Raw genomic sequence first — 70,888 nt, forward strand, 5'->3', positions numbered from 1 at the left:
TCCACACATAGGGGGTCTCACTCCCAGAAGGAACTATAACAGGCATTTAGCCTAAATGCCTGTTATCGTTCCTTCTGGATGTGAGACAGTTACAAGTACCTGGGAATCCCACAGGCAAATGGCAACCAGGAAACCAGGAAAGCGGCTTCGGCCAAATACCTACAACGAGTGAGGCAAGTCCTCAGAAGCCAGGTCAATAAACAGCTACGCCCTTCCAGTGATCCGATACACTGCAGGAATAATCAGTTGGCCAAAGGAGGGGATACACACCACAGATGTTAAGACACAAAAGCTCCTGACCATGACCATGCATGGAGGGTTCCATCCCAAATCCAGCACCCTGAGACTGTACACTAGACGTAAGGAACGAGGCCGGGGACTAGTGAGCGTGAGAGCCACTATCCAGGACGAAACGTCCAAGATCTATAAGTACATCAAGGACAAGGCTGAGGTGATGGAGGGACCATCATGGGAGGATAAGACCCTACATAGGATGTACCACCGGAACATAACTGAAGTGGCTGATATCACAAAATCCTACCAATGGCTCGAAAGAGGCCCTGATCATGGCAGCACAGGAGCAGGCCCTGAACACCAGATCAATAGAGGCCCAGATCTACCACACCAGACAAGACCCAAGGTGTAGACTGTGCAAAGGGGGCCCTTAGACCATCCCGCACATAATTGCAGGGTGTAAATACTGGCAGGGATAGCATACATAGAGCACCATAACCAGGGGGCTGGCATAGTGTACAGAAACATCTGTGCAGAGGACGGGCTGGAGACCCCAAGGACAAAGTGGGAAACACCTCCAAAGGTGCTGGAGAACGACCGAGCCAAGGTCCTCTGGGACTTCCAGATACAGACAGACCGAATGGTAATGGCGAATCAACCGGACATAGTGGTGGTGGACAAGGGTCAGAGGAAAACCGAGGTGGTTTACATAGCAGTGCCATGGGATGGAAACATCTGGAAAAAGGAACATGAGAAACTAGAGAAATACCAAGGCCTCAAGAGAGGAGCTGGAGAAGGCCTGGAGTGTGAAGGTATCGGTGGTGCCTGTAGTGATCGAGCTCTTGGGGCAGTGACCCCCAAACTGGAGGAATGGCTTGAGCAGATCCAGGAAAAACATCATCTCAACATCTCGGTCCAAAAAAGAGAAGTGCAGGAACAGCAAAGAACCCTCCAGCTCCCAGGGGCCTCTGGTAGAGGACCCGAGCTTGAAGGGGGAGGAATAGAGACCACCCGCGGAGGGAGAGGATAACTTTTTTCTTATGTACATAGAGCTCAGAATCAGAATCAGAAAGGGTTTATTACCTTTGTCAACAGAATTCACAAACATAGTAACTTGTCTTGGTGATTTGTTGCAACATTAAGCAATGAACAATGAATAAGTCAAATGAAAAACAATATAAATCTGCTATGGGATAAAAAAAAAAGAATAAAAATTAAAAATAGGCTTATCATGTACACAAATTTACAGTTGAGTTTACGTATGTAAAGAAAATATATACATATGCAGAAAGTGAAGAGTGCAGTGAGTGATTAAATTATGGTTAAAGGGACAGTGTTTAAGAAGTGTTCATGAGTCCAACGACAGAGGGAAAGAAACTGTTCCAGGTTCTGGTCAGGATGGGGATTGGCCTCTTGCCTGAGGGGGGTGGCCTCCTGTCTGAGGGGAGAGGCTCGGCTGTGATCCGACCTGCACGGTTGTTACCGCTGCACCAGGATACCAGCCTTTCCACCTCCCTCCTGTAGACAGACTCATCCCCGTCCGAAATAAGCCCGATGAGGGTGTCGTCATGGCGATGAGGGTGGCGTCGTCCGCAAACTTGATTAGTTTTACGGAGTAGTGTCTGGAGGTGCAGCAGTTCGTGTACAGGGAGAAGAGCAGGGGAGAAAGTACACAGCCCTGTGGAGCTCCTGTGCTGATAGTCCGCGTGTCTGAGACATTCTTCCCCAGCAGCACGCACTGCCTCTGATCCATCAGGAAGTCAGTGCTCCACCTGCAGGTGGAGTCAGGCACGTTGAGCTGGGTGAGCTTGTCCTGGAGCAGAGCGGGGAGGATGGTGTTGAATGTAGAGCTGAAGACCACAAAGAGGATCCTGGTATATGTTCCCGGGGAGTCCAGATGCTGCAAGATGAAGTGGAGTGCCAGGTTGATGGCGTCGTCCACAAACCTGTTGGCTCTGTAGGCAAACTGCATGGGGTCCAGCAGGGGGTCCAGCAGGGGGTCCTGCAGGAGGGACGTGAAGAACTTGAGGTGGGGAAGGACCAGGCGGTCAAATGACTTCATGACTGCAGACGTCAGCGCTACAGATCAGGAGGATCTGAACAGGTCTAACTCCAGCTCCACTTCGGTCGTCTCTGGAACGCCCCCTCTGGCCCTGACCTGAAACAACAGGAGGTGCTGTTCACAAAAAACATTCAGGTCACAAAATATGAAGGAAAATGTGAAAACCAAAACCAAAGACTGACTGAAGTAGTTCTAACCCAGGAAAAACAAGGTCTAAACCAGGACTCTAACCCAGTGTGAAGCAGATCAAACAAGACCTAAACCAGGGCTGACCCAGGGATGACCAGGACTAAACCAGGACTAAACCAGATCTAAACCAGGACTAAATCAGGTCCAAAGACTCCAGTACCTTGCAGTAGTAAAGTAGAAGGACGACAATGACAATCAACAGTAGAACAACCAGGACTCTCAAGTGTGAGTCTGAAGCTGCAACACAAAAGGACTCTAACATGAGGCTGTGAGACTCTAACATGAGGCTGTGAGACTCTAACATGAGGCTGTGTGACTCTAACATGAGGCTGTGACTCGAACATGAGGCTGTGACTCGAACATGAGGCTGTGACTCGAACATGAGGCTGTGACTCGAACTTGAGGCTGTGTTGCTGTTCTTACCTCCCAGAGAGAGCTGGAGGGCGTGGCTCTGAGAGGAGAAGCTGTGGTTGAACACCTGCACGTGGTAAATACAGGTGTACTGTAATTTCCATTGTGGGCGGGGCCAGCGTCAGAGAACAGGAAATGTGCAGAGTGATTGACAGCGGGCATGATGTGGTTCTGAGTGAGGTTCACAGTGGAAGAGAGGAGCTGGAAGAAGCCTCCTGGGAACTGTGGCTCCACAGAGCATTTGACCCTGAACTTTGACCCCGGCAGCACCCGGACCCCGTGCGGCTGGGCCTCAAAGGCCCCGTCTAACACAGGCAGGGAGATGATTGGACGATTCAGTAAATCTGTGGAGAGAGGATTGGATGAAAAGGTTTAATTCTTGACCCGACTGAGGTTCCAGTCCAGGGTCAAAGTTCACATTCTGGGTGCAGTGTTCTCTTTTCCTGTCGACACAAATGTTTAACTCCAAAGTAAATGAAGGGTCAAATGTGTGAGGTGAGGGCAGAAGGAGCGAGAGAGGAAGAACGTAATGCTCACAAAAGGTTCATTCATTTCTCTTAGTATTAAAACCACTGATTAAAAGTCTGTATTGTTTATGTTAAGGAAATTAATATTGAAAGGATTTTGTATTTCCTTGTTATAAAACAACATCAAATAAAATACCTGAAGTCTTGTGTTTGGTGGGATTATTGTGATTATTATATTTTTTTACGTCTTATCGTCGAGCTCAAGAGAAAACCTAAAAATGTATCTCACTTTTACCTGAACACACCACTTTCAGAGCCCGAGAAGCGTTAAAGTCGCTGCTCATGACACACTCTCTCACTGTAGACTCCTTCACACAGTCAGAGCTAATGCTCCACACATGACTCTGTGGAAAATCATCTCCGTCTCCTCCAGAAACAGCAGAGCCACAGTCCAGGTCTCGCACACAACAACAGATCCCAGGGGCCATAGACCTGGACCCCTCGTCTCCACTCTCCTCTGTGTTTCACCTCCACAGTCCCAGCACAGCGACTGGCTCCTCCCACCAGCCTGAGCGGCTCTGAACAGACAAGAGAGAGAGTGAGCCCACCGCTTTACCTGAGCAGGTGAAGCCCCGCCCCTTTACCTGAGCAGGTGAAGCCCCGCCCCTTTACCTGAGGACAAGCTCTTCTGGTCCAGAGACATCTGCAGGTTGAACACTAAAGCTGTGAACACATGAAGGTCTTTCACTTTATTCTGACAGTCACACTCTGGTCACTTAAAGTAACTCTGATTCTTTGAGTGCAGAGACTCGGGTCGGGCTGGGTGTTTTGGGCCCGATCTAAACTCTAATTGGATGTTCCACAGAGATCTTTTACAGGTGACGTTCCTCTGGAGAAACTAGAGCTGAAACATGTTTAAAGTTAAACATGGACAGTTTCTCCAGACACTGGGACAGATGGGATAGAGACAGAGGGACATGTGCCTGGCTCACATTTTATTTTAAGGTATTTGATCTTTCTCTCTCTGGTCTTGTTCTGTTTGTCTGTATTTATATTATTAAAAGTACAAAATCAACCTCAGAGACAAAGATGTGAGAGTGAACAGGAGAATTTAATATCACACCTCCAGACCCCGGCATGAGGGGGACGAGTCTGTGCTCCTGACACTGTGGTGGTCCCATCCCAAACCCTCTTCATTATTCATACTTGGATATTTAGAGAACTAATGCTAAGCTTTAGCATCAAACTGTTCATCATCTGTTATTTTGACCCAATAATATTTACATAATGACTGACTCCAGCCACAGAGAGGTGCAGAAACATCTGAGAGAATCAACCTGAGGATTTAAGACCAGACTTTTACCTGAACACACCACCTCCAGAGCCAGAGAAGAGGGAGAGTCTGTGCTCTCGACACACTCTCTCACTGTAGACTCCTTCACACAGTCAGAGCTGATCCACCACACACGACTCTCTGGAAAACCCATCTCTGATTCCTCCAGAAACAGCAGAGCCACAGTCCAGGTCTCGACACACCACAGCTGAATCCCCCAGATCCCAGGGGCCATAGACCTGGACCCCTCGTCTCCACTCTCCTCTGTGTTTCACCTCCACAGTCCCAGCGACTGGCTCCTCCCACCAGCCTAAGCGGCTCTGAACAGACAAGAGACAGAGTGAGCCTCGCCCCTTTACCTGAGCAGCTAAAGCCCCGCCCCCTTTACTTGAGCAGGTGAAGCCTACAGGAAGTTCTCAAACCTCGGCAAATCACATGCAATCATCCATTCATTTTTGGAGACCACAGGATCTCATCTCTGCTGTTTACAGACGATGTCCTGATGACACTGCTCTCCTCGTCACCTCCTCTAACTCCTCCCTCCACGAGCAGCAGTGGAAATGAACGATCTGTTCTTTTTGATCCGCTGTAAGATCCTGATCTGCTGCTGTGAGCGCTGTAAGATCCTGATCTGCTGCTGTGAGCGCTGTAAGATCCTGATCTGCTGCTGTGAGCGCTGTAAGATCCTGATCTATTGCTGTGAGCGCTGTAAGATCCTGATCTGCTGCTGTGAGCGCTGTAAGATCCTGATCTATTGCTGTGAGCGCTGTAAGATCCTGATCTATTGCTGTGAGTGCTGTAAGATCCTGATCTGCTGCTGCGAGCGCCGTAAGATCCTGATCTGCTGCTGCGAGCGCTGTAAGATCCTGATCTATTGCTGCAAGCGCTGTAAGATCCTGATGTGCTGCTGTGAGCGCTGTAAGATCCTGATCTGCTGCTGCGAGCGCCGTAAGATCCTGATCTGCTGCTGCGAGCGCCGTAAGATCCTGATCTGCTGCTGCGAGCGCCGTAAGATCCTGATCTGCTGCTGTGAGCGCTGTAAGATCCTGATCTATTGCTGTGAGCGCTGTAAGATCCTGATCTGCTGCTGTGAGCGCTGTAAGATCCTGATCTATTGCTGTGAGCGCTGTAAGATCCTGATCTATTGCTGTGAGCGCTGTAAGATCCTGATCTATTGCTGTGAGTGCTGTAAGATCCTGATCTGCTGCTGCGAGCGCCGTAAGATCCTGATCTGCTGCTGCGAGCGCCGTAAGATCCTGATCTGCTGCTGCGAGCGCTGTAAGATCCTGATCTGCTGCTGCGAGCGCTGTAAGATCCTGATCTATTGCTGCAAGCGCTGTAAGATCCTGATCTGCTGCTGTGAGCGCTGTAAGATCCTGATATGCTGCTGTGAGCGCTGTAAGATCCTGATCTGCTGCTGTGAGCGCTGTAAGATCCTGATGTGCTGCTGTGAGCGCTGTAAGATCCTGATCTGCTGCTGCGAGCGCTGTAAGATCCTGATCTATTGCTGCAAGCGCTGTAAGATCCTGATGTGCTGCTGTGAGCGCTGTAAGATCCTGATCTGCTGCTGCGAGCGCCGTAAGATCCTGATCTGCTGCTGCGAGCGCCGTAAGATCCTGATCTATTGCTGTGAGCGCTGTAAGATCCTGATCTATTGCTGTGAGTGCTGTAAGATCCTGATCTGCTGCTGCGAGCGCCGTAAGATCCTGATCTGCTGCTGAGAGCGCCGTAAGATCCTGATCTGCTGCTGCGAGCGCTGTAAGATCCTGATCTGCTGCTGCGAGCGCTGTAAGATCCTGATCTATTGCTGCAAGCGCTGTAAGATCCTGATCTGCTGCTGTGAGCGCTGTAAGATCCTGATCTGCTGCTGTGAGCGCTGTAAGATCCTGATCTGTTGCTGCATTTGCAGAACTCTGATCGTCTCATTGGATTCAGTGGAAAGATGTAATAAAAGTTGGATTGTTGTGTCAGTGAAATGAGGAGACTTTTGGAAGTGCTGCGGTGGTGCAGTGGTTGTGGTGACAGCACATGTGTTAAATAAAGCCTTCAATCTAAATAAATACTAAAATGAGTTGTTTTGCTTCTAACTTGATATGATCCGTGTGTGATATAAAACGAAGTCCTTTGTCCCAGCGCCTCATTCCAAACTGAGTTGTGTTCAAGGCCGTTTTTCCGAGTCGGATGTGGGATCATCTCTGAGTGTCCGACTGTGGCAGAGTGGTTATCCTCAGTGTGAGTGTCTTTACCTGCTGAGCTGTTGTTTTCAGACAGGACCCCTGCACAAAGAAAAGTCATGTCACAAGATTCCGGTTGCATGACACAAAATGGCTGCTGTTTCCGTCAGTGCCGCGCACGTTTTATCAGTCTGATGAACAGGAAGCTCACTATCGCTCTGATCACACTCTGGGGTTTGACACATGTTTATTTACAACATATTTTCCCTGATAAAACACATGAACAACATTTTAGGACTAAAGCACAAAAAGCTTCATTTAAGCTTCGTTTGTCCCACATTACTGACTTTAAACATGTCAAACGCACACATCATCCCGACACACGCAAGAGACAACACCTATTCTAATTTTCGGGAACAAACAAACACATTTTACACATTTCATCAAGTCAAGTCGAAACGCTGTGATCAAAAGAAGCTGAAACACCAATAATGTGCAGGTCTAAAGTGAGGACACTTTAGATACTCATGTTTGAATCAAATGGAGACAAACAGATATATACATCAATATTTACGATTGTAATAAATATGAATGATGAAAACAGAAGAAACTGTATTTTTCCATCTCAAACTGAAAAAGTGACAAAAGTCTGAACATGATTCCAGTTTGGAGGTTGTGACATAATCAGGCTTTAAGAGTGACGAGTGTGAGGATCTTTGTGTTTTTATTAATAAACACCAGGAACATATTTCATCATCCTGACATTAGAAATAACAACATGTTTTTAAAATGCTTCCAGGAAGTTAAAGACAGCGACTCTCACAGCCACAAACGAAGAGAAAAGAAGTGTCACTTACCCGAAAAGAAGAAGGACAAGACCAGGAGCAGCACCAGAGCCATGTCCAGGAACCAGGACTACACCAGGACTAAACCAGGACTACACCAGAACTACACCAGGACTAAACCAGGACTACACCAGAACTACACCAGGACTACACCAGGACTAAACAAGGACTACACCAGAACTAGACCAGGACTAAACCAGGTCTGAACCAGGACTACACCAGGACTAAACAAGGACTACACCAGGACTAAAGCAGGACTAAACCAGGTCTGAACCAGGACTACACCAGGACTAAACAAGGACTACACCAGGACTAAAGCAGGACTAAACCAGGTCTGAACCAGGACTACACCAGGACTAAACCAGGACTAAAGCAGGACTAAACCAGGACTAAACCAGGACTAAACCAGGACTAAAGCAGGACTAAGGGAGCAGGGCAAGGCAACGGCTCCAGCACACATGTACTCAGTTACATCTGGAAAGAGTTCTGGTTAACGCCAACCTGAACACTAGGCTACCGGCAAATATCTCAAGCTCAGGACATACCAGGTTAGCTGCACGGGACCATGTATTGTGGGGCTATGACAGCGAGACCACAACAATCCTGAGTCAGCAGCGATCATGATAAATACAGCTGTGTGTCACTGCATAGCAGTGGAAGTTAATGCCATGCTTTCTGATAATGTTACCTAACGGCAGCATATAAAGAGTAAAAATAATTGGACCGAGGCACACCATAGGTTACTTTAGAACAAGGTGAGGGGCTCTGGTTTACATTAACAAATTGGTACCATCCATCCACTACCTACCGCTTATTCCCTTTCAGGGTCATGGGTGACTGGATCCTACCCCAGTGACTTTGTGCCTTAGGCGGGGTACACCCTGGACAGTGGCCAACTTATCGCAGGGCCAGCACAGAGACATAACAGACAGTTCACTCTCACATTCATTCACTTGGGCCAATTTAGAGTCACCAATCTTACCTGGAATCGAACCCATGATCTCCTTCTTGGGAGGCAAGAGCGCTAACCGCCTTTGCCACCGTGCACCCAAATTGGTACCTATCTGATAAATAGGATTCAAACCAGCTGAGGGCGGGGCCTCTGACACCTACATCACATTCTAACCTCTGCAGTAGAATGTTGTGGTCGATGGTGTCAAACGCTGAGGTCCAACAGAACCAGGATTGAGACCAGTCCATCAGCAGCAGCTAATAACAAATAATTTGTGACTTTCACTAACGCAGTTGGCTGTGCTGGTTTAGACTAAAGTTTAGTCCTGGGTTAGACCTAAGTTTAGTCCTGGGTTAGACCTAAGTGCAGTCCTGGGTTAGATCTAAGTGCAGTCCTGGGTTAGACCTAAGTGCAGTCCTGGGTTAGATCTAAGTTTAGTCCTGGGTTAGACCTAAGTGCAGTCCTGGGTTAGACCTAAGTTTAGTCCTGGGTTAGACCTAAGTTTAGTCCTGGGTTAGACCTAAGTGCAGTCCTGGGTTAGATCTAAGTTTAGTCCTGGGTTAGACCTAAGTGCAGTCCTGGGTTAGATCTAAGTTTAGTCCTGGGTTAGACCTAGATGCAGTCCTTGGTTGGAGCTAAGTTTAGTCCTGGGTTAGATCTAAGTTTAGTCCTGGGTTAGACCTAAGTGCAGTCCTGGGTTAGACCTAAGTGCAGTCCTGGGTTAGATCTAAGTGCAGTCCTGGGTTAGATCTAAGTTTAGTCCTGGGTTAGACCTAGATGCAGTCCTTGGTTGGAGCTAAGTTTAGTCCTGGGTTAGATCTAAGTTTAGTCCTGGGTTAGACCTAAGTGCAGTCCTGGGTTAGACCTAAGTGCAGTCCTGGGTTAGACCTAAGTGCAGTCCTGGGTTAGACCTAAGTGCAGTCCTTGGTTGGAGCTAAGTTTAGTCCTAGGTTAGATCTGAGTTTAGTTCTGGGCTAGATCTAAGTTTAGTCCTGGGTTAGACCTAAGTGCAGTCCTGGGTTAGATCCTTCTGAGTGCAGTCCTGGGTTAGATCTAAGTTTAGTCCTGGGTTAGATCTAAGTGAAGTCCTGGGTTGGATCTAACTGTCTGTTCCGCTTGAACTTCCCTGACTTTTTTGGCTTGATGTGAAGCATGAATTAAAGCATCAGCTCCTCTCTTCTCCTTCTCTTTGTCTTGAACATCAGAAACACTGGCTGTGTCCAAATGTCCACACTGTTCCCTACAGAGGACGCTATTCTGGGCTCACGCCATCTTGTAGTGCTGCCCGAATGTCCAGCAGGTGAAAAACTGGTGTTCTCAAATTTCCCCACAAAGCACCTTGAAAAGTAGTGTCCAGCGCCGGTCACTATACCAGTCAATATAGACCACAATGCATTGCGAGTGTCGGAAATACAACAGCGACGGGTCTCTAACAGGAGACACGACAGACTGTTACCTTAGCGTGAGGCAAAAGGCAAAAGGTTAAATAATCCAGTCCGTTTGTTGTTTAAGGTGAGATCCATGACATGTGGGGATTATTAGTCCATAAATATGTGCGTGTAAAATGGATTAGACAAACGTTTATGACAGAAATCCATTTTATCAGATTCTTCCCTCTCAGACGCTAGAGTCACATGACCTGCAGCGAGGAGGAAATAATGAGCCGAGTGATTGAGTGCACTGTACGGTCTGATAAATAATGCAGGACTGTGGTGAGGGGTGAGGCTAGGATGGGCTAGGGAGGGCTACGGTGGGCTAGGACGCAGTAATTGTCTGTTGGTGACAAATGTTGTCGCAAATCCAGTCATTTTTTACCTTTAAAACCAGATTCTGTATCAATTTAAAGTTTGACATGAGCTGAATCTAAGGTTTACCCATGTAACAAATCCACTCCACGAGGATGTAGTCGCCGGTTTAACAGGAAGTGACAGAACCAGAGCCACAGAGGTCGTTTTAATCCACTGTAAAAGTGCCTGACGCGTGTCCACACACAACCACAAACTTGTGTCTAAAGGCTTTTATTTTCCACACCAGTGCAGTTTCACAGTGTCTACTATATCCACTGTTGCACACAGTCAAAGCAGCGCTGGTGCTGGTAGCCAACCCTTTTTTATAGGGTGGGAAATGGTCAACACACTCAACTAAAATGATACAACTGGCTTAATGGCTTTATGTTGCTTTTTTTATAGCTCAAGTGCAGTTGATTGGTTTAAACCTGGTTTAGTACTGGTGCAGTGGTGTTGTCCTGGTTTACCATACCATAACTTGCCAACTTTATTCATAAAGCACCATAAAACCGCTGGTTTTAGTCCGGTTGTAGTTATGATTTAGTTCAAGTGTAGTCCTTGTGTTAGAGCCCGAATTTAATTGACTTAAAAAGTAATTTTTATTCACACTTATTTCCTGTTTTTTGTGTTCTTAAAAACAAGTTCTAAAATATTGATATGAAATCCTTATATCCTAATGATTATAAACAGTGTAAGTCTAAGTTTTAAGTTATTTACATCATATGCTTCTGTCAAAGGGGAAAATACAGGTAAAATAATTGGGTCAAATGGGGAGACGGGAGATCGGGAGCGGCGTAGAACTGGCCCGTGACTTTGTTTTACCCTTGATGCTTCGTGGATGATAAAAGAAAGACTTAAACACTATTGCACTCCATTGAGATAACAACACGGTGGAAAGTCAATTTTTGCATGGTATAGACATTTCCATTACAGTCCACATGACAACAACACACTGACATGTCTATTCTCCCCTCCCTTTGAGGTGTGACATGTCAAGATGATCCCATATAATTCCTATCATCTCTCAAATTGCCCCTGTCTCGCAGCCAGCTGGTGACTAATGCCTTAAGTGAAAATCTCAGAAAACAATTGACGAGTGAGGCCATAAAACGTATCATCGGGGAGCGGTGCCAGAGCGCGCCGAGTGGAAGATGTCAGATTGTCCCGGCGACTGATAATGACGGCTGTTTCCACCTGCCGCGGTTGTTATGGGCGACAGGGGACTCGGCGACCTGCCACACTGTACGTCTCCGGCTCAGACTTACGAGCTCTGAGCCCACCCGAGCCGCGGGACACTTTCGCTTAATAGGGTTTTTGTCTTGGCACTGTCCGACCTTCTGCTACAGCTGGAGTACAAAATACACTGGTCAGCCATTACAATATGACCAGTACAAGACGAGGCGCTTGAAACGGATGTCTTTATGGTGGGCATGTGTGAAAGGTTAGGTTAAAGGTGGACTAAGGCTGCGGTCACACTGTTGGTCAAATCCCATTTTGTGACTTGTATCAGGTCAAAATAGAGAGTCTGTACCGTAATTAATTAATATCAAGGTTTATTATAAAGCACACTTACAACTTTAAAAGCCCAAATGCTGCATTACATACCGTATTTTCCGGAGTATAAGTCGCACCAGCCAAAAAATGCATAATAGAGAAGAAAAAAACATATATAAGTTGTACTGGAGTATGAAATGCGGTTGCAAGAGTGAAAATAACAAAGTATAAATATAAGTATAAGTCGCACCCCGGCCAAAGCTATAAAAAAAAAGGCGCAACTTATAGTCCGGAAAATACGGTACATACAAAAATTTAAAATACACGTGATGTTAATAAAAATAATGATTTTGAGTTTGTGTTTAAAAGGCCAGAGAGAAATGGTAGAGAGAGAGCAGTTCCAGAGCCCGGGCCCCGCCACAGAGAACGCTCGATCCTCTCACATCCAGGAGGAGCTGAGAGGAAGAAGAAGAGTTGAGGGGAAACTAACAACGCCTTGTCCTGAGCCTGTAGCAGCGTCACCCACCTCACTCGAAGGCGACCACGAGCACCAGATCTAATCATCCATTCACAAGGATCAAACCTTAAAACCCAACACAGCCCCATGTCCCAAAACGGAACCAACTACCCGCTGAAGAAGTCCCATCATCAGTGTGATATATAGTAACAGTTTCCCGAAAAATCAACCAAAACCAAGGAACCAGACGATAAAGTGCGTCAAACAACCATCTTTGCTTGAAACGTTCCAACCACTAATTTGTAGCACGTGTCTCTCAAGCGCAGAAAGCATCTCGTCTGATTCTCCTACAACTCATTTTACCTCAGATTAATAGAGTTCGGTGCTTCGCCCGTTGATTCCGCAGACATTGCTCGTAAGACGTGTTTCTTTGGACACGAACAGGCCTTTGCGTTTCTTTGCTCGGTCGATCCGCCTGTCGGTCACACCCTTTTGAGACATCGTGAAAAGTACCGTAAGAGCGCTCGGTCTCGGCAGGTCGGAAATGTTTCGCGGTGCGGCACAATTGGACCTATCTGTTACCATGGAGAGGAGCGGGTGGCACCACAAAGCCTAGTTACAACATCCGGACGAACAGATGACGGACGGAGCCTCCCTAGAAAAGTTCCCTGGCGCACTTTTAAACCTTTCCTAAACTGTCGATTTCCCCCGTCCCTTGTCGCGTCCAATTACTCAGTCAGGTAGAAAGTTTGCAGTGACTTTAGTGACTCGGTGGCAGCGCTGGTCACTACCGCTCAGCCCGTCCACCGGATCGCACTGACGGCAGCGCTCGCCCTCTTCTCGCCTGATTCATTATTCAAACCTGCCCTTTCCCGACCGCTCCTGCTTAAAAGTGGCACCGGACTGAATTTTAGCGAGACGGATAGCTCTGGTAAAAGAGACGGGCCGAAGGTGCCGCTTTCGCCGCTCCATTATTGAGCGGAGAAGGTCCGTCTGAGCAGAAGTGAGTCCTGTGTGTGAGGTTTGAGGCGTAGAGCTGTCGTTTGTAATTAGATTAGCCGACCGAACCCCGTTGTATTCTCACGTATTCTCACATATTCATCACTCTGCTAACTGCGCTGTCTGTCGGCGTACCAGCTTCGGTCTAATAGAAGAAGAAGGGGATGTGGAGGAGATGGAGAGGTTGAAGAGGCTGATGATTCTGTCTCAAGTCAATGGATGAACCGATCACATGTCAGCGTTGTGTTTGGTGGATGCCGATGGTGAAGCAAAACGACCATGGCGACGCAAAGTGGAAAGAGAAAAGCGCTTTGGGCATTTGTAGATGAGAAAGACATCTGTCCTTTCTTTTCTCAACTAGCCAAGTTTATTTCGCCACTGTTCTTAGTGGTTAATGGCAATCTAAAGACACTCACTTTCTCCTGTTTTTTATTCTGCAAATGTAATTAACAGAAGCAGTAGCACAAGGACGGCTCATTCTTCCCGTTTTGTCATCGAAGGACCAAACCAGCTTCAAACCTGAGCCAAACACCAAATCAAAAACACAAGCACCAAGAGGTTTTGCTCCTTCCTCCAAAATGTCCTGGATTTGTTTGACTTTTTGTACGGAGTTTGCACGTTCTCCCTGTGTAAGTGCATTTCTCCATACCGCAGGTCCCATACCTCCCAGGCTGGATGTTGATGGGAATTACGCCTGGTTAAACAAAGTTTGAAAAACCTACTTAGAGACACAAAGAGCTTATCTGACCAGCCAGTCCCTCCTACATTATGTTCAAATAAGTAAAGGTTTAAATCATATTTGCCAAACACAAGAGAAACACATGAATATTAAAGGTGAAATGGACGATTTTTTTCATCAAATTTTTTATCATATTTCCTCGTGGCGTGGATAAATCATTAGTCCTGCCACGTATCAATCATAAAACGCACCTACCGCTCACCTGCAGCCGCGTGCGGTTCGTCCCCACGTTTCCGCGTGCCTAAGCGCATGGAAACTATCCTAATATAGTTCCCTAAGTGTACGGGGCAAAATTAAGACGGAGAAAGACAGTTCGAGCTGACGCAGAAGTGGACAGAAATCTACGGGAGACGAGAGATGCGATGCGATCCGTTGTGCTAGTAAACAAACGCACATGTGTGTTGTATCAGTCCGCACGGGGGAGTGCGCATGTGCACTTCCACCTGCGTTCTCAAATAGCCGAAAAATCGTCCATTGCGCCTTTAATTCAACAAAATAACATGTATTTGTGTTTGTCAAATAATGTTGGTGCGTTCCAGTTGTCCTCGAACCTCGGATTTCCCGAGTTCCGGCTTATACATTTTCACTGGAACACCCAATCAACTTGAAATTCCTACTCAGAAATCTAGAGATAACCCTGACTCCCACTAAAGGGCAGTAGTTAGGAAGATTCTGTTTAACTATCAAACTCAAAAAGTAAAAAGAAAAGCCTTTATTTGTCCCACAATGGGGAAATTCCAGAAAGGATTTAGATTGAACATACACACATTCACATAGATTGAATACATCCTTTATTTTAAAAAACAACAACAACAATAACAATGCTTAAAAATGCTTATTTTTTGCAGAATGTATTCCCACACTCATTAAAACATGTTATCTTCATCCCTTTGTGTAAATCTGAGGACAAAACCAAGATTTATTACCACAGACCAATTAGTAGGCTGAAAACGTGGTTGCTAGACACCTAATAAATCACCTAGAGAGAAGTGGATTACTACATGCAATGTGGGTTTAGAAAACATCACTCAATAGAAACTGCATGTTGTTATCTCATGGAGCAGTGTAAACAGTCTTCAGATAAAGGAGCCGTGTTCCTCGATTTAAGCGAAGCCTTTGATACCGTGCTGCAAGAGGTCCTCTATTCCAAATTAAAGTCTCCACAAATACCATAAAGTGGCAAAAATCCTACCTGTTTCACAGTCTGTCAAAGTACAGAAATCCTTATCTCCAGTTAATCCATGCGTCACTGGGATTCCTCAAGGGTCTAACCTGGGACCATTACTTTTCACCGTCTATTTGAACGATTCACCATCAGTGTGCGATAACGTTCAAATACAAACGTATGACGACGATACCATAATCTATATAAAAGTAAAAGTAGGGCAGAGGTAGTGGCAAAGCTAACAGCAGCTATGGGAAAGCCCTGTGGCTACATGAGTCTGATATTAAACTTGAAAATATATATTTTTCCAAATAACGAAAAGAGCAATCGCAACGTGATAATAAATGGCACAAACTGTTCTAAATGTCAGTGAATATAGATACCTCGGGCTCTTATCAGATCCCTCGCTTAATTTTAAAAAACTGTTGAGATGACGGACAAAACTTTAAAATGGAACCTTGCAACTTTCAAAAGCAAAGAAACATTTCTATTGACGTTCGCTACCTCACTGACTTACTTAACACCAAGATCTTACCACACTTCTGATATTGCGTCTCAAGTTGGTCGCAAGAAAACTACAAGCCTCTGCCGTTATAAATGCGCGGTTATGCTAATGCTAACACAGAGCTAATGCTAACCTGGAGCCGACAGTCACACTCAAACGAATCCACGGACAAACCGAAACAAAACTGCCAAAACTTTGACAAAAGCTGTAATTTAACACATACTTTGTCGCCCAAACTGTCACGGAAGCTTTAATGCAATACTGTGGAACATTCCATTAATAACATATTCATGGAGACTTAAGCTTAAAGTGCCCCCTACAGGTCGGATGGCTCACTGAACTAATATGCAGTTAAGAGAAATATATTTGAATTTAGCTAAAAATTATTGAAATGTTATCACAGAATACCACATTTTTTAGGTTTATAATTTCACTTCCTGTTTATAATTGATGACGTCACACTAGGAAATGACCCAGTAATTGTTTTAATTTGACAAATGGAAATATATGAGAACAGATTTATTTTGTTGAAACATGTTTAGAGTTTTTTTGGGTGTAAATTCTGCATAAACTTTGACTGGAATGAGTGTCCCTGGTGTGATGTCACTTCCTGTCATTTTCTACAGATTTTCTCAACGTTTTCTCCACAAATACCTGCTCGATTGGTGTAAAACTATAATTTATACGTACAACAGGTATAAACACACCAAATAACGTCTAAATTGGAACATCGTAAAAACCTGTTATAGGCACGTTAAGGTTATTGTGTGCCTTTAAAACAAGAATCCAGGCCTAATAATGAACTAAACCTAACCTAATAAACCTAGACTGGTCAAACTAAGATGATTATTTTAAAATCACACCCTTCTTTTGCGTGTGTTTGTGCCTTGTTGTTCCGACCGAGCGCGCAGGAAAACCTCTTTAGTAACACACACATTTAAGAAGCATGTCCTCGTATCATACGCCTCTTCTGTTCCTGGCTTAAGGCGTATTTTTCACTCCGTCCGCCTTCACGGAGCCGACAGAACTTGAGAAACACCATCTACTGAAGCGGACCATTTTCAATTTCACAAAAATCCCTCAGCGTTCCTCCACGCCGTTTTATGTCCCAGGTTTTAAGAGAAAGAGATGTCTTTAAAACGAAATCCAATCTTTGGACAAATGCCCCGCAAAGTTGTTACGTCCCTCGAGTTTGGGAACACATTTTGCTTAGCGTAAGTAGAGGCGGAATTGCTTGCTGTTTTTTTTTTTTTTTTACCCGACACCGCGATAAGGCCAGGTACGCCATCCATTTTCATAAACGAGAGCAAGAGAGAGGGAGAGAGAGGAGCGTTATCACAAGTTTTATAAGAGGAGCTGGAGGAGGAGTGGAGCCGGGGGCCTTTAACAGCGGCGGTTACGGGCGTCTGAGCGACTACGAAACTGGAACAAGTTAATGACGAGTTTCGGGCAACATCCTTCAGGTCGCTCGTGTTTAACCGAGATGGAAGTAAACAAAATGACCATCGTTCACGGGCGGTTTACGGTTGGATCAGTGGCTGTAGCGCGCCATTCTGGGGCCCGGGTAAACAAAGCGATCTCGGTGGGCCCCGCGCTACGTGTTCTCTGTTACGAAAAATGGACTCAACCGCCAATTCGACGGTCGTAGTTCGATCTCAGCTCCAGACGGCACTCGTAACGTTGTTGTTCTCAATGTTACTCCTGTTAAAGCAAAGGTAAGATAAAGAAATAAAACCATTAATCCGCTTAAACATTCACGTACCGCATACGCTTCAGGGAGATTTAGATTTTGAGGATTTTTCAAAGTGAAACGCATTTAGCCTCATGAAGTCGCGACGGTAATATTAAACCTGCGTGACCGTCACCTACACCTAATCCTTCATTGTGGATTGATATATTGTCAATAAAAAACATTTGCTAGGAAAAGGCAAAAGAAAAATTGCAACGCTATGCGCCGTCGATATGCTCCGTCGATATGCTCCGTCGATATGCTCCGTCGATATGCTACGTCGATATGCTACGTCGATATGCTACGTGTCCGGAACGAATTAGCAAACTTTTAGCGTGTCCCGGTGAAACGAGCAAGTTTGTAAGTTCTATGGGCCGGCTAATACAACCAGATACACAAACTTTATATAACATTTCCTTAGAGGAGAAACTCAATTTAGGTTTGTTCAGTTTTTAAGTGTTCAGAAATGTCAGCGTTCAGTAGCCGTTAGCTTTAGATATCCGCGTTCAGTAGCCTTTAGCTTTTGATGTCAGCATTCAGTAACTGTTAGCTTTAGATGTCAGCGTTCAGTAGCCGTTAGCTTTAAACGTCAGTGTTCAGTAGCCGTTAGCTTTAGATGTCAGCGTTCAGTAGCCGTTAGCTTTAGACGTCAGCGTTCAGTAGCCGTTAGCTTTCGATGTCAGCGTTCAGTAGCCGTTAGCTTTAGATATCCGCGTTCAGTAGCCTTTAGCTTTTGATGTCAGCATTCAGTAACTGTTAGCTTTAGATGTCAGCGTTCAGTAGCCGTTAGCTTTAAACGTCAGTGTTCAGTAGCCGTTAGCTTTAGATGTCAGCGTTCAGTAGCCGTTAGCTTTAGACGTCAGCGTTCAGTAGCCGTTAGCTTTCGATGTCAGCGTTCAGTAGCTGTTAGCTTTAGACATCCGCGTTCAGTAGCCTTTAGCTTTTGATGTCAGCATTTAGTAGCTGTTAGCTTTAGATGTCAGCGTTCAGTAGCCGTTAGCTTTAGATGTCAGCGTTCAGTAGCCGTTAGCTTTAGACGTCAGCGTTCAGTAGCCTTTAGCTTTAGATGTCAGCGGTTCAGTAGCCGTTAGCTTTAGACATCAGCGTTCAGTAGCCGTTAGCTTTCGATGTCAGCGTTCAGTAGCCGTTAGCTTTAGACATCCGCGTTCAGTAGCCTTTAGCTTTCGATGTCAGCATTCAGTAGCTGTTAGCTTTAGATGTCAGCGTTCAGTAGCTGTTAGCTTTAGACGTCAGTGTTCAGTAGCCGTTAGCTTTAGATGTCAGCGTTCAGTAGCCGTTAGCTTTATATGTCAGCGTTCAGTAGCCGTTAGCTTTGGACGTCAGCGTTCAGTAGCCGTTAGCTTTCGATGTCAGCGTTCAGTAGCCGTTAGCTTTAGACATCCGCGTTCAGTAGCCTTTAGCTTTCGATGTCAGCATTCAGTAGCCGTTAGCTTTAGATGTCAGAGTTCAGTAGTTGTTAGCTTTAGACGTCAGCGTTCAGTAGTCGTCAACCTGCTAGCTTTTGGACATTGCAAAATTGTATATAGCCGGCGCAACAGCTAAATCATAGCATTGGCGTCATCTCCAGCAAAACCCAGTGAGGCGGTGCACGGTGCGCCCTCTGCAGGATTAGCTGTGCCACAACAAGGGCTTCAGCCAACGCCCAGGTACGTGCTTTTTACGTGTGGAAGTGCAGTTAGCGTCAACAAAAGGCAATTGTTGCTTGTGCTAACTTGAATTGGAGAGTCTGACACAAAAGAATACTTATATAGGAGATAAAGTATGTTTATACAACCCACCTCTGAGTTTGATGATAAGAGCTAAGTGTTAGCGACAGTTACACGATTGTCAGACATAATAGATCCATGCTAACATCCTGGCCTCTGTGATTATTATATTTTCCCCGGATATTTTTCATGTCTAAAGCGTATTTTACCTTTCCACCTGGAGCCACGCTCCATGGATTGTCACGCCGCTTTTCCGTACGTAGCCGGTTCAACAAAGAGAGCGCCTCGGGTTGTGGGCAGACGAGATACGAGCCGCTCTCCCGCTCGGCGTTACAAAAGGTGTAGTACAACGAACGTGTCTTTTATGGAACGCCAAATATGAGCTGGTTGTTCAAATGACTTGAAATAATTGACTTAACTTGAATCATTATCTTGATTTTAGCGTATAATCGTTAGACCCACTTATTTGTCAGAGAAATAGGATTCGCAGGATTTGTGTGACTCTTGGAAAGCAGAAGCTGGAGAATTGTGAATGTTTTAGGATCATTTTCCGTAAACACAAATTGAAACTAGTCAAGCTTATTGTGATAAAATAAATGTAAAATTGTAAAAATGACTTAAACTATGACATATACTAATATTATGGATTCTACATCACAGGTATTTGCCTATTAATGTTATTAGTCTATATTAACTTCAACACATTGATGTATTTTGAGCACAAATAAATGGATAAAGGTTTATGTTTTGGGCATTAGACTGTGCCCCATCTACGGTCTGCTTCTGACTGCTAAAAGAAGTAAATAAAGTATAAAAGTATTGCTCTACAGGGGGAAAGGTTGGAGATTGTACATACATTTGTAGTTGTAATGTTTCTACTTTTCTGAGGTTCATGAGTACAATAGGAACTGCACTTTAAGAATTTGTAGGGGTTAAGTTATGTAAAAACTATTACAAAATACAAATATTCTAGATAAACAGAGTAAATAAATACAAACCAGTCCAAACACTAACATGTTACACTGTAAAACCGTATCAGCGTCATGATGACTATAAACTGTTGTCATTCTTAGCTCCTGCCCGTAGCATAAGGGACTTTTATGAGACTTGGAGTGATCATGCAGCTGCAGTATTATTGTTATGCATTTTATTATTTATACACCAGAACTCATTTGAATGAGTTATGCAGAGACAATAACAAGAACAGACAGAGAGCGCTCGTCTGAACTATGGATTTAGCAGAGAAGTGTCGGGAGCAGGATCACAGTACGATGCTCGTCTGAAGCAGCAGTTCTCTGACAACAAACCCCGCCTCTTTGTGGAGAGGGCTGCGGCTTCTCCGACCTCTTACCTCCCCCACCTGTGTGTGTGTGTGTGTGCGTGCGTGTGCGCGTGCGTGTGCGTGTGCATGTGCGCGTGTGTGTGTCTCTGTAACATTAGCATTACGCTCCTGTTACATTTGGCTCACAGTGAGTAGATGCTTTCGCGGCCCGGCCCACATGGAGCAGACGTATGCTGCTCCTCTGGGATCTGGGCCTGAGTCAAGAACACAGAGCCGTGTTTTCTATCGCAGTCGTCTCGTAGCGCAGACATTGTTGCTTTGTAATGTTCTACAGTCGGGCAGTTAACGTATCTGTCGGGCATTTGTGTTTCCATCACTGGTGTTTTATTGCAGAGAAAACCTTTAAATTTTGCGTTCTTTCCTCGCTGTGAGCGTCATTGTCGCCCGCCGCCTCCACAGATACAGATGTGAAGAAACACGCAACACATGTGGTCAGGGCAATCAAGGCAAGCAGTGATTGAGAAATAAATGTAAAATTATTCTATTTAAATTGTTCTAAAATATATCCAAATAATCCCATTTTCCACTCACTTCTGCTGCTGCTGAACTCAAGGTGTCTTTTAGTGCCCTCTACAGGCCGCTGAGCAGTACTGTGGGAAGCTTGGTTCTTCTTCTCCTGCAGCTGCTCAGTCTGTGGGCGTGTTCAGAAGCCGGTGTTCAGAGGCCCGTTCACGCTCTGCTCTCTAACATGAGCTTTTAGAACCAGAGCAGAGCAGCAGCTTCTTTTAGAGCTCTGCTCATGTGCTCTGAAGACAAACCACGCTGAAGAAACCTGTGTGAGAGTCTTGTGCCCTAACTGAGCATGTGCAGAGAAGTGAAGCTCTAACTGAGCATGTGCAGAGGAGAAGAGAAGCCCTAACTGAGCATGTGCAGAGGAGAAGAGAAGCTCTAACTGAGCATGTGCAGAGAAGTGAAGCTCTAACTGAGCATGTGCAGAGGAGAAGAGAAGCCCTAACTGAGCATGTGCAGAGGAGAAGAGAAGCTCTAACTGAGCATGTGCAGAGGAGAAGAGAAGCCCTAACTGAGCATGTGCAGAGGAGAAGAGAAGCTCTAACTGAGCATGTGCAGAGGAGAAGTGAAGCCCTAACTGAGCATGTGCAGAGGAGAAGAGAAGCCCTAACTGAGCATGTGCAGAGGAGAAGAGAAGCTCTAACTGAGCATGTGCAGAGGAGAAGAGAAGCTCTAACTGAGCATGTGCAGAGGAGAAGTGAAGCTCTAACTGAGCATGTGCAGAGGAGAAGAGAAGCTCTAACTGAGCATGTGCAGAGGAGAAGTGAAGCTCTAACTGAGCATGTGCAGAGGAGAAGTGAAGCCCTAACTGAGCATGTGCAGAGGGGAAGAAGCAACAACAGCGCCAAGTTTCAACAGACTTAAGAACTATCTTTTAGTGACAAGTCTGTGTTGCTAAGGCAACTGTTCATGTTTATAATAATTAGACATTAGTTAGAAATACAGGCAGTATTTTAATAACATAGAGCTATTTATTTGGTTCCTTCGCTTTGGTTAGGTCCATCCATCTTCTTCCGCTTTATCCGGGGCCGGGTCGCGGGGGCAGCAGTCTGAGCAGGGACTCCCAGACTTCCTCCTCCCCAGACACTTCCTCCAACTTCCCCGGGGGGATCCTGAGGCATTCCCAGGCCAGCTGAGAGACATAGTTCCTCCAGCGTGTCCTGGGTCTTCCCCGGGGCCTCTTCCTGGTGGGAAATGCCCGGAACACCTTCCCAGGGATGCGCCCAGGAAGCATCCGGAACAGATGGCCGAGCCACCTCAGCTGGCTCCCCTCGACGTGGAGGAGCAGCGGCTCTACTCTGAGCTCCCCCCGTGTGGCCGAGCGCCTCTCTAAGGGAGTGCCCAACCACACGGCGGAGGAAACTCATTTCGACCGCTTGTATCCATGATCTTGTTCTTTCGGTCACTACCCAAAGCTCATGACCATAGGTGAGGGCAGAACGTAGACCGACCGGTAAATAGAGAGCTTTGCCTTTCGGCTCAGCTCCCTCTTCACCACAACGGTCCGATGCAGCGACTGCATCACTGCAGCCGCTGCACCGATCCACCTGTCGATCTCACGCTCCATCCTTCCCTCACTCGTGAACAAGACCCCGAGATACTTGAACTCCTCCACTTGGGGCAAGGACACCCCACCCACCTGGAGAGGGCAAGCCACCTTTTTCCGGTCGAGAACCATGGCCTCGGATTTGGAGCTGATTCTTATCCCAGCCGCTTCACACTCGGCTGCAAACCGTCCCAGTGCATGTTGCAGGTCCGGGTTTGATGGAGCCATCAGGACAACATCGTCTGCAAACAGCAGAGATGAGATCCTGTGGTCCCCAAACCGGACACCCTCCGGCCCCTGACTGCGCCTAGAAATTCTGTCCATAAAAACTATGAACAGAACCGGTGACAAAGGGCAGCCCTGGCGGAGTCCAACATGCACTGTGAACAGGTCTGATTTACTGCCGGCGATGCGAACACAGCTCCTGCTCCGGTCATACAGGGACCGGACAGCCCTGAGCAAAGGACACCCCGAGGTACACGGTCGAAAGCCTTCTCCAGATCCACAAAGCACATGTGGACTGGTTTGGCAGACTCCCATGAACCCTTGAGCACCCGATGGAGGGTATAGAGCTGGTCCAGTGTTCCACGACCGGGACGAAAACCACTCTGCTCCTCCTGAATCCGAGGTTCGACTATCGGTCGGATTCTCCTCTCCAGTACCTTGGAATAGACCTTACCCGGGAGGCTGAGGAGTGTGATCCCTCTGTAGTTGGAACACACCCTCCGGTCCCCCTTCTTGAACAGAGGGACCACCACCCCGGTCTGCCAGTCCAGAGGCACGGTCCCCGACCGCCACACGATGTTGCAGAGACGTGTCAACCAAGACAGTCCTACAACATCCAGAGACTTTAGGTACTCAGGGCGGATCTCATCCACCCCCGGAGCCCTGCCACCGAGGAGTTTGCGAACAACCTCAGTGACTTCAGCTTGGGTGATGGACAAGCCAGCCCCTGAGTCCCCGGTCTCTGCTCGGTGTTGGTGAAGCACTGCTTCCCCCTCCTGAGGCGCCGGACGGTTTGCCAGAATTTCTTTGGGGCCGACCAATAGTCCTCCTCCATGGCCTCCCCGGACTCCTCCCAGGCCCGGGTTTTTGCCTCTGCGACAGCGGCCTGCCGATACTTGTCTGTGACCTCAGGAGACCCACAAGTCGATCATTGACCTCCGGCCTAGGGTGTCCTGGTGCCATGTGCACTGATGGACACCCTTGTGCTTGAACATGGTGTTCGTTATGGAGTCCCTGGTCGGTGCACTGTCCAGTACCCCTCCCAAGGACTCCAAGAAGGCCGGGTACTCTGCACTGCTGTTCGGCCCGTAGGCCGACACAACAGTGAGAGACCTGTCCCCCACCCGAAGGCGAAGGGACGCGACCCTCTCGTTCACTGGGGTAAACTCCAACACGTGGCGGCTGAGCTGAGGGGCTATAAGCAAGCCCACACCAGCCCGCCGCCTCTCCCCGCGGGCAACACCAGAGAAGTGGAGCGTCCAGCCCCTCTCGAGGAGATGGGTTCCAGTGCCCAAACGGTGCGTGGAGGTGAGGCCGACTATATCTAGTCGGTATCGCTCAACCTCCCGCACAAGCTCAGGCTCTTTCCCCCCAGCGAGGTGACATTCCATGTCCCCAGAGTTAGTCTCTGTGTCTGGAGATCTGGTCGCCGAGGCCCCTGCCGTCGACTGCCGCCCAGATCTCTCTGCACCGGCCCCTTATGGATCCTCCTGCGGGTGGTGGGCCCACGGGAGGGCGGCCCCACGTCGCTCTTTCGGCCGGCCCCTTTGGTAAGGTCGTTGTTGTAAATGAGAATTATCTCTCAATCGATTTCCCTGGAAAATAAATGTTAAATACATTTTAAAATGTATTCTAAAAAAGCTTGCCAATAGCGATGCAGCTCTGTGTTTACAGGAGAGAGTACTTCTACTGTACTCAGACTTTAAATGTTTAGTAGGATCCTTTAGCCGTTGCCTCGACGATGGGGTTCTTAAAAACACATTTACACGCAGTTAAACAACATCGCAACATAACAAGACACTTCAGAATGCATAAAAGCTTAAATAGATAAATACATCTTCATAAACATGGTAATGTTTGACTCAAGTATTTTAAATACATTCAGAGTGTTAGTTCAAGGTCTTTTCATTCCTCTGAACACAACAGTTTAGTTCAAGGGGATGAAGCTAAACGAGACCTTTAATAATCTTCATAATTTCCATATTAGATCCACCAGCGGAAGATATGAGCAGCAAAGTGTATTAAGAACACAACAGAAAAAATCACATTTGCTCTATAACACAAATAATGAGGCTAAAATATAAATAGGACCATTCTGTCGTCTGAAAACTGAATTATTTTTCAGTTTTGTCTCCAAGAAAGAATAATATAAAAAACATTTTTTAATCAATATAAATGTATATATTGCCTTGTGTGTGCGTGTGCGCGTGTGCGTTTATATTCTTTCTTATTCTTTGTTTAAAAAATGAAATAAAAATAAAATGATAAATTGTGGATGAATAATGCTAAATAAATCAATGACTAAATCACAACACCATGATTTGATACCATACATATTTTTGACACATTTTTTTGGAGAAATGCACAGTTTTCTGCCACATTTCCACAACAGTGACCACAACATGAAGGCTATAAATACAATAAATAAACAAAAACACAATTTGACAGAGTTATACATTTTTATTTGTAGTTTGTTATGAAGAAGGGAAATTATGAAAGGAATAAACGCCACAAACGTGTTACTTTTCATCCCTCTGTCTTTCATGGTCATTATTCTGAACTTATTATTTTTTGTATTTCAGTAAACGTCATCACTGTTTCATGGCGGCCCAAGTCCTCCTCGTTTTCACTTTCGTCTAATCCATAATTGCACAAATAAACACATTTGTTGCTGAGACTTTTACACACGTCAGCTTGTTTTACCTGGAAATACCTGCGTTTGCACCTAAGCCTCATCTCCAGCGGGAACGCCCATGACAAACACTCATTTAACATCGAACCGGCCGAAACCCGAGTGTTTTTCAGACCGAAACAACAGCGTGATCCGTCTCCATCACTGGACAACACGTTTTCTGCAGAATTCATTATTATAGTTGTATTATCCTCTGCACAGTATGTCACGGTCATTTCCACCTTCAGTATTGGAAAGATCGATCTTTTAAAAGCGCGCGGTAAATTGGTTAGGGCACACTGACCCCTGGTGGATGTGAGTTTGAACTGCAAGGTGATGTTTAGTCACGTTTTGTGCGTTTTATTGTAAATTACACGTGTTTTTGTGGCAGTTTGTACTAAAAATCAGAAAGATATTGATAAAAAAAAATAGGTCTAATTTTGAATCATTTTGAAAAATATCGGATCCAAATGCAAAATACCTGTTACATAACATAGTTATTTCACACATAGGACATAGTTTACAACACATTTATGTATGAAGGTTTTAATATTCCAAGGACTAATTCAAGAGAAAAGGAACAACCCTGAAATGAGATATATTTCAAATGTATTTTGTACTCTCAAAAACATCTTTTACAAGTTTTTCTTCTTGCAATGTTTACATGTAGAAATAAGGACAGGTTTAAATTCATTGCTTCATTTTGTTGACAAGATTTACAGTGGAGGATTGCAGAGGAAGATGGATGGAGCTGATAACAATTGTAACCCAGGCAAAATAATGATGATGATGATGATGATGATGATGATGATGATGATGATGATGATGATGATGATGATGACAAATAAAAGTAAAAATAGTAACCTAAGCTTGAGGGTGTCAGCTCCAGTGGATTTTTTTCATCTATAGAGAGCAACTAGACTATTTAGTTTATTCCACATGAAATCTTATAACCTATTTTTATTTCTATTCTATATTAGATTTTTATTGTTTTTATTTTTGGACTTATATAGGTTGTTTTATCATTGTTCATTGTTTTATGTTGCACCGAATCACCAAGACAAGTTCCTATGTTTGTGAATTCTGTTCATTGACAAAAGCAATAAACTTTTTCTGATTCTCACAAAAAATAACCACATTTAAATGACTCTTGTCTGAATGTTATTTTGAGTTTTTATTACGATTTTTTTACATCGAATCTAGTGACAATATTAATTCGATGTAAAAAAAAAAAATACAATGTCAAAAAAAATTGAATTCGATGTCAAGAAAAAAAATTTATTCAATGTAAAAAATAAAAAAATACAATGTCAAAAAAAAAATTCGATGTAAAAAATAAATTACTTCGATGTCAAAAAAAAAATCGTAAGAAAAACACTAAATAACCTTCATAGTTTTGCCTGTCTTGTCTCCTTTTGGATATAAAACTGCGGATGCGGAAGTCTAAAGATCAATTTATGTATTTTTAATGGTGGAATTAATTATATGAATTATTTTGAGTCATGTATTATTATTATCGTCACCAATATTAGTAGTTTTTAATTAAATTTATGTTTATTTTTTAATAAATAAATTAAGTCCGACACTACCACTGCCCGCGAGGATCAAACTTCGCACACACGCGTTTTAAAATGGCGGCGGAGCCAACACGAGAATGGAGCGAGGAGCAGCTCAAAAGTGACGATTTAGCCAAAAAAGACATCATAAAGTTCCTCCAGGACAACGGGGCTCAGTCGGTACGTGGCGGGGCCGAGCTCCGGCTGCGGGATGACTCCGGTCGGACGCGGTTCGCGGCGTTAGATCCCCGCGAAGCCGCAACAATGTCGGGTGTTTACGCTGCGGCGCTAACGTGAAGCTGCGATGAATGAACGAGCAGATGTTGCACGTTTGCGTCGACGAACCGCGATCAAAACTCACCGCGTGCAAAGTGAACAACGCTTACGGTTTACTTTGTGTTTCTAGCTGCAGCAGCATTGTTTTTTGTGTCTCTTTTTTTTTTTTTATCTCTTTTTGCCGCGTTTTGCGTACGTCATATTTATACATCATTCAGACCGAGCGCGTGGCGGCACAGCACCTTTTTAAAACTGTTCGTTAATTAATGCAAGGTTAAAAACTATTGTGAGGGCAACATTTCTACTGGATCTTATAATATTTGTCCAGTAAAAAAAGCAAAGAAAAAAAAAGCAGGAAGTATTGTGCTTTTAAAAAAAAACGCTGTGTGGTCCAATCTCGTACAATAAACAAATAAAATAAAGAGTCATAAATGTGTTTTAAAGTGCCTATGAGTCGGAGTAAGTTGTAATATATTTTTAAATGTTGCTAATAATAATTTTTTCGATTGTTATTCCAAATTATCCCAGAATAATTAATGTTTTGGGTGTATTATTGTACTTGCTGTTCATTGATGATATTACACTAGGACATTGGCTTGTAATCGCAGGGCTAAAAGTTATTTACTGTCAATTTGTTCTGACAAAGAAAAATATGACAGTGACTTCATTTTGTTGAATTCATATTTTGAGAGTGGGAAAAAATTGATTTATTTTGTGTAAATTATGCATAAACTTTGACTGGAATGAGTGTCATTTTCTACAGATTTTTCTGCGTTTTCTCCACAAATACCTGCTTGATTGGTGTCGAACTATCATATGTACAACATATAAATACACTAAATAAAGTCCAAATTAGAACATCATAAAACCTGTCATAGGCCCTTTAAACCGGGCTCAGATCTCACTCGCATGTTTCTGAGTAGTTGTCATTATTATATTACTCTATTATTCATCGTCTGTGTCTCATGTCAATGTTAAAGTTGAGTTTATGTATTCATATTCATGCAGTACAAGTTTTAAAAGACCGAAACGAAACGCGACCGGTTTAAGAGCAGACGAATGGTAAAGGTGAAAAACACGATGTCACACGTTCCTCAAACGTCTTTAGCAGTACTTAAACGTGTTCAGTTGTCACTTTGAACAGTCTTAACGTGTTTGTTTTGTGTGTCCAGTTTCTCAACGAACACAAGATGCTGGGAAACATCAAGAATGTGGCAAAAACTGCAAAGAAAGAGCAGCTGATCGAAGCCTATAACCAGCTTTTTGAGAGCAAAGTAAGAGTACAGAGTATTTCCACGCACATTATTCTGATCACTCTGTAATTATCATGAATTTTTTTTATAATTTTGTCATATTTTAGCCGGGTTTTTTATTATTTTACAAAGACTTTGGTTTAATTCATGTGGTTTAAAGTTGCTGGTTTCATAAAGTAGAATAATCAACATGTATCATTAATATTTCATGTACTTTTCATATCATATAACCCTACTTATCATAAGGATGAATACAAAAGTAATATTTTGCTAGTATTTCTGTAATGTTGTATTGCTGCGAATGAATGCATAAAATAAGGTTTAAAAAAGCTAGCTTATTCAGTGCTTTTTGTCACACCCAAGTTCCTAGTTTGTGACATTTTTGCTAAAACAGTTTCAACATGTATTATGTTTATTTCTAATGTAATTGTCAAATCGCACCGCCCAATAATGACAGATTATTAACCTTAAATGTGTTTTTTGCAGAGATTTAAAGGCACAGAACCAGTGGAGGACGTCACGGATCAAGTCAGAGCCGTGAAACTCGAGGAAAAGCCAAAAGAAATCAAAACTGAGGCGGTGGACGAGGTGCGACTCCAGTGTCCAGCTTCACTAACCCACTACTATCTGCCATTGTTTAATGTTGAATGTGAATGTTTATTGTGCCCCCTGCAGGGCCCCCCGAGGTTCACAAAGTCCATTCTAAAGAAAGGAGATAAGACCAACTTCCCAAAGAAGGGTGAGATCGTGAGCTGCTGGTACACGGGGACGCTGGAGGACGGCACGGTGTTCGACACCAACATCCCAGCAAGTACGCACCGTGTACCGCATACTTCACCGTGTACCGCATACTTCACCGTGTACCGCATACTTCACCGTGTACCGCATACTTCACCGTGTACCACATACTTCACCGTGTACCGCATACTTCACCGTGTACCGCATACTTCACCGTGTACCGCATACTTCACCGTGTACCGCATACTTCACCGTGTACCGCATACTTCACCGTGTACCGCATACTTCACCGTGTACCTCACTTTGTACTTCACATAATCAACCTCACTATACATTATAATTTATAGCCGTTTCATCGTTACCTGGAAGCACGTGTCATATCAAGCTTCAAAATGAGAGCTCGTCCGTGACTCCTTCAGTTTTAACCTCCTTTCCTTTCGTGCAGCTGCAAGAAAGAAGAAGCAGACGAAGCCGCTGAGCTTCAAAATCGGGCTGGGCAGAGTCATCAAAGGCGTGAGTCTGAATCTGTTTGAGCCGGCGTTGTGTCCGTTCTTCAGTTATTCACTCTTCTTTTCTTTCCCCGACAGTGGGACGAGGCCATTTTAACGATGAGCAAAGGCGAACATGCTCGAGTGGAGATTGAACCCGAGTGGGCCTATGGGAGAAAGGGAATGCCTGACAACAAGTATCCTTTACCCCTCAACCATGTCAACTTTGTACTCGGATACTTCATAAACCGGTCACTCCAAGTCCTTAGACATGTAAATAAGCCAACGTAATGTCTAATACAGTAAAGCACTGTGGAAGAACCTGATCAGCTGCTGTAGCTGTAGTCTGTAGAGTCTGCTGCGCTGTAGTCTGTAGAGTCTGCTGCGCTGTAGTCTGTAGAGTCTGCTGCGCTGTAGTCTGTAGTCTGCTGCGCTGTAGTCTGTAGTCTGCTGCGCTGTAGTCTGTAGAGTCTGCTGCGCTGTAGTCTGTAGAGTCTGCTGCGCTGTAGTCTGTAGTCTGCTGCGCTGTAGTCTGTAGAGTCTGCTGCGCTGTAGTCTGTAGTCTGCTGCGCTGTAGTCTGTAGTCTGCTGCGCTGTAGTCTGTAGAGTCTGCTGCGCTGTAGTCTGTAGTCTGCTGCGCTGTAGTCTGTAGAGTCTGCTGCGCTGTAGTCTGTAGTCTGCTGCGCTGTAGTCTGTAGTCTGCTGCGCTGTAGTCTGTAGAGTCTGCTGCGCTGTAGTCTGTAGTCTGCTGCGCTGTAGTCTGTAGAGTCTGCTGCGCTGTAGTCTGTAGTCTGCTGCGCTGTAGTCTGTAGTCTGCTGCGCTGTAGTCTGTAGAGTCTGCTGCGCTGTAGTCTGTAGAGTCTGCTGCGCTGTAGTCTGTAGAGTCTGCTGCGCTGTAGTCTGTAGTCTGTAGAGTCTGCTGCGCTGTAGTCTGTAGAGTCTGCTGCGCTGTAGTCTGTAGAGTCTGCTGCGCTGTAGTCTGTAGAGTCTGCTGCGCTGTAGTCTGTAGAGTCTGCTGCGCTGTAGTCTGTAGTCTGCAGTCTGCTGCGCTGTAGTCTGTAGAGTCTGCTGCGCTGTAGTCTGTAGTCTGCTGCGCTGTAGTCTGTAGTCTGCTGCGCTGTAGTCTGTAGAGTCTGCTGCGCTGTAGTCTGTAGTCTGCTGTGCTGTAGTCTGTAGAGTCTGCTGCGCTGTAGTCTGTAGAGTCTGCTGCGCTGTAGTCTGTAGTCTGCTGTGCTGTAGTCTGTAGAGTCTGCTGCGCTGTAGTCTGTAGAGTCTGCTGCGCTGTAGTCTGTAGAGTCTGCTGCGCTGTAGTCTGTAGAGTCTGCTGCGCTGTAGTCTGTAGAGTCTGCTGCGCTGTAGTCTGTAGAGTCTGCTGCGCTGTAGTCTGTAGAGTCTGCTGCGCTGTAGTCTGTAGAGTCTGCTGCGCTGTAGTCTGTAGAGTCTGCTGCGCTGTAGTCTGTAGAGTCTGCTGCGCTGTAGTCTGTAGAGTCTGCTGCGCTGTAGTCTGTAGAGTCTGCTGCGCTGTAGTCTTTGGAGTCTTTACAGACCAGAGAAGGCTCTTGTCGTGAGTCGTCTGGAGTTTTGGTGATGAAGTCAGTTGAATCGTGCTTTTTGACAGTTTCCTCTCACGTCAGACAGTTTTAAGTCATATTCCGTCGTTCTCCTTGACGTTCTTTCCTTTTCAGAGTTCCGCCAAACGCAAAACTCATCTTCGAGATCGAGCTCGTGGCTGTGGATTAACTCTGCCTCTTTTGCACTTATGTTCGTTGAATGGATGCATACAAATCCTCCCTTTTTTTTCCCAAGTTTGCAAGTTCATATGTTGTTATGCTGCACCGGTTTTGTCACATTTTCTGGCAAGACAAGAATGTACGTACACATTTTTTGCATGTGAAATTAAACCTTTATAACTATTACTGTCGTCTCTTGTCTGCAATTATTTTAGTCAAACTTTTCAATGTTTTTGTTTGAGAAAAAATGGAAATTAGGAGTGCTGCGTGGGTACTTTAATGTCCAAAAAACTGTCACATTAAAACAAGGGGTGATTTGTTGCAAGAAAAAACACTTTATATGCGGATATAAATAATGGCAAAAAATATATGTATATTTTGAGTATTCCCAAAGACAAAGCCAAGGCACTGATTTAGACAATAAAAGCCTTTATAACATGTTTCTAAGATTAAAATAGGCAGTGTTTCAGCCCCATGTGGCCTTCCTCAGGGTGTTTAGCCTTGAGGTTGTCTTTGGAAATACTCAACATGTTTGTATATTTTCGCCGCAATTTATACTCAGACAACTTTGTTTTCTGCTGAAGTTAATGCACTCTTTACCTCAGGTTCAACTGCCTAATGTAAAATACTTTACTGTAAAATTAGCCAAACAGGTTTATTTTATACCAACCTAATGTTTCAAATCTTATTAAAAGCGTGGGGCACAATAAAACTGTCAAACTAAATTTGCATTGGTTCACTTCATTGAGTTGAACCCTCTGCTCAGTACAAGTTTCAAAATGCAGCCCTCAGTGAAGTTTGGACACCCCTTTAAAGTATAAAAACCTTTAACTATATATTTAATACATTTAAACTCCCAGCAGATGGCAGTGTTTGGGGGCTTCACTTGCACAAGGCCACGTGCTCCCCTCAAAGCACTTCAAGCAGTAAAGTATTTAAAATAAAATGTATTATTCAGTTTAAGTCGACACAAGTCAGGACTCTGTTACCATGACAACATAATAGCCGATAACAGACTGATCTTTCTAAGACGAGTTTATCTCCCAGAAATCATGTGAATGTTTGATATTTAATGGCAAAATCCACCACAATCGACAAATATCTATAACAAAGCATGTATTCTAGTATAAATGCATTGAGTATTTGAAGTGTGTTTCTCTTGGATCAGATGATTTATGTGTTTACTACATTTAGTTTGAGATTGGAGTATGAGTACATTTCTATTGGGTTTAGAAAGTCACAAACCGTACATTTTGTCCCAAGCCAAATATTTTATTTTATTCTGTAAAACATTGTCGTGGGCAAAGGGCTCTGGTTCTTGAGACTTAGGAGTTGGCGTTGGGCCCCTTCTTCTTCCCGAAGGTGGGCACCACATTCACGAAGCGCCGGTTGTACTGGATGCGACGCTTGGCACGGCCCGTCTTCTTCTTCTTCTTCTCCTGCTTGTCGACCTGAGGATCACATGACCTGGCTTTAAATCCTGTTCGCGCCACACAAACCACCTCTGAACGGTCAGTGAACGGTCAGTTACCTTGGGCGTTTGACCCCTCACTTTCCCAGCACGAGCCAGAGAGCCGTGGACCTTTCCTACAAACGACACGATCAGCTTTAATGGGACGATTAGAGACATTGTCTGGACTTAAGACATAAAAACTAAACTAAAATGAAGGAATTACACCAAGACACAGGAAACACTTTAAAATCATGAACCGCTTTCTAACAATACAAAACTATGTATTGTCATTGGCGCAGAGTTTCAAACAGGCCACATCCCCTCTAGGTCAGAGGTCACTCACCTCCCAGCAGGCGGCCGGCCACCTCTAGAGTGCAGTGCTCAGAGACACCACATGAGGCCAGGCACAAGTCATCCTCCAGGGGGCAGCCTGCGAGCAGCAGCACCTGGTCCTCAGCAGCGAGACCCTCCAGAGCCTGGACATGAGCCTGGAAACAGCAGAGGTCAGTGGGGGACACAACAGTGTGGGTCAGGACAGAGGACAGACAGTGTGGGGGGGTCAGGACAGCGCGGTGGAGGGACAGGACAGCGCGGTGGAGGGACAGGACAGCGCGGTGGAGGGACAGGACAGTGCAGGAGTTCAGGATTTGCTGTCCTTGTTTAACTTTGCCATACATCATTTTTAGGGACGCATTAGCAGCGACCCTTTACCTTTCTCCTCACAAGGACCAGTCAAAGGGGCAGGGCCAGCAACCGTGTACAATGAGTACATTTAAATTTTTTGTATCAATTAATCATATTTAAATTGCGACAGTGGTTTCAGGCGGTCAGCTCGGGCTAGAGCAGGGCCACGCCCGGTCAGTGAAAGCATGTTTGGAGTTTAAATGTGTTTAAAAATGGTTATGATTACAAGACAATGTATAGTTCACGAAATGTTCATAGAAAACCTTTTCCATTTGGTTTTAGGAATATACATTTTAAAACAGCTCAAGTTTGAGAAAAGAGTTTCTTCTATTATTTAAAGTCTTTATCATATTGCATGACTTATTTATGTCTTTATGGTCATGTCAGAAGCGCCGTGTTTATCGAGGCCGAGCGATCAGTTCAAACCTCACACTTCTCAGGTTCAACTCGACTGAAACCGATTGTAAACAATTCTGGACCGAACGATCCGCGGTACACAAAGTAATCACTGGAGTATTCACTGAAGTACCTTAATCTGGCCGACCGTCTCCTCACCGGTCACCTCGAGGGTGTGAGTGTTCTGGGCGCGAAGGAAGAGCTGCATGATGCTGCGGGCAAGAGGTCAGAGGTCAGGACACATTGGAATAAGAGTGAAGTTCATAAGTTTAATGACAGGGAAAAAAAAAAAAAAAAATTTGTCAGACTGCAGTGACTGTTGATGTAGTCAAATGGGTATTTATACTGCACATGGACTTTATAAATACATTAAAAATAAAATGTTGAAATGGTTATAGACAGAATATTTATGTGTATTATTGAGTGTAATTGTGCCAACGTTTTCGGCATTTAAAAAAGGTCATTTGCTTTATTTTAAAGTTTTTATAAATCGTGTAAAGGTTATATTTTTAGTCGACTACTCAAGACATGACACGATTTTTTTTTTAAATCTTTTATAGTTTATTTAATGCTCTTTCCATATAGCGCGATGAACGAAGCTCACATGAGACATTCAGAGGCACATTTTGCACATTACTGAAGCATTTAAGTTTAATTATCTTCAAAATAAAACTTAAAATCTAAGCAAACAAATATCGAAAGTCGTATTATAAAGAAAATGAAAGACGAGATCATGGGGAAAAACTGCAATCAACGTAAACACCGGCAAAACAGACAAAGTGGGTTTAACGAGGAATAAATACAAAATAAAAGTATAAATACAACTTCATCAGTACAAATACGTGCACATTGTACTTTCTAAACCTTCCGTCACACATGCTAAGCTTCTGTAGCCGCATGGGACACGCGCGGCCACGAAGGCGTCCATCGCGCTCAATAACCGTGAACATAATCCACCAAATGTCGCACTCAAACCGTGAATTTGACCGTGTTCGACGCGCGGCGCGGCCCGGAGCGTCCGGACGGTGAAATTAACGTGTGTTTTTCACGTACTCGCGCGGGCCTTACCTCGTTTGATGCTAGTCGTTCAGCGGTTAGCATAAAAAGGGCTGTCTGCAGGTCCGCACTGCGCATGTCCGGATATACGTAAGAGAGCGGCCGGCGTGCGTAATGACGTACAAGGCAAACGCACTATTATAAAAACACCAAAGAATAAGACTGATTACAATTTATAACACTTCACATTGAATCCAACTTTAGATTGAAACTTGAACTTATCATTTTTGGTTTTCATGACACAAATGTGGACTATAGTAAGAAAATGGTAATTCAATTTAATAATTACATTTGGCCAATTCTACATTCATAAAAGTACATTTTCATCATCAGTATCCCTTTCCCCCTTGTTCTTTTTGAACAAATTGAATCATATTTGATCACCATTTCTAAAAGTTTAAACCAAAAAGCCATTTTTATTTACTTAAAATTGTATGTCTCTAAATGTTTTTGACGTTGATATCGTTCCGTCTTGTTATAAAGAATATTGACTATAATAAAAAAATAAATAAAGACATACAAGGCAGAACTGTGCAGTGAATAGAGTGCGTAGTCGGTTAAAATGTATGGTTAATTTACTTTATAGATTACCTTAAATTAGCACACGTGTCTTAACACAACGTATATTAGACTCGTGTGATGTTAAAAAATAAAGATTGAAGATTTTCTTGCATATTTGCAGGATGTTTAGCGCAACAAAAAGCTCTGGAGTTACTTTAAACAATTATATCTGACGTGAGGCATTTGATTTACTTCCGATCGTTCATAGCTGTGCGTTGATAAAATGCAAAAAGGCCAAAACAGAAAATAAATGTTAATGAAGAGTGTAATTTTAAAACTTAATTATGCTTTTTCCAGAAAATAGGATAAAACTTGCACTTGTTTTAAGTGCTTTTGATAATCATATTTTAGTGCATGTAAAACACATCAAAAAGCAGATCTAATGGTTGTATTATCCGATTTTACTGGACGTGTAACAACATCTTTAGAGCTTTTAGAACCATCTTCTTTTCTCAGGCTAGACTAAACACTAAAAAACATCCATTTTTTGTCGGAGTAATCCCTCATTCGTCCAGGCGTGTTCCATTGTAGAAAAAGCTTCAGTTGTAGTCATCTAATAATCATGTTAATTTTTCTAATTGAGTCCAGATGACTACAACTGAAGCTTTTTCTACATCCATTATTTATTTTCAGAGCCGTTTTCCCCTCATTTGGCTTTTACTTAAAATGTGATTTGTGCAGTAAACAAAAAAGAAAGCACAAACTTCTCACAAGTTAAAGGTTTATTATGAAATCAAGTCAACATTAAAAAAAAAAAAAAAACATTTCCTCTTCGTTCTGCAAACCACGAAATATTAAAAGTCATTCAAATGTTCAAACAAGACGGCGAACGTGTTGTTACCTTTATACAAGTTTAGAAAGAGACTGAACCGGGCCGTCCGCTCTGAATCGTTAAAGTCCTTTAATAAATGAACCTTCATCGAACGTGCGACTCAAGAGCGGTCGTTTGGAGATCTGTCTGTTTAAGAGGCGCTCGAGGACGTATCGGCATCTTCCACATGTTTCTGACTAATTGTGACGTTTTGGGGGATTTTTGTACATTTATCGACTGTCGAACTAAACAAATTGTACAAACATTCATAGCGTTTGAATCTCTTCCAATTAGCAATGTGAAGTTTGAGTTATTCTACGGAAAAAGTCTGGGAAAAGCGTCTCTCGTCTTCGACACAAAAATGTTCAGAAACTGCTGCGTGGTCCGTTAGAACGCGCCTCGGGGGGGGGGGGGGGGGGGGGGGGTCTCTGGAGGGGTCAGGGGGAGAAGAGGGAGGGACGCGCCGCTCAGGCCTCGCCCCCCCCCCCCCCCCGCGCCGGGGCGTCGGTCCATCATGTGGGCGGCGGCGGATAGTACTGGTTGTATTGGGCGTATTGGTTGTACTGTCCCCAGGAGTTCTGACCCCACGTGCCGTACTGCTGCTCGAGACACAAACAAAACAGGAGTGAGTGTTTGAACGGCAAAAGTACAAATAAAAGACATTTGTCCGGCTTTAATCGGAGCAGATCGAGAACGCCCAGGTCTCGGGCGGCCGCGATTGACCGGAATAATCATGACAAATGGACTACCGTATTTTCCGGACTATAAATCGTACATTTTTTCATAGTTTTGCCGGGGGTGCAACTTATACTCCAGAGCGACTGGTTGTGATATTATTTGTTATTTTCACAGCCACAAGAGGGCGCTCTAGGATCTAAACGACGCAGAAGAATCTGCACTTCCTCTACTTCCGGAGTTCCATTGAATTCAATGGATTTAATGATAAATTTCCCCCAAAAATGTGACTTGTACTACAGTACGACTTATGTTTTTTAATTTATTATGCATTTATGGCTGGTGCGACTTATAAGAGCTTTTCTATAAGAGGTTTTTTTATAATTTATCTGTTTGTTTTTTAATCATTATTTAATTCTGTTACTTTGTGTTGCAAATATGGAATGTCCCCATTGTGGGACAAATAAAGGCTCATCTTATTTATACTCCTGCGTCTTATAGTCCGGAAAATACGGTAAAACAATTTGTAAGCATATTTTTGATAACTAGACACTGCAGAGTCTTAAACACAACCTTTTACAGCAAAGACACCGGCATAGGTCAGTCAAAATCACTGCGATAAACGTTTCTTCTTGTGGTAAACAAAGAAAATAATGCACAACAGCAGATTTTTGGTTATAATAAGGGTAAAATGTATAAACTATAGTATTGTTCTGAGACATGACTTCTACACGTGCTCTTATCTGCCGAGGGTTCTGTAGTTCTCCACTCCCACCATGAACCCACCTGGTACCAGTTGTAGTTGTAGGCGGAGTTATTTGCCGTCATGTCAGTCATGGCGGCGACAGTGGCGGCGTCGGGGGCTTCCGTGCCGTCTTCCAGGCGCTGCTTCTTGGCGTCGGGCTCCTCGCTGCTGCCGATCAAACACATCAACATCACGCCGTTATCATTCATGAAACGAAGCCGGGTTTAACGCTCAAACTGCATTTAGAGCGCCCCCTAAAGGTCGGACGAGCCATTGAACCAACATGCAGTTGAGATGAATATATTTTGAATTTACTAAAAAAATATAAAAAATGTTATTCCAGAATTGTACATTTTTAAGGTTTATAATTTAACTTCCTGTTTGTAATCGATGACATCGCATGAGGAAATTACCCAGCAAACACTGGGCCAAAACTCATCTAATGTCACACTTTTTTAATTTGACAAATGGAAATACATGAATTACTTTATTTTGTTGAATTAATGTTTAGCGAGTCAAAAAAAGTTGTTTCTTTGTGTAAATTTTGCATAAACTTGACTGGAATGAGACGTCACTTCCTGTCATTTTCTACAGATTTTTAAACGTTTTCTCCACTAATACCTGCTCGATTGGTGTAAAACTATCATTTATACGTACAACAGGTATAAATACACCAAATAAATTCAAAATTAGACAATCGTAGAAACCGGTCAGGCACTTTAAAGGACACCAATTACGCAAAATCTACTTTTAGGAGATTTTAACCACGTTATAGTCACTCTTCCTTGCCAATAAAGCACTGGAGGTCGTACTCAAGAGTGATTCATGCACGTTTGAGTCATCGTTATTCACAAGACCGCGCCGCTGCTCTGGCCTTAGACGGTTTAAAAAACACTTACAAACTCAATCAAGTAAATAATGAGTTACTTTGAACGCATTATGAAACGTGACGAGTTTGGAAACTTTAAAGACGTTGAACTGGCTCATTTTTGGAACGTCTTAAATGTGCGAGGTGATGGCAAACCCACCTGTCGTACACGTTCTCCGCCTTCCTCTTCAACGACTCGCTTTCCTCCTTCAGCTTAATGTGCTCGTCGTGAGCCGCCACGAGCCTGCGAAGGAGAGATCGTGTTAAAGACTCAAGACTAGCTTTCCCAGCGCGGTAACCGTGACCACCCGGCACTCACACGTTGACGTCGGAGCCGAAGTCCTCGAGAAACTCCACTTTGCGCTGGGCAAAGAGGAGGCGCGACTCCAGGGGCATCGGGCTCTTGATGGCGCGGTCGAAGCAGGACAGGATCTCTACCTGGTTCTGCGAGATGTCGCCGTGGTACTCCAGCTCCAGGAGGTTCAGGTACAGCTTAGGACTCGTCTGGAGGCGGGCACACGGAGGAGGCGGGCATTAAGCGTCATATACTGTACAATACTGCAACTTAACACAGCAGTAATAGAGGAAATACTGTTTACTGTACTGCATTTCATAGTCAACTTACGTAATGAGTTTAGTTCTTTATTAGTCTTTTTAAATATGTGAACTGATGGCTTCTAGATGGAGAATATATATGGCAAATGAGTATTATTTAAATGTTTTATTTTATATCATTTTTATGCAGCGATGGCACGCCTTTCAAATAGTAGTTTACCTGTGTTTTAGAGTCTTCTGTTAACGATCAAAATGTGATTGTTTTTAGTCGATCAGTCGCGATTAATTGTTAATCAATCAAGTGAATTCTTCCGTTTCACACTTTGACATCGAGAATACTATGACATCAGTTTTGTAGCATTAATTGTAGCCTTGATTGCATAGAGCAACTTTAGATTACTGCAACACTAAGTAATACAAGTATTTACCGTATTTTCCGTACAATAAGTCGCAGTTTCATAGATTAGCCAGGGTGCGACTTATGTGATATTAACACATTCTTAAATCATTTGGTTCATTATTTTCACACTGGCAACCGCAAGAGGGCGCTCTAGGCTCCAAGTGAAGAATCTGCACTTCCTCTACCTCTGGAGTTTGTAGAGTTGTTTAGAAGTGACACAGAGGAAGAAGAATTCAATGGATTTAGTGATTTGGGGTAATACTGATGCTTTGATAAACTTGTACTTCTACTCCGGAGCGACTTATACTCTGGAATATACGGTTAATGAGCTCCGGAGGCGGACAGAACTCCCACAGAAGTCTGGTTTCTCACCGGGTCCCTCTCGATGGCGTCGTGCAGCGTCTTCTTGGCCTGCTCCTGGCTCTTGTGCACCTTGAGGAAGTGTCGGGCCAGTTTGACGGCGAAAAACGAAGCCTCCGTCGGGGTCTTGGCGGCGGCCAGGGCCTCGGCGAGCAGCGCCTCGGCCTCGTCCATTTGGCCGTGTCTGCGCTCGAGGCTCACTCTGCGCAGACGCACCACGGCCAGGCCCGGCACCGTCACCTCCAGAGACTTCAGGATGCTCCGGGCATCTTCTACCTGACCTGCACCACACACACACACACACACACACACACACACACACACACACACAAGAAGGGTTATGTCAAGGTCAGGGTCATGGGCTTAAACTTGTACTATAAGCTCTAAAGCAGGGGTGTCCAAACTTTTTTCACCAAGGGCCGCATTTTGAAACTTAAACGGGGCAGAGGGCCTCAAACAACTTGACAATGTCAAATATGTTGAATGACAAAGTGAATCATTCGAAATTTTGCATTTGACATAATTGCGATGAGCCTCCACACCTTTAATTAAACTTAGAACATTAATATTAGGTCGGTATAACATCAATAGGCCTGAAATTTCACAGTGAAAAGTACTAGTTTTTGTTGTTTGTGCCAACATAGAAGGAAGCCGGAAGGCCAACAAAAATTTATCTGATGGCCGCATTTGGCCCCCGGGCCCTAGTTTGGACATGCCTGCTCTAAAGCATAAGTCATCCAACTAAAATCAACTCGAGTTATAACATTAATTAGGGCAACAAGAATTGATCTGAATAACCGTGACAAGTCGACTATAAGAACAATCGTATATTGATCATTTCAACAGTTATCTGGATTTACAGATTCTAAAGTGCACGCAAAAATACCATAAAACAATACTCTTCACGATCAAGTTTTTGACGGTGGGATTATTAAATTAAAATGTCAGAAAATATAATTATCTTTTTTCATACTTTTGGCCGGGGTGCGACTTCTACTTATATTCATACTTAAATAATTATACTCTGGAACAACTTATGTGATATTATTTGTTATTTTCACACTTGCAACCGCATTTCATACTCCAGTGCAACTTAAGTTTTTTCTTCTCTATTATGCATTTTTGGGCTGGTGCAAATTATACTCCGGAAAATACGGTACGGTAGTAAATATTCTACCTCGAAGCTTTCTTTTGTAAAAAACAAAAACTAAAGTATTCTCAATGTACAGACAGTGAATGCAAAAATACCTACCTACTTTGAATACTTTGTCAGATTTTCAAAGCCACTTGAGTCCGTTCATGCTTTAAAAACGCACCGGTTTTCACCAAGCTTCATCACTTTTAGATTAGTTTCCACAGATTTTTAAAAGTAATTTTCAATTTTGTCTCAGCTCTTTGTAAATGTGCCACATAAATACGTTTGACACAGTGAAAAGCAGCAGTGGAACAGTCGTGACTAACGGACTAGTCTCATTTCATCGCAACATGAGCAAATTAAAACGGCTAACAATTTATCATTTTTGGCTCACCTTGCTGCTCCTCGAAGGCGGCCCAGAGCAGGTGGATGGTTGGCTTCCTGGCCAGGTGGACCGTGCACGCCTTCTTGTAGATGTGCCGCACCCCGTCTGTGCTGTAGCTCTCTAGATACTTGGCGTACTTCAGAGCGAAAGTGGGGGGAGGAAGCAGGAGGCAGAGGAGGAAGGAACGGAGAGGGGGAAGAAAAAACAAAGAAAACGAAAAAAAAGAACACAATTTAAAGCCGTGGTTCGGAGGGAGCGGCGAATTCTTTCATTAGACAAAGATCGATCTTAAGAAATTTTCTGTGTAAACCCATCAGCACCTTCATGGAACCAATTAGATAAGATTCTGTAAGGTAGAGGGAGACGAAGATGCAACGCAGTGGTTGGCAAATGCTGCGGTCATAGCTGGTGTGGCAAAGCTGGCCATCCCCTAATACAACAGATACAGTCAAATATCAACGTTACACGCAAACAGGCGGGTTACTGAGGCGTTACTGGGGTAATAATCGTCATGATGTGTGGGGGAGGGGGGGTGCAGGAGGAGAGCTCGCGTGGGGGCGAGGGAGGGCGGGCGACGTTACCTTGATCCAGAACTCCTCGTAGAGAGCGCACGCGATGAGGCATCTCTCAAACAGAACCACCGCGCGCTCCGGAGTGCCATTGTCTATCTCAAAGTCCAGGTACTCCTTCCAGTTTTGCAGCTGCGTCTTCTCTAAGGATTTGACGTGAAAGTACGGTCTTTTTATCTGGAAGCAGAGCGGAGAACGAGAACAAACCGGGTGTCAGTGACAAAAACTAAAAGCGTTTAACACATTGGCCTTTAAACAAGCTCGAGGATCTTTACTTTAGTGTCTCATGTTCAATAGGCATTTTACTTTCTACCAGGATGTAAAGCTGCCGTGTTTACTTCCTCAGAACGCAGTTGTACTGCTACACAAGACGAGTGGAGATGATTTGCATAATGTGTCATTTAAGCTACGTGCTAACACAAACTCACAGTTGTGAGTGATGCGCCGATTTATGAATTTAAAAATCTGGCACAAGTGTAAATTACAGTAATTAGAACTCTTAAGTGGGTGCGCGGTGGCAGAGCGGTTAGCACTCTCACCCACAAGGAGATCTAGATCTAAGCCTGGGTGGAGTCTGCATGTTCTCCCCGTGTTACCGTGGGTTCTTTCCGGCTCCTCCCATTGTCCAAACACATGCATGTTTTAGGCATAAGAGTGAATGTTTGTCTGTCTCCATGTCTATGGTAACCCTGTGACGCCCCTGTCTAGGGTGTACCCCGCCTATAGCCCAAAGTCACTGGGAAAAATGACTGAATGAACAACTTCAAGTATGTTTTGATTAGACGAGTCACTGAGGCATAAATAGGAACGATGTGTTTGTGCCCAGGACACAGCGGCAGCACATTCTCAGCTGCACCTTTAATGTTAATGAGCCCACGTCTACTCCCACAGTAATAATGAGTTTGTTAATGAGAATCCTCATTTGCAGAGCACTCACCGCTTCCTCAAAAGCCCAGCGCTTACTGACTTCATGTTCGTTGTGGTTGAAGATTTCCTGTCGCACCTCTGTGACCTTGTGGCGCATATTCTCAATCTCCGTCACTCTCTACACAAACACAGACAGGGCACAGGTCAAACGGGGCAGTTATTAAACAGAAAACTTTCTCCACTTGCAAAAACGGCTCGTCTTGCAGCCAAGGGTGTACATCACCAGAAGCGTGCAAACGACAAGCTTGAAGCGGAAGGGTACGTATGCAACCTGCATATCGCCTTCAGGGGGCGCTGGTGTCAATGAGCCTCGAGTGAGTCCCTGACAGGCTGCCAGCGAGTCCCTCAGCCTGGCTGCTGACATAAAGACAACTCTTCAACGCTGCAGTCTGTCCAATCTTTAAAAGACAAGCTCCAGCACAACTTTCCAACAGCATTTATCCTCAAACCTGAAATATGTGGAGTGTTTACCTTGGCGGGGTCCGGCAGGTCGTCTGTGCCCGGGGGCAGCTCCTCTGGTGGCACAGCAGAGTCTCCGTCCTCTCCCACCATCGCAGACAGACTGGCCTTGGACAGCTCCACTCTGAGCTGCACAAACTCCTCCTCCGCCAGGAAGTGTTTGGGGTGGTTGTTCTGCACATGCTCTTTGAACCTGAGGGGGGCGCCAGTGTTACACAAAGAAAATGTAAACGTAAATGGGAATATTGAAGCGGTCCATACTTTTGGAAGTGCTGTGAATACAGCTGCGTGGGAATCCCCAGGAGGCGGTCGTAGATGGCCGTGACGTTGGAGAGCTTCTGTAACTCAATTTCCCAGTTTATGTAAGATTCCCACAGACGGTCCGAGCGGAAGTCTGTCCCTGCAGCCAGCACGGCGTGCTCGTACGCCCTGCGGAAACAAGGCACAGCTCATTATTACACACGCTCAATATACAGAGTGGTCATGAAATGTACTCAAAACAAGCAAATAACTCTGAAGAATGTGTGTCCATGAGTGATGAATATCTGGGAGAAATGCCATTTCCTTTCAATTTATATCATTTGAAAAGGGCAAAAGTACTGAAAATGGACCGAAAACAACTAAAATTACTATTATTATGTGCAGCACTTGGAAATCATCTTATTTATAAAGTGTAATAAACAAATAAAGTGGCCCCTAAATAAGGAAACCGATAACCCACAAACACATTTAGCACTTCAGTGAACGTATAGCTAAAGAAACCTTTGAATTTCTCTGATAAGATAAGATATTCCTTTATTGTCCCACATGGGGAAATTTCATTGGTGCAACGCAGGTAGATACAGAAGAAAAGAACAGATCACTAAACGACAATCTTGATAAATGGCACGTACGCTCGAATGCGGCCCTCCGTCTCGGGGTCATTGGGGTCCGAGTTCTCTTTGATGAAGGTCATGTAGTGCAGCCACAGGTCCACGCTGAGGGGAATCACCTGCAAGCCTCGTCTGTAAACCTGTGGAGGAACACGTTTCACTGTGAACCCGCCTCAATCACAGACATGCATTTTTACAATCGAGAAAACAAGCAAAGATCAGGATTCAAACTGAAACAGAACAACCTGGATGTAGATTGTCAGAACGCGTATCGTACCTCTTCTGCAACTTGTATGTTCCCGTGCTTCTTCTCCAGGTCTGCGTACTTCTTCCAGTAGCCGTAACAGTACGGATAACGCAGGAAGAAATGGTCAAACGCATTTCTGACGGCATCGAGGGAATTCTGCAGCAAGAACGACAGACAAGACATTTGTATATTAGTTTGAAAGGTCGTAACCGGGACACAGCAGCCCAGTCTCTCAGGATCAGAGCTGAATCACCCAACGTTTCACTTACCTAGTCAACTATACCGTATTCTCCGGATTATAAGTTGCACCTTTTTTCATAGTTTTGGCCGGGGTGCGACTTATACTTGTATTTATACTTTTACTCCGGAACGACTTATGTGATATAGTTTGTTATTTTCATACTTGCAACCGCATTTCATACTCCAGTGCAACTTGTATATGTTTTTTTCTTCTCTATTAAGCATTTTTGGCTGGTGCGACTTATACTCCGGAAAATACAGTAATAAAGTATATTATCTGAACTGTACAGATTCTTAAAAAAAAAAAAAAAAAAGTTTTATTCATAAATATTCTCTAGAAACCTTCAGTCATTGCATTTCAAATTTGACTTGGCACATAATGCATTTACAAAGTACAATAAAAATACAAACTGCTTCGTGCCCTTTCCACATAATAAACCCTCTTTTCCAGCTCGTGTTTTAGAGTGTAGATCCCAGTTGACCATTATTTGATCGGTTGCAGCTCTAATTGTTAATTGCAGCCCCATTGCCCGCGTCTCGTAGCCGCTCTCACCTCCTGCTCGACGTACTGCAGCAGATAAACCCAAGCGTTAAAGTCCTCCGGGTTGTCCTGGCAACCGTTGAAGAGCTTGTCGAATTCGCTGGGTAGCTGGGACTCGTCGGGAGCGTCCACCCCGGGCTCCGCTTCTTCTTTGGACGGTTCTTCCAACTCCATCCCGTCTTCTGCCGGTGGCGTAGCGTCGGGCAAAGCTGAAAAGGGAATTAAGAGAATTTTAAAAAAGGACAGTGAGAGTTAAATGCAGCGGTTAAAACATTTTACAAACGTTTTTAAACTGCAGGCGACTGAAGACGCTCTGTGCAAAGATTTGTCGACTGAAACAGGCGAGTCGCGAGCTTTAAAAACTATTCCAAGACGTGATAATAAATAAGCATAAAGAACGCTGAAAATGTAAAAAGGCTGATTAAAACAACAAATTTACTCACAAATCCAACTATCAGTCCTTGCCTTTTCTCTCCCTCTGCTGTAAATATCAAAATACATGTGACACTGCATTTCAAATTTGTCTTGTGCCATTTAGTCTCTGTAAATGAAACTCTCCAGTAAAGTATCATGTAACAGCAGCATGTTGTTACTAAATTAAACCAGTGTGCGCAGTTCGCATCCAATATTTAAGTATTTTATCTTTCACCAAGCTGAAAATTGGCGCGGAAAGCAGCGGTTTGAAGATTCGCCCAGCCTCACTTTGACGTCGGAGGGAAAAATCCCCAAAAAAACATGCTGTGCCAAAGGTTTGAGAGGCAAGAACGAGTTAGATGGATTTAATTACCTACTTCCTTCGTTGACAGTTTTAAAAGATGCACCGTAATTGGGAACGAGGCCGAAGCTTTGATGGTTTATCCGGACAAACTTAGAGGGTTTATTGACCCGTTTTGTATTTACGTGATCAAACTCAACCGATCAATACAGGAAAACTCAGCGCATAATCTTTTAAACCGCCATTATACTGCAAAAAGCACAGCGTGAATCATGAATAATACATAAACTCCCTGGTACCTTCGCTGTCTTTGGCCTCCAGCACCATGGGCTGCTCCTGCATCGTGTCTGGAGGAGGGGGCGGGGGCATCTCAGGAGGCGGCGGCGCCGCCGCCGTGTCTTCGTCTTGGATGTGCGGCGTGCTGCTGAGCTGAACCTGCTCCACAGTCTTCTGCTGCGGCGCCTCCTGGTTCTCGTTGGCGACCATGTTGTTGAGCGAGTCCGGAGCCACTTGGTCCAAGGGCCACTCGCCCGTCTGGCCCAGCGCAGGGTCCGGCAGGAGGATGTCCCCGTTACTCTCCATGACCGGGGACTCTGTGTTCAGCATGCCACTAATCGGATCGCCTGCGTGCAACCCTGAATCACAGAGAAATGGAGAATTTATCAGATGGATGCATTTCACACATATTTGAATGAGCCACTGCATCTTTATTCAGCTTAAGGCATTAATATTAGGTCTATATCACAATATAATGTGAAGTTGTAGAGGTTATGGAGGTAAAATTACTCCAATTTGCAGTAATAGTACTTATTATTTGGGCAAATACAGCAGGAGACATGAGGGGCAACAAAAAAAAAAACAGTCAGTCATTTGGCCCCCCGGGCATTCTTTGGACAGCTCTGCAATACGTACAATTAAATGTAATAGTTAATTATGTCTTACGCACGAGGGAGAAGGTGAAAGTTTATTATTTATGAGACACTTCCTTGTTCTGCACTAGGGGCCATTTTAAGCTCCATTAATCCTGACTGTAGCTGCCACAAGCAGCTGTGGACGAGCTACTTCATGTCCAAATGTAGATGAAACTTTAGGACGACTTTATAAGAAGGCAGTGGAGATATTACCATTTAGTTTAAAATGCTAAATCAATATGTGGCTAATCCACGCGATCCAAAAGTTAAGAGATTTTTTTTAACTTTCTTTTGAAGCTAATGCTAAAACTACAAAGCATTTAGATAATAATCTGGAAAAAGTAGTACAACTACAGACAAAGTGCCACAATTATTAAAAATCAAAGGGTTCATGAGCCTCATGAGCTCACGCGGGCTGTGTTCAGTTCTCCATTAGCTTCAGTCCGCGGAAAGCTAGCTATAGCATCGATGCTAACGTTAGCCATTTTATTACCTTCCTCGGCCGTGCTCCTTTAAAAGGCTCATATATCATGCGTATTACAATGGAACGGACTGGAAATATAAATGTATACATTCTTACCAGTATCGCCCATCAAACTCTGGTCCAGCTCACAGAGTAAAAGTGCAGTTTTTCTCGTAACTTGTTTAACCTACAACAGCACGGCGCACTCGAGACACCATTCTTATTAGAGCAACACGAGGCCTTAGTGCGCATGCGCATCACAATGCCCGCGCAGCACACACGAGTAAACAGCCAAACAGCAAGGCCCCTGGTCCTGAGACTATGGTCTGGGACTGGGACTATGGTCCTGGTCCTGGTCTGGGTCCTGGGTCCTGGGTCCTGGGTCCTGGGTCCTGGGTCCTGGGTCCTGGGTCCTGGGTCCTGGGTCCTGGGTCTGGTCCTGGTCCTGGGACTGGTCCCGGGACTATGGTCTGGTCTTGGGTCTGGGTCTGGGTCTGGGTCTGGGTCTGGGTCTGGGCCTGGGTCTGGGTCTGGGACTATGGTCCTGATCCTGGTCCTGGGTCCTGCGGTCTGGTTCTGGGTCTGGTCCTGGGTCTGGTCCTGGGTCTGGTCCTGGTCCTGGGTCCGGTCCTGGGACTATGGTCTTGTCCTGGGTCTGGTCCTGAGACTATGGTCTGGTCCTGGGTCTAGTCCTGGTCCTGGGACTATGGTCTGGTCTTGGGTCTGAGTCCTGGGTCTGGTCCTTCAGCACATATTACTCTGTAGTAGATTTTTCAGGTTGAACTTCAGTGGATTTAGAGTAAATGTAACTGAGCATAATTCTAGCCATGTAATAATTCAAAATGAAAAACTACATTAAAAAATATACTTTTTTTTTGGCTGAGTCACATGGATTGTTATTCATCATGTTCATTTTAAATCTCAAAATTGACCTAAATTCCTTTTAACTGTTTGATTTCCATGTGTACCTTTACAGACCGTGTTCTGTACTTTTACTTTTTCAGTTTTCTTTCCACAATTTTGACAAGTAATAATGAGGCTGCTGTATATGTGAAGTATAAGGTTATAGATAAAATAAGGATTTTTTAAAAAAAAACTAGAAACGAGTTTCAACTGTGAAATAAATAACATGTGATTGGAACATTCAAAGTGCAGAGCTGAGCAGCGTATGAGAGCCCCTTTTGGCCCCGGGCCATAGTTTGGCCATGTGTGTGTACAAGACAAATAGTGAGTACATGACATAAACTGCTTTTCTTAGAAATATAAACTATTTTTTTAATTGTTCTTTTTAATTCAGGATCAAAGTTTATTTCCAGCGCACAGGAAACACGTGCACTACTTTATGCTTGATGGCGATGCAACTTTCCACTTTACAATCTCCATAAAGATAAAAAATAAAGAGTTCGTTTATTGTTTTTTGCATCGGGGCAGAGCTTCTTCGCGCATGCGCAGTCAGCCCGCTCCGTCTAGCGGAAGTGGCTTCGCTCTGGTCCGCACCTTTCCGGTATCACAGCAGCAGCAGCTCCTCCGCAGACAGCGAGCACCGGAGGGAGGCAACCCGACCGACCGAGAGCCTTCAGCCGACACTCACGGCCCGGGACCGGCGCGGGGACACGGCACGGGTAACTTTACAGCCACAGATCCTTCCTCGCCGCGCGCGACGGCGCTTTTCGGCGCGCGGCGCGCTTCATTTACGCAGTGAAACTTGTCCTCTCTCGTAGTAACACCCCTCCCTTCTGCTCTTGTGTCACACAGAAGAAAGTCGCGTGAATCAATGACCTTTTTCTGCGCGTTTTCCCCGGATGTCTCGCCACGGAAACGGACCGGACACGTTTCACTCGGCGGGGATTTTTTAGCCAAGATTTTCAAACGGATCTGAAATCGTGCGCCCGGGAAGAAGTGGCGTGACGGGCGAGTGTGGCGTGGACAACCGGCTGCCAAGGAGGAAGTGAGAAGCCCGGGCTCCTACAGGGCCTGATTCATGACGGGAGGCGTCTGCTGAACACTGCACTGAGAGAGGGTTTAGAAGAGGAAGAAGGACTTTAAATGTGCGTTTTTGGTGAATGAATTTGCCCTCTTCTGCCTTGTAACCGGGTGAAGTCATTCATTTTCATCAGAAATAACTGTACGATCACTGAACTGTGCATCTGAACCTTGAACTACCACAAGATCCAACACCGACCTTTTGAGTATTGCCATTCCGTGAGCCGTTTGAACAACCGAAACCGCTCGTTTTTTCATAGACTGCTGCTTTTGCCGGTCAGAAACAGGATAAATCCTTACTAATCATCCTCAAATAGTCCATTAAACATCCCTGAAGCGTGAAGTCGCAATAGATCTCAATAACGCTCTTTGTACGTCGCATTTTCCATAAGTCGCTGGCTTGGTACTTGACAGTTCAAAAACCACAAACGCCGTCACGTGGGGCACTCCTCTCCCCGACTGAACCGAAGCCATTTTCTGTCTGTCTTCACAAGTTTTGAATTGTTTTTTTGAAGGACTTTGAAGTATTTATGAACTGCACTCAAGATGGGGAAAATGCTGTCAAAGATTTTCGGCAACAAGGAAATGCGGATACTGATGCTCGGGCTGGACGCCGCCGGTAAAACCACCATCCTCTACAAGCTCAAGCTCGGACAGTCCGTCACCACGATACCGACGGTGGGCTTCAACGTGGAGACGGTCACCTATAAGAACGTCAAGTTCAATGTGTGGGACGTGGGCGGCCAGGACAAGATCCGGCCCCTCTGGAGACACTACTACACCGGCACGCAGGGTCTGATCTTCGTGGTGGACTGCGCCGACAGGGACCGAATCGACGAGGCGCGGCAGGAGCTGCACCGGATCATCAACGACCGCGAGATGAGGGACGCCATCATCCTCATCTTCGCCAACAAGCAGGACCTGCCAGACGCCATGAAGCCGCACGAGATCCAGGAGAAGCTGGGCCTGACCCGCATCCGGGACAGGAACTGGTACGTCCAGCCGTCCTGCGCCAACACCGGGGATGGACTATACGAAGGACTCACCTGGCTTACCTCAAACTACAAATCTTAATGTTTTGTTTTTTTTGGTTTTGTTTTTTCCTACACTGTCAAAAAAAAAAAAAGGAATTTCAAGGCGAGTTAAAATGGCTAGAAGCGCTGTCGCAATATCGGAAGGTCAAGGTCGATGTCGATGCTTTAGGTAAAGGTTGATTTTGGTACTGCAACAATGAAAAAAAAAAATATTAAACTCCTTCCTTGGGCAATTTTTTACTCAAATTAACAGTAGCTTCTTTAAATCTTCCATGTGGTTCTGACATTGACAGAAACGTCAAGAAAAAAAGTCAAATGTCCTCCAATTTATGTGACTTTCATGACTTTTTTTTCAGTATTTATACTTCAAAGTAGTTTCGATACTAGTTTGAGTACTTTGGACCGCGCTGATCGCGAGTAATCTTGACACTTTAAGCTATAGTTACTTAAATGGCGAGTTAAGGATAAACGAAACAAACGTTTGTAAAGAAGGAAAAATGAGATTACATTTTTTTAATCCACCATTTTAAGAATGAGACGTTTAAACCAGTGGAATTTTAAAAAGTAACTCAAAAAACGGTCAAAACGTGTTTTGACAGTTTTCACGCCAAAGTGGGTTCAAATACAGTTTGTAATAATCTACACTGGTTTAGCAACAACATGACAGCCAATTTCCTGTTCATAGACCTGATAAAGAGCGATTATCATGGTGAAAAAAAACCAAATCTCCTCGTAAGAAGTTCTCGCATCGGCCTAAACAGCAGCTAGTCATTTTATCTCCTGCACGAGTTCCTTTTGACAGTGCCCACTCACTCACCAGCCTGGACATTACCGTTTGTGGACACAAAAGTAGCCGAGAACGAAAAAAAACATGCAACCTGAAGCAATTTAAACAAAAAACAAAAGCATTTGAATTTACTTTTCTTTTATAACGATGATTCGCTACGCTCTGTCATTTCACATGTTTCTTTCGCAAGACCGTCTTATCGTTTCTCGCTTTTGGACGTTTTGAGTCTTTTGACATTTTGTATCATCCAATTTTGGTAATCTGAGATAAAGGGTCGTTTTCACCTCTACTTTTCTTTGTTTTGTAGCTTTTCTTGCAGTATTCTTGCTACATATCCAAAGGACAAATTCGTCATCAGCATATTGTTCCCGCGGCTTTTGACCGCCGCCGTCATTTGTACGAATGTGGACCTCAAAAAAAAAAAAACATGAAATACCCGATTGTATTCGATCGAGGAGAAGAGCTTGTTTGGTATTGTTAGCGTTTTTTTGGGACGTTTTTTTGCGAAAGGCGGGATCGCGCTGTGCGACGATGGACAAATGTACGTTCCGAAGTGACTGTTTGAGAAAGAAAAAAAAGAGTATTGAAGTTGTCGTTTGTGTGTAAAATCCGAACATCATCTAGTGTGTCGACAATTTTCTCAAATCAATAGAGATGTCGGCGAGTTCGGGTTTGCGTTTCTGTGGTCGCTGGCGGCGCGTCCGAAGCAGAGAATTGCGAATCGCTTCCGACGACACGTTTGGAGAAATTTAGCTCGAAATTGAACCTGCAACAACACGTTTACACCCGATTTAAGTTGATCGCACGGTCAAAACGGCTCCGAAAGACTGGTTTTAACTTGAAATATCCCAGATTTACAGCGATATCTTACAGTCCTAAAGCTTCCACGTGTTGCTGTTCGAGTGTTTCTGAGTCGAGCTGCCTTACGAAACTCAAGTGTTTGGGGGGGTGTGTGTGTGTTAGTGTGTGTGTGTTAGTTCAATAGAAGGAGAATGAGGAGGGGGGGCGGTCCAGTTCTTGTTTGTGTTTCGGAGACTTTTGGACCCCGGCGAATGTTTACGAACCCCCCCGCAAAAAAACACACACGCGCACGAACTTTGAATCCCGTCATCAGCCTCTTCACTTTCGAAAGCAGAGCCAGCTTTTTTCCTCTTGTTTTTTTTTTCTTTCCATAGTTGTCTTCACTTTATTTTGCTATTTCCTGTTGAAATAATAAAACAATATATCCAGATCAGTTCGAGCCGTGGTGGCCTGTTTATGTCCGAGTGGTTGTTTTTTACACCGTTTAGCGCAAAGACTGTGGTTTAAAGAGGTTTTTTGATGTGTTTTCTGTGTGTGCAGTGAAATATACGGGTTTATCTGGAAGTGATTTTGACCAAGAGCTAGAGAACGGTCATTTATATGTGTTAAACCGCGAAGTACGTGATATGTAGACGTCGGGCAGAGCTTTATTTTACTTTAGTGTCAAGAAATAGTCAATTACGTGAAGCAAAAAGTTCAAATACGTGACCAAAAAACAAGTATACGTCTTTGGTCTGTAGTTTTTAATGCGATTCTAATCAATTAAGTTTTCTGGTGAATTTTATGGACATATTGTTCTCGAAGTTTGTGCTTGAACTTGAAACCTCGAGTGTGGACGTGCTAAAAATAACCCCTGAAACCGTAAGAAAAGTCAAAAGCACAAGCGCCTGCTCTCGGATTCAGTCGAGTGAAAGTAGAAAGTAAAGAGCAGATGCTATGAAACTGGCTTGTGGATTAGCATTTCTATGGATATTATTAATTTATTATGTAGAACAGTTCAAAAAATGATAATTTCTGTATTTTAGCCAAAAAATGCATAGTAGAGAAGAAAAAAACATACATAAGTCGCACTGGAGTCTGAAATCTGGTTGCAAGTGTGAAAATAACAAATTATATCACATAAGTCGCTCCGAAGTATATAAGTATAAGTTGCACCCCGGTCATAACTAAAAAAGTGCGACTTATAGTCCGAAAAATACGGTATATAAAGTATCGGCCATCAAAAAACACCTCAGATGTGAAATTATGTAATTTAACGCTAAAAAATAATCAAGTTTTTGTTCTCCTAAGTCAGTTTTCTGCGCTGTATCGTTACTGCAAACAAAAGTAAAAGTACCTCATCTTGTGTTTCGCACGGCTTCAGGACAAAACCAGTGTCGTTTATGGAAATATCTTGCTGCACCTGGAGTTTAGACTCTGACATTCGTGGGATTCTTCTTCCGTTTCTCAACCTCGTCTTAAATGTTTACGATGTGCACTTTGAAGGGAATCCTACTTTTTAAACAATCGGAATCAGAAAAAGGTTCATCGCTGCTGTCAGTGAAAAGGTGCAACTCGAAACAACAAATGTGTAACAGCAAAAAAATATGAAAATATTAAGGCATGAATAAAACATTGGGTAAACTAAATAAGATTAAAAATAAACTTGTACTAAATACTTTGAATATGTATACACACAATTTACAGTTTCTTCAGAGTGCAAAATGAAAAAGTTGATATTATTAATTCATTGAACCAAAATGCAGTTAAGATAAATGTATTTTGAAATTTGCAAAAAAAATCACAATGTTATCACAGAATAGCAATTTTTTTTAGGTTTATATTTTCACTTCCTGTAAGTGATGACATCACACTAGATAATTACTCAGCAAACACTGGGCCAAAACTCATCTAATGTCACAATCTGTTTTCTTTGACAAATGAAAATATATGAATATGACTTTATTTTGTTGATCAATGTTTCAAAAACTTTTACGTAAATTCTGCATAAACTTGAAATGGAATGAGATGGTCCCTGGTGTGATGTCACTTCCTGTCATTCTTCTACAGATTTTTCAATGTTTTCTCCACAATTACCTGCTTGATTGGTGTAAAACTATAATGTATATGTACAACAGGTATAAATACACCAGATAAAGTCACAATTAGAGAATTGTAAAAACCTGTCATAGGCTCTTTAAGCGACCGGTGTTAAAAAGTATAAAAATGTAAGCGCAATTATTTCCCCCAAAACAATGCAGTCCTTATAAATTCAATCATAAATATAGAAGCTACGTCAAAAGGTTCATCTCAGTGATTGTTGCAACGACACAGGCTCTAATAATAAGGTCGAGGCCTGTGTCGTTGCCGAACCTCGACGCTTTGTCAACACGTCGCGGTTAAACTCCACTAAGTCGACTTTAATGCGTCGGATTTGGTCGTTGCGCGGACTTGTCCTCAGCGTTTCGACACCGTGAATCAAAAACACGACCGTTCAAGAAACGCCGTCGCTTACTGACACTCGCCAACGTCTGACACTCGCCCGCGCGTTCTGTGTTTTTCCCTTTAATGTTTAGATATCGAGGGCACGCGCAGTATATCCACAAAAACATCTCAAACGAACCGCAAATCAAAGTCCACGGGGCAAAGTAGATGTGAAAGTGCGCGTCGTGTGAGTATTTGCCAAATAACCTGTTGTCACTGCAACTTAAAGGGCCCATGACAGGGTTTTACCATGTTCTAATTTTGACTTTATTTGGTGTATTTATACCTGTTGTACATATATATTATAGTTTTACACCAATTCGAGCAGTATTTGTGGAGAAAATTTTGAAAAATCTGTAGAAAATAACAGGAAGTGACATCACACCAGGGACAATCGTTCCAATTTACACAAAGAAACAACTTTTTTGACTCTCAACATTAATTCAACGAATTAACACTCATATATTTTTATTTGTCAAATAAAATCAATTGTGACATTAGATGAGTTTTGGCCCAGTGTTTGCTGGGTAATTTCCTAGTGTGATGTCATCAATTACAAAAAGGAAGTGAAATTATAAATCTAAAAAATGTGCTGTGTGTGTCATTTTTAGCTAAATTCAAAATATATTTTTACCTGAACTGCATTTTACTTCACTGAGTCGTCCGACCTGTAGGGGGCGCTTTAAGAACTTTAGACGTAACTTTTTATTTTCATGGATTTGAGTTCTGGTTTAGTTTGGATGCATTTACTTCATTATTCTCAATCTAAAATGTTTGTTTCTGGTTTCACTTATTTTTTCCGTTTAAATGTTCAATAACCTCATGGTGGATGCCCGTTACGAGAGCTGCAACAATTAAATCGACTATGACTTGTCGACTATAAGATTAATTATATTCTGTTTTCTGGACTTCACAGATGCTAAAAAAACAAAAATAGCAACAAAATTAAATCCAAATGTCAAAAACGTCTAAACAATTTCAGATTTTCATCGATAATGCGCTTTTGTAGATATTTTCAATCCAGACGCCATCACTTGCCACATTTCAACGTTTATTCGATCAATAATGTGTGTTTTTAACATCAACTGATCAGAAGAGTGCTCACTGACTCGTCCACTACTAAAATAATCATTAGCTGCAGCCCGAACCAGCCGCATTCCCATCGCTGTGGAGATGTTATCGCGTCGCCTGGAATGACCCGCAGTGTGTCATTAAATTATCCAGCGTTTACGTCAGAGCGGCTGGTTATCTTTGTAGTTTTGCTCAAAAATACCTCAAAGGAAGTATTCTGTGAGCGCTTTTTGTCCCTCAGCAGATTTATAAAACGGACCAAAAATATACATAACAGAACAACAAAAACGTACTAAAACTGGTATAAAAACGTGTACTTTTGAGCAAATATTCACACTATAAAAGGCACGTAAATGGGACAGTATGTGACCTTTTCTGAACCGTTTTAGAACAACATTGAGTAACATAAAGAAAGTACATGTATTTTTGGACTGAAGATTGCAGTTTATCGTTAAAATAAAAGTTATACTGCAGTTCTTCAATATCACTGTAGTAACGAGACTGTTTCTCAGTACCGAAAGTGCGTTTAGATGTCCTTAAATCTTCTGTCTTTTTAGAATATTGACCTTAACCTGTGGCCATCCGCCTATTTCACCCTGTGCACAATGGTTGGACCCAAATGGCATTGCTTATTAAAAGAGGATCTTGCAGCCCACATGCAAGTGTGATGCATCATTAGAAAGCTTAGCCTTCTAGTTTCTGCAGATGTGCACATGAACACTGTCAGGGCTTCAGAACCTACACTACAGAAGCCCAAACATAAACAAAACATCCTTTTTTAGTCTCGCCTGAATATTGTCAATTTGTAATGGTCCTGAGCATGACATACTTCATTGTGTGCTTATGCTGTTCACTGTACATGATGTTTATCTTGTTGACAACAACTGTGTAAAGTTTCAGATCTCTAGGAACAGGCATTTTGGTGCTGTTGACCTTTTTGTATCAAAAAGTATATTCGGAACAAGTGATCCAAATATGTGCCAACTGTGCCAAACTGTTTTATTACAATTTTAGCTCCTCTATGATCATAAAACATACATGTTGATGTTTTGTAGGCCACTAATACCAATTATAACTGCTAAAAACAATGTATGTGAAAATGTGTAAATATGAGTTTACCCATGAATTTCCCATATAGAGGTTAAAAAAAAAAATTATAAATGTTATTTTTGTGTTGGTATAATAATACATATATCTAACAAAATGCGCGTCCAAAAGGGTAATAAAATCAGAAAACGTGATGCGTAAAATCTAGTCGCTAAATGCCGAAAAATCTAGGCTCTGACAGCCTTACGCACGTGAATACAGACGATTCTGTGTGAAGAAGCCCTAAGTCCCACCCACCGTTCGACAGCTTTACTAATAGGCTAGAATAATATGTCATTCAAAGTCTTCTACGTCACCGTTAGCTTGCGCTATGTGGATGTCGGAAGCACATTTTGTTTTGCGGAGGCTGTAGAAAACAAACCCGTGGATGGTCTCATTCTGTAGGTAACAGTCTGAAGAAAAGATCGATGCCAAACACCATCTTATAAGTCAAACAGGTAATTATGTTATGGACAGAGAAATGCGCCGGACGAGCGTTCATGTGAATATTTTAACTGAAGAAAACTTTGTTTACTTAACAATATCTCGAAATCGGATAACTTCAGGAAAAATCCAAGTGGATATTGTTTTTCTATGGATTCTTACGGACAGATTGAGTACAAGAATGTACAGAATAAACGCAGATTCGTCTGTCATAAACAGCAAACAGGACTTGCGTTTGTAAAAGTTGAGACTTTCTCACAAACTATTGGCAATTGCTTCTTGGGGCATATTATTCAATGTAAATCAATGACATATTCGTTTTGTTGAGAAAATAACCTTTAAAATTATGTATAACTTGCTGGTATTGACCACGAAAATAAAAGTGATGATGTAAGAGAACTTTTCTAATTTGGAAACTGCGCGCCGGCGCACAGGTTTTAAAATATCGTAAGTCAGGACACAATTCATCTTAAAATGAATAATGATGAAGATATTGGAAGGATTTAAACAGTCTGTTGTTGCGCTGCAGTTACATTTTGGACCATTTTGTGACTATGTATTAAAGTGAAAATGATAGTTTCTCGTGTGTTCTGTCAACACTGGTAATTGCTACGTGAAGACACCTTAATAGGCAGAACACAACTATTTAAAGCTCCTTTCACCTCCTTTTGAGCATCGTAAACTCCCTAGTGTAGTTTAAATGATGCGTCCCATTGTTTACAGTCTTTTTGCAATAAATATTGTGTGTGGTTCGTTTCGCTGATGCTCGAAGGTCCGATGGGGTCGAGGTGCAGCTTCTCCATCACGACCGGCGACTGGTTCCGTTGTGATTCCTCTCGTGGTCGAAAGTCTCGATTCTGATGCATGGAAACTGCCTGAAGTGCGAGTGAAAGAGGAAGCAAAAGTGCGTGAAAAGGCGCGGGGCCCAGGCTGGACCTCTGCCGCCGCCGCTCTGAGCCCCGAGTCCGTCTCACGGCCTGAATAAGTGATGGAAGAGCTCCGGTTTCAGGCGTGATTGTGGTAAAACGATCCCGAAGACACGCAAGGACGAGTTCTGAGTGCAGTTTTCACATAGACGTGTCTCTGATGAGGTTTCAGAAGCGACAGGCAAAAGAGAGAGTGACCCAAAGCTTTATATCACGGAGCGTTCACACGTGGTCCTAAACGGGCCCGTTTTAGTCCGGGTATAGTCCTGGTTTGGTCCTGGTTTGGTCCTGGTTTAGTCCTGGTTTAGTCTTGGTTTGGTCTAGGTTCTCGGGTTTAGTCTCGGGTTTAGTCTAGGTTCTCGGGTTTAGTCTCGGGTTTAGTTCCAGGTGTGACCGCGCCCTTAGCGATTAAACTTAAAGGTGTAGTACGTGACTTATTTGTTGGCAAGCGTGTTGTACCTGAACGCGTTCATTGAACGAAAGTTCATGAACGCGTTCATAATTTTGGTGAACGTGAACGGCACCTTTGTTCTATTTATTTTCGTTCAATAAAGTGTCAGATTTCTAGAGACTTCCAGGCGAAAAACACACCATTATGTTGCCCAAAAAGAGCCAATGCCTGGCAAGTGTGAGAGCCCTGAAGTTGTAGAGGCCGATAGATCGCGGAGACAGACAGAGATCTCAAGTGTCGCACTGCACTGCGCATGCGCATCAAAACAAAAAGCAGCACTGACGCAACCGCAACGTGTAGTCAACAGAGCAGCAACGATTCGCCCGGCTACGACCATTTACGTGAGTTTTATGATAAGGTCGGTGAGGATGGGAACAATCTAAAAATTCTGTGCAAACTTTGCCCAGCAAGTTTTCCCTCATGTTTTTGAGAATATACTGTGGGGTTTAAAGCTGCAACTGCTGCTAGTGTGGTGCTGAGTGGACAGTAACACATGGGGGAAGTCTGTCCCTTCAATGTGAATGTAAATGCTGGGTAAGGATTCAAAATTGGTTATGAAGATGAAATCTGACTCATATTTTCAGCAATAAACTAATAAAATAATTGCTGCCTGTGGTTGTATTTGGGCTGTGGAAATAATTTAGAAAAATTATTGCATAATATTGAAAAAAATAACTGAACTAGTTCATTTTTTGGAGCTGTGAACTTAGTTCAAAATTTTGAATTATGAACTATGAACTGAACTAGTTCATTTTAAAATTTGTGAACTATGAACTGAACTAGTTCATGTAGAAAGTGAACTTTCCCAACACTGGTGCCTGGTGTCTAGAGGCGTTGTTGCTTTGTCTGGAATGTTCCACTGTGTGGCATTAAGTCTATGCCACCAGGCCAAAGGTAGATCTGTGGAGTGGCCACCGGGGTCAGAATAAAAACAATAAGTATATATATATTTTAGAGCATCATAACACTACGCAGTTGAATGAATGCTATAGGGCTGCAACGATTAATTGGAATAATCATATTTCGACTAAATCACTCCCAAAAGAGTTTTTTATTACAAAGACAGTGGGATCAAATGTCAAAAAAATAACAGACTGTTTCTGATTTTTATCCATAATACACTTTATCCGTAAATATTCTCCATCCAGAATCCTTCCGTTACAGTATTTCAATCTTTATTTGATCAAAAATGTATTTAAATGTTTGAATCGTCAGCGCTGTGAGACGAGACGGCGGCGGCAGAAAAGTGAATTTATCTTTGTATAATTTACTCACTGGTTTGGAAAATGCTTTTTTATTTGAATCACATATTTATAGATCAAACTCAACTTTAACTTAAACCATCTTATCAAGGACTAAACAAATGCATGGGTTTCAACTTCCTGTTTACAAGCGACATTTCATTAAGGTCCATTCAAAAGATACATGTGTTTTTTAGTTTGGATTTGGTTATTTCTATAGCAACGGTGCTTTTCTTTTCATCGCTCTGAAACCCATGGATAGGAACTAAAAACCAAAGTGGCAGCACATTTTTATCCAAACATCCCCTCACAGGAAAGTGCCGTGTTGTGTTGCCACGCGGCTGAACCGTTGTGCGGGGCAATGCACTCTCCAATCTGAAAGAGTATGAAAGTGTCAGCGTTTGTGTCGTTTAGTTGTCCATCTTTCTGAAAAACAGTTTACTGCCGTGTGAGAGGGGCCCAATGCACTCTAAAAACGGCTGTATGCTCGATGACATCATGAGGAAGCGAGACCTGGGCGTCGCTCATGTGACGGTGACGCGCCTGCGACAGGAAGTGTGACATCGCACCTCCAAATATGAGAAACATGTCAAGAACTCCGGCCCGATTTGTTGTTTTTCTGTTTTCTTACTTAAAGGGCCCATGACATGGTTTTTACGATTGTGACATTTTGACTTTATTTGATGTATTTATACCTGTTGTACATATAAATTATAGTTTTACAACAATCAAGCAGGTATTTGTGGAGAAAATGCTGTCAAAGTTTATGCAAAATTCACACAAAGAAACAACTTTTTTTGCAACAAAAAGTCTCTCATATATTTTTATGTGTCAAATTTTTAAAAATTGTGATAGTTAGATGAGTTTTTGCCCAGTGTTTTCTGGGTAATTTCCTAGTGTGATGTCATCAATTACAAACAGAAAGTGAAGTAATAAACCTAAAAATGCTCTTCTGTGATAACATTTTAATGATTCCCATTTTTTTTTTTAAGCGAAATTAAAAATACATTTATCTTAACTGCATATTAGTTCAATGAGTCGTCCGAACTGTAGGGGGCGCTTTAACTTCGAGATGAACAAATGTTGTTGTTGTTGTTGTTGTTGTTTTATGGCGGTTGGCATCCAATTGTTGCATTACCGCCAGACTTTATTCCTCAGACTTTTCGTAGTCCTCAGACTGTCGTAGTCCGTAAAAGAACTCCTTCCATTGCTTTGGTGTTACAAAGCCCATGAGGTCATGATATGTCTTTGTGACTAGAATAGTTGTTGTTGTATCAGAGACCAACCGGCTTTGCCCGCATGAGGATTGGCCATACTGGACTCAATTGGTCACTGAGTAGGATAGGCAAACATCCGACCGGTCTGTGTGGTCACTGTCGGGTGCCAGAGACTGTCGAGCATGTGCTGATTTGCTGTGAGGCTTATGATAGGGAAAGGGCCGGGTTGGCCTTGTGGTTTCGGAATAATGGGCGGGAGTTCAATCTGCGGAACGTTCTGGCGATCCAGTCACAGGGTTTGTGTCAGGCTGTGGTTGCTTACTTATGTAGCACAGGGCTGGGTAAACGTTTATAGAGGTGGGGGGTGTTGGAGACTGAGCCGAGGATGAGGAGCAAGAGGATGTTCTAACGCGCTTGGACTTCGTGGGCCTAGAAACGCCAAAGTGATGGAAGAAGGACTTCTAACCGAACGTCAAAGAGGGCGAGGAAGGTGAAGAAGAGTCTCCCTGGAATAAAGCCGGTTGGTCTCTGACACAACAACTATTCTAGTCACAAAAACACATCATGACCTCATGGGCTTTGTACGCCAAAGCAATGGGAGGAGTACTTTTACGGACTACGACAGAGTCTGAGGACTACGAAACGTCTGAGGATTAAAGTCTGGCGGTAATGCAACACTCGGATGCCAACCGCCATAAAACAACAACAACAACAACAACAACAACAACCGGCTTTATTCCAGGGAGACTCTTCTTCATCTTCCTCTCCTTCTTTGACGTTCGGTGCTTCCACCGTACAGCTTTATTCTTCAGGCTTCATTCTATAGGCTTTAATATGTCCACTGATGTCGCTGCTTGGTAGCCGTGCGTCTACGAGACTGGACGAGGACAGGAGACCACCCCCACCCCCATCTCGTCACTCTGATCACCCTGACTCCCCACAAGCAGACCCCCATCACTCCGACTCCCATTTAGCGCCTTTAGCCTGTTTTCTATATCTGCCCAATCAAGCTCCTTTGTTCCAAGGAATCTCCCTGCGAGTTTATAAGCGGCTTTGAAGTTTAAAAAATCTGGTGTCATAAAAGTAAAGCTAAAATTCTTAATTCTAAATGTTTCCGAGTGACAGTTGATACGTTTGCATCAGATAAAAACCTGAAGAAGAGAATAATCAGATAAAGCAAAGATTAGATCAGGCGTTTGGTGTTTGTTTACGTCTGTTTACGATCGTCACAGTCGGTCAGTTCTGACGGTAACGCATGAGTAAATTACAACTTTCAATCTTTGCGTGTCACTTTCAGCTTAAAATACTTTGCTTAAAATTGTTGTTGTTGTTGTTTTATGGCGGTTGGCATCCAAGTGTTGCATTACCGCCAGACTTTATTCCTCAGACTTTGTCGTAAATTGTACTTGGCCTGGATAAACCTTCTCCTGCTTGTTTCCATGGAAATGTTGTTCCTTTGGCTGTAATATTCCACAGTGTGGCATGAAACGCTTTGTTGTTTGAAGGTTGTTGTTTACAATGCGCACCCTGAACAGAACCTTTTGAACGTAAATTGCAAAACTTTGTCTGAAAAATCACAATGACGTTCTTTCCCCCTAAAATTGTGCGGTCGTAGTCGATAAATCAAAGAGAAGACTCCTCCAGACACTGGGAGAACATGCAAACTGTTTTCACAAATGAACTGTACAAACTAAGAATCAAAGAACGACAGCACCGCTCAATACAAATAAACAGAGGGAAAATTCTGACAGAAATGAACAATTATCCAACAGTTACAGCTCGATCAACATATGCGAGGCGGCTGCGAGACGGCTGCGAGGTGGCTGCGGGGCGGCTGCGAGACGGCTGCGAGGCGGCTGCACGGTGGCTGCAAGACTGTTGCAAGACGGCTGCGAGGCGGCTGCGAGGGGGCTGCGAGACGGCTGCGAGGCCGCTGCGAGGTGGCTGCGAGACGGTTGTGAGGTGGCTGCGAGGTGGCTGTGAGGCGGCTGCGCAATGCTGCGATGTGGCTGCAATGTGGCTGCGAGGTGCTGCCAGGTGGCTACGAGGCAGCTCCGAGGAGGCCTCGCAGCAGCCTCGCAGTCACATTGCAGCCGTCTCGCAGCTGCCTCGCAGCCTCCTCGACGAACCCTCAAGAACCCCTGCAGCTCGCCTGCAGAGCCAACAGGTCTATGGACGACGCCATCAACCTGGCACTCCACTTCACCCTGCAGCATCTGGACTCCCCAGGAACCCACGTCAGGATCCTCTTTGTGGACTTCAGCTTAGCATTCAACACCATCCTCCCCGCTCTGCTCCAGGACAACCTCTCCCAGCTCGACGTACCTGACTCCACCTGCAGGTGGAGCACTGACTTCCTGATGGATCGGACGCAGTGTGTGCGGCTGGGGAAGAACGTCTCAGACACGCAGACTATCAGCACAAGAGCTCCACAGGGCTGTGTACTTTTCCCACTGCTCTTCTCCTTGTACACGAACTGCTGCACCTCCAGCCACTACTCCGTAAAACTAATTAAGTTTGCGGACGACACCACCCTCACCGCCATGACGACACCACCCTCACTGGGCTCATCTCGGACGGAGATGAGTCTGTCTTCAGGAGGGAGTTGAACCGACTGGTGTCCTGGTGCAGCGGTAACAACCTTGAGTCCAGAAGACAGTGGAGATGATCGTGGACTTCAGGAAAGTCATAGCCCCCCCCCCCCCCCCCCCCCCTCACCATCTCAGACTCCCCCATCTCCACTGTGGACTCCCTCCGCTTTCTCTGGACCACCATCACCCAGGACCTCAAATGTGGGCCCACCATCAGCTCTCTCACCGGGAAGGCCCAGCAGAGGATGTGCTTCCTGCGGCAGCTGAGGAAAGGCAATCTGACAGCGGAGATGATGATGCAGTTCTAGACGGCCATCATTGAGTCCATCTTCACCTCCTCCATCACTGTGCTGGAGCCACAGCCAGGGACAAACAGAGACTACTGCGTATTGTGTATCTGAGGTGATCGGCCTGCAAACTTCCATATCTGCAGGACCTGTACGTCTCCAGGGCTCTGGGACGTGCAGGTCGGATCACAGCCGACCCTTCTCACCCTGGACACAGACTATTTGAACCACTCCCCTCAGGCAGGAGGCCACTCCCCTCAGGCAGGAGGCCACTCCCCTCAGGCAGGAGGCTACGGTCCATTCGGGCCAGAACCTCCCGTCACAAGAACAGTTTCTTTCCCTCTGTCGTTGGCCTCATGAACACTGCCTAAGCACACTTCCTATGCACTACTTAACTTTATATTTTATTATGTACATATCACCACTTCCTATTGCACTACATAACTATATACTTTATATTTTATTATGTACATATCATTCCGTTCAGTATTAATTGTTCAATGTTTTGTTGTTTGTGTTGCACCGAATCACCAGGACAAGTTCCTATGTCTGTGAATTTTGTTTATCGACAAATGGCAATAAACCCAATTCTGATTCTGATTCTGATCTGAAGCGGCTGCGAGGCGGCTTTGAAGCGTCTGCGAGGCGTCTGCGAGGCGTCTGCGAGGCGTCTGCGAGGCGTCTGCGATCATTAATAATAATAATGGTAATTTTATAGCAAAAACAAATATTCTTAAAGTCCAAATAATATGAAGCTGCTAAGTCCCTGTTCAGGTTCTGTTAACGTTCAGTCAATAGAGAACATTCATTTGTGTTCTATATTGTTGGAAAGCTTAATTCTGTTACAAAACATTTATAGCATTGATTTTATGCCACTGTGTAACCCAAAAGAGCAATACAGGGCAATACATTACAAAATAAAAAGTTAGCGAAAGAGCATTACATTCACGTGTCAGATCATGTGTTGGTTGGTTTAGTTTTATTAATAAAAAATAAAAAATAAAAAAAAAGATTTCCAGCATATTTTCACTCAAGTACTGCTTGTTTAACAAAAAAAAAAACACAAACATTCTAAAATGTAATAGTAAAAACAGAAAAAAACAATTCATGATAAATTGAGTAAAAACAGGATTCCTCTGTGTTTCTATGTTCTCAAACGTTTCCTTTTCCAAAAAAAGCCCATTCTCAGCATTTTTTTTCCCCTGACTTTGAACAGGCTCCAGAAGAGAAAACTCTGAAGCTGATGAGCAGTTTTTATGCTGAATAACATCCATCATTTTAGGCTAAATGTGTTTTACACTTTTACACTTCTTTCAACATGTGTCTTTATTGCCACGTTGGGTACATTAGTGCTCTATTACACATTAATAACCACACAGATATTGTTATAAGCACTACTTCCATGGACTTGGAGCCAGAGCACAGTTTCACACAAACTGTCGAGACTTTAGAGTGTCCAGTATGAAGTATGTTGTTATATCAAGTCAAATAAATGCACTAGCTTTTATTTTGAAGTTTGGGTGTGTTTTTTGTGTCTTTTAAGTGGAAAAGTAGAGAAAAGAGGAAGTGCAGTGAAAGTAGCAGTTCAGCGATGACATCAGCATGACTCACTCCGGTGTCGTCGGCTTTTTGTCCCGGTGTCAGTGAACTCGACGCACACACGGCTTTTTGTCCCGGTGTTGGTGACGCACACACGGCTTTTTGTCCCGGTTAGGTAGTTTTACACCAATCGAGTTGGTATTTGTAAAGTAAAAGTAGAAAAATCTGTAGAAAGTTGAAAAGAAGTGACATCACACCTCATTCCAGTCAAAGTTTATGGAGTATAAACAACTTTTTTGACTTTCTTAACATTAATTTAACAAAATAAAGTCGCTCTCATATATTTTTATTTGTCAAATTAAAACAAGTATTGACTAATTACTAATTTCCTAGTATGGCGTCATCAATTGCAAACAGGAAGTACAATTGTAAACCTAAAAAATTAGCTATACTGGGATAAATGTTAGCAAAATGTTAAATATATTTCTCTTAACTCCTGTTAAGTTCAATTTAATCAGACGTAATTTAGATATTTGTCATTTAAAGTGCCTTTTTGGTCCTAGTTTAGTTTTAGTTCTGATCCAGATTTCACTCGCTCCGGCTCTAGTTGTGGTCCGGACACCGACCCGCAGCGTCATGTGTACTTCCCATTTACACGTGGAAGCGGCGCCGTTTTGCCGAAGCGCGCTGTTACTCATTAAACGTTCAGGAATCTGGAGGGCCAAAGGTCTCCCTAATGTCTCACCCATTCAAACGCCGCAGATAATCCCCGTGTCTTCTGTGGGAACCGCAGACGGCCCCGGATCGCCGCCGCAGAGGTAAACTGTCATTAAGAGCCGCGTGGTCCCTCAGATGTTGCCAAAAGCCGCTCGATCCCTTCTCATCCCGCCAATTACAGTTAGACCAGCGACAAAGGGAAAAACACTGGTTATTATGGAGCGTGTGAGGCTGAAAGTGTGAGAGAAGCGTCAGCATGTTGCGTTCATGGACAGTACTGAGATTATGTTTGCAATCCGCTGTGTTTTTTTATGTTCAAAATCAAGTCCACGTGGCCCAACAATCTGCTACCCCAACGAGCTGCGAGTCTATCGAGCTGCTGGCCCAACAAGCTGTAGGCCCAACGAACTGTGAGCCCAACGAGCTCTGGGCCCAACGAGCTGTGAGCCCAACGAGCTGTGGGCCCAACGAGCTGTGGGCCCGACGAGCTCTGGGCCCGACGAGCTGTGGGCCCGACGAGCTGTGAGCCCGACGAGCTGTGGGCCCGACGAGCTGTGAGCCCGACGAGCTGTGGGCCCGACGAGCTGTGGGCCCGACGAGCTCTGGGCCCGACGAGCTGTGGGCCCGACGAGCTGTGGGCCCGACGAGCTGTGGGCCCGACGAGCTGTGAGCCCGACGAGCTGTGGGCCCGACGAGCTGTGGGCCCGACGAGCTGTGAGCCCGACGAGCTGTGGGCCCGACGAGCTGTGGGCCCGACGAGCTGTGGGCCCGACGAGCTGTGAGCCCGACGAGCTCTGGGCCCGACGAGCTCTGGGCCCGACGAGCTGTGAGCCCGACGAGCTCTGGGCCCGACGAGCTCTGGGCCCGACGAGCTGTGGGCCCGACGAGCTGTGGGCCCGACGAGCTGTGGGCCCAACGAGCTGTGGGTCCAACGAGTAATGTGTTTACGTTTTTGGGCTAAGAATATGTCTATTTAATGTTCAGTCCATAGTGCTCACCTTAAAAGAGATGCTTTTTAAATAAACTATAAATCATTATTCTTCATTTTGTTCACCGTACACTGCATGATTGATCTGAAACAGCTCCGGAACAGAAAGAGACGACCGACTTCCTGTTAAAAGACGCAGACCGACTCATTTACTTGCTTTTATTGTTGAAAAATGGCCACGTGTGTGTGTAAACGCCACTCAGGAAGCAACAGGGAAGTGGGCGGGGCTAGGGGGTAGGTGAAAAGAGAGATGACTCGAGTACAGTGACGAGGGGGAACACTTTCAATCGTCTTTTAATATATGTTAACGTTTGAAAATATTTAGGTCGTAAACTTTTTTACAAATATCTAAATCCCAATTCTGCTTGAACTTGGATCCGTCGCGCTTGTTTTATTTTTAGAGGAACATTAAGCGTCCAAAAGCCGTAACTCATTGTCAGTTTTCAATAGTTTTCCGTTTCTTTTTTGTGTAAGGGCAGATAAAAGCGAGCGCCGCGTCGGCAAACAACCGGAGGAACTGCCGACTCTCCGGCCGCCGTCACAATGGGCCTGCCCGCATGCCCCCCCCGGCCCGCTCCACGCACAATGGGCCGGGCGTTTGTGTGGAATGGCTGGATTTTACAGGTCCTGCGCCAAGTTTGCCCTTTTTTCTGCGTCATTGTTTCAGGAGTTCTTCTTCTTCTTCTTCTTCTTCTTCTTCTTCTTCTTCTTCTTCTTCTTCTTCTTCTTCTTCTTCTTCTTCTTCTTCTTCTTCTTCTTCTTCTTCTTCTTCTTCTTCTTCTTCTTCTTCTTCTTCTTCTTCTTCTTCTTCTTCTTCTTCTTCTTCTTCTTCTTCTTCTTCTTCTTCTTCTTCTTCTTCTTCTTCTTCTTCTTCTTCCTGTCCTGGTTTAGTCCTGGTTTAGACCTGGTTTAGTCCTGGTTTAGTCCTGGTGTAGACATGGTTTAGCTCTTGCTTGAATCAAAAATGTTCCAGAATTTGGCATTAAAGTGTAAATGATTGAGAGTTGTACTTTATTTGGTGAGAGAATACTTGTAAATATAAATGATACTTTGACGCACGACAGCAGTATTCAGCTGGAGTTGTCCATTTGACTTATTTGTGTGCCACAAATAAGTCAAATGTAATCTGATAAATGACATAGACATATTTAGAACAGTCCAGGCTGTGCCATCACCGTGGAAACGAGCAGGGGGCAGGCACACAGAAAGGTTCCACAGTGCGAGCCCTCCGTTGCCGTGTGTCGTGGGAGCAGAAAGCAGCTCTGCCTCCTCTGCGTCTCAGCCAAAGACAAGCTGTAATTATCTGCACCACTCGTCCTCACCATCGCTTATTCTGCATTTTCAGCCTTTATAACGAGTTAAAGTGATGCGTTTGCTTTAAAACAGCCCAAAGCCATTTAATACTGACTGTACTTTGACTTCTGTTGTATTTACTCATATTTTACTCAACTTATAATAATTCTATATCCTTTATTAGTGCATTCTTTAATTCAAAAACACATCTATCTTGCATTTATTTAATGCTGTACAGTGGAACATTCCAGGAAACACAAGAGCAAGTCTATAAGGCCTAATGTTTAACTAAACGATCCAAACAATCTTTTTATGATTTGACTAAATATATTTCCTATTTTCCCCCCAGTTTTACAATTTTGGTGTTTTTTACTGTCACTTCCTGGTTGAACATGAGCGGCAGAAGTGCCATAATCCATAACTGTTACTTAGCAACCATATTGTAAACAAGGTACACTTCTTCTTCTTCATCTTCTTCTTCTTCTTCTTCTTCGTGTTTTATGGCGGTTGGTATCCAAGTGTTACATTACCGCCACCTACTGCAGTTGTACGTCTTAGACTTTACAACGTGTCAGCCGAGAGCAAACCGACTGACACGTTCAGGCCTCAAAGTCTAGAAAGAGTGAAGTCTAAAGAATAAAGTCTAAAGTCAAACTGCAGAAGGTGGCAATAATGTAACACTTGGATACCAACCGCCATGAAACACCAAAGAAGAAGAAGAAATGTCGCCTTTTGATGACATCGCAGAGGGAAACGGGCAGGAGCAGCCGAAGGTAAAGGTGGAACGAGGCAAAACAAGGTGTATATAAAAGCAAATGCAAAAATGTTGTTGTTGTTGTTGTTGTTGTTGTTTTATGGCGGTTGGCATCCAATTGTTGCATTACCGCCAGACTTTATTCCTCAGACTTTTCGTAGTCCTCAGACTCTGTCGTAGTCTGTAAAAGTACTCCTTCCATTGCTTTGGTGTTATGCAAAAATAATAAAGTCTTCTTCTTCTTCTTCTTCTTCTTCTTCTTCTTCTTCTTCTTCTTCTTCTTCTTCTTCTTCTTCTTCTTCTTCTTCTTCTTCATTATTCTTTAGCAACGTCTTCTGCATTCGCACATCTTCAAAGTATGTGTTTTACGCTATACCATAAAAAAAAGAGAGAAAGAGGAAAGAAAATCTTTATTCCTTAAATTGTATTCTTTAGACTTTATTATTTTTGCATAACACCAAAGCAATGGAAGGAGTACTTTTACAGACTACGACAGAGTCTGAGGACTACGAAAAGTCTGAGGAATAAAGTCTGGCGGTAATGCAACAATTGGATGCCAACCGCCATAAAACAACAACAACAACAACAACAACAACATTTTTGCATTTGCTTTTATATACACCTTGTTTTGCCTCGTTCCACCTTTACCTTCGGCTGCTCCTGCCCGTTTCCCTCTGCGATGTCATCAAAAGGCGACATTTCTTCTTCTTCTTTGGTGTTTCATGGCGGTTGGTATCCAAGTGTTACATTATTGCCACCTTCTGCAGTTTGACTTTAGACTTTATTCTTTAGACTTCACTCTTTCTAGACTTTGAGGCCTGAACGTGTCAGTCGGTTTGCTCTCGGCTGACACGTTGTAAAGTCTAAGACGTACAACTGCAGTAGGTGGCGGTAATGTAACACTTGGATACCAACCGCCATAAAACACGAAGAAGAAGAAGAAGAAGAAGATGAAGAAGAAGAAGTGTACCTTGTTTACAATATGGTTGCTAAGTAACAGTTATGGATTATGGCACTTCTGCCGCTCATGTTCAACCAGGAAGTGACAGTAAAAAACACCAAAATTGTAAAACTGGGGGGAAAATAGGAAATATATTTAGTCAAATCATAAAAAGATTGTTTGGATCGTTTAGTTAAACATTAGGCCTTATAGACTTGCTCTTGTGTTTCCTGGAATGTTCCACTGTACAGCATTAAATAAATGCAAGATAGATGTGTTTTTGAATTAAAGAATGCACTAATAAAGGATATAGAATTATTATAAGTTGAGTAAAATATGAGTAAATACAACAGAAGTCAAAGTACAGTCAGTATTAAATGGCTTTGGGCTGTTTTAAAGCAAACGCATCACTTTAACTCGTTATAAAGGCTGAAAATGCAGAATAAGCGATGGTGAGGACGAGTGGTGCAGATAATTACAGCTTGTCTTTGGCTGAGACGCAGAGGAGGCAGAGCTGCTTTCTGCTCCCACGACACACGGCAACGGAGGGCTCGCACTGTGGAACCTTTCTGTGTGCCTGCCCCCTGCTCGTTTCCACGGTGATGGCACAGCCTGGACTGTTCTAAATATGTCTATGTCATTT

General features: G+C 43.8%; 4 protein-coding genes across 4 annotated transcripts; 2 read left to right on the forward strand and 2 right to left on the reverse strand.

Moving 5' to 3' along the window:
• Positions 1-27,155: 27,155 nt before the first annotated feature.
• fkbp3 (FKBP prolyl isomerase 3) lies at positions 27,156-31,790 on the forward strand. The gene is made up of 7 exons (XM_072451113.1): positions 27,156-27,299; positions 28,568-28,669; positions 29,135-29,236; positions 29,324-29,459; positions 29,832-29,899; positions 29,974-30,071; positions 31,560-31,790. Exons 1-7 carry the CDS (start codon positions 27,195-27,197, stop codon positions 31,612-31,614), a joined length of 666 nt encoding a protein of 221 aa, XP_072307214.1. The 5' UTR covers positions 27,156-27,194; the 3' UTR covers positions 31,615-31,790.
• A 1,065-nt stretch (positions 31,791-32,855) lies between these two features.
• Positions 32,856-35,293, reverse strand: faua (FAU ubiquitin like and ribosomal protein S30 fusion a). Its single transcript, XM_072451125.1, has 5 exons — positions 35,206-35,293; positions 34,271-34,349; positions 33,401-33,545; positions 33,136-33,191; positions 32,856-33,055 (listed from the first exon to the last, which is right to left on the reverse strand). The coding sequence occupies exons 2-5, from the start codon at positions 34,343-34,345 to the stop codon at positions 32,930-32,932; spliced, it is 402 nt and encodes a 133-aa protein (XP_072307226.1). The 5' UTR covers positions 34,346-34,349; positions 35,206-35,293; the 3' UTR covers positions 32,856-32,929.
• A 1,165-nt stretch (positions 35,294-36,458) lies between these two features.
• On the reverse strand, positions 36,459-47,887 carry prpf39 (PRP39 pre-mRNA processing factor 39 homolog (yeast)). The gene is made up of 15 exons (XM_072439953.1): positions 47,750-47,887; positions 46,558-46,893; positions 45,556-45,752; positions 44,793-44,918; positions 44,537-44,655; positions 43,905-44,072; positions 43,656-43,836; positions 43,195-43,302; positions 42,270-42,434; positions 41,698-41,824; positions 40,181-40,449; positions 39,173-39,357; positions 39,014-39,097; positions 38,027-38,153; positions 36,459-37,164 (listed from the first exon to the last, which is right to left on the reverse strand). The coding sequence occupies exons 1-15, from the start codon at positions 47,760-47,762 to the stop codon at positions 37,078-37,080; spliced, it is 2,292 nt and encodes a 763-aa protein (XP_072296054.1). The 5' UTR covers positions 47,763-47,887; the 3' UTR covers positions 36,459-37,077.
• A 1,402-nt stretch (positions 47,888-49,289) lies between these two features.
• arf6a (ADP-ribosylation factor 6a) lies at positions 49,290-52,670 on the forward strand. Its single transcript, XM_072439967.1, has one exon. It carries the CDS (start codon positions 50,162-50,164, stop codon positions 50,687-50,689), a length of 528 nt encoding a protein of 175 aa, XP_072296068.1. The 5' UTR covers positions 49,290-50,161; the 3' UTR covers positions 50,690-52,670.
• Positions 52,671-70,888: the final 18,218 nt, after the last annotated feature.

Source organism: Eucyclogobius newberryi, unplaced genomic scaffold (genome assembly GCF_026437365.1).
Source record: "Eucyclogobius newberryi isolate DKJ021-1_F unplaced genomic scaffold, fEucNew1.0.hap1 SCAF_1, whole genome shotgun sequence".
Taxonomy (NCBI): Eukaryota; Metazoa; Chordata; class Actinopteri; order Gobiiformes; family Gobiidae; genus Eucyclogobius; species Eucyclogobius newberryi.

Bases quoted from the DNA above. Each gene is read 5' to 3' on its own strand.
- prpf39 (XM_072439953.1), bottom strand. The intron at 44,073-44,536 runs GTACGTGCCATT...TTGTTTCCGCAG, and splicing joins ACGGAGGGCCGCATTCGAGC to GGCGTACGAGCACGCCGTGC. The intron at 42,435-43,194 runs GTGAGTGCTCTG...CTCTGCTTCCAG, and splicing joins GCTGGGCTTTTGAGGAAGCG to ATAAAAAGACCGTACTTTCA.
- faua (XM_072451125.1), bottom strand. From the start codon at position 34,345: ATGCAGCTCTTCCTTCGCGCCCAGAACACTCACACCCTCGAGGTGACC. The intron at 33,546-34,270 runs GTACTTCAGTGA...TGCTGTTTCCAG, and splicing joins AGACGGTCGGCCAGATTAAG to GCTCATGTCCAGGCTCTGGA. The intron at 33,056-33,135 runs GTAACTGACCGT...TGTGATCCTCAG, and splicing joins TGAGGGGTCAAACGCCCAAG to GTCGACAAGCAGGAGAAGAA.
- fkbp3 (XM_072451113.1), top strand. From the start codon at position 27,195: ATGGCGGCGGAGCCAACACGAGAATGGAGCGAGGAGCAGCTCAAAAGT. The intron at 27,300-28,567 runs GTACGTGGCGGG...TTGTGTGTCCAG, and splicing joins AGGACAACGGGGCTCAGTCG to TTTCTCAACGAACACAAGAT. The intron at 29,900-29,973 runs GTGAGTCTGAAT...TTTCCCCGACAG, and splicing joins TGGGCAGAGTCATCAAAGGC to TGGGACGAGGCCATTTTAAC.
- arf6a (XM_072439967.1), top strand. From the start codon at position 50,162: ATGGGGAAAATGCTGTCAAAGATTTTCGGCAACAAGGAAATGCGGATA.